Source organism: Dromiciops gliroides, chromosome X, assembly GCF_019393635.1.
Source record: "Dromiciops gliroides isolate mDroGli1 chromosome X, mDroGli1.pri, whole genome shotgun sequence".
NCBI lineage: Eukaryota > Metazoa > Chordata > Mammalia > Microbiotheria > Microbiotheriidae > Dromiciops > Dromiciops gliroides.
In genome coordinates, this window is record NC_057867.1 from 30114049 (window position 1) to 30186137 (window position 72089).

The following is a 72089-nucleotide window of genomic DNA, read 5'->3' on the forward strand; positions in this document are numbered from 1 at the left end:
AATAGAAAAAGCAGTCTTTCCTGAGGACCAAAATAAAAGTAAGAGGTTTTGCAGTTTTGAGGTGTTTATTTAACCACACACAAAATTGGCTGTGATCTCACCTAACACTTTTGGTACAGGGATTGAAGAGAAAACACTTTTGGCTTATGCTTTTTTAAAGTTCTTTATTAGTTTTTCTAATTAATCACCATGCACAGTAAAAATTATATTGGAATAAATGAATGCTCTCCTACCAAAAAAATCTATATTATTATATTTAAATTACTTTTCTAAGGAGACTATTTGGACCCACTGAGTATATACATGAAAAGAAATCCATGCATGTTTGAGATTTTCCACTCTAAGGCCCCTTCCCCACCAGATGATTTCTGGTCTCTGAACCCTCCCACCTGTAGCAAATAGTGGCTTGCAGTACACTGCAGCATCCGACATTTTCTACCCTAATGGCTCTCTTTGTTCTGATTCTCCATCTTAGATGGGCTCTGCTAGTTCTCTCATTTTCATCTCCATGGCAACTCCCAGGTCTGAGACTCTGTGTGCTCAAAATCTCTTGTTTTTGAAAATTTCCATCCCAGCCCCCATACCTCTGCCACCTTCTCTTCTTTAAACCCTCAATATTTTGACCTTGTTCCTTCTACTACAGCCTCATACAGCTGCTAATTCTGTAAATGATCTATAAGGATATTTCTTTTTTATGTTTATTAGATAATTATTACAATACACATGCATCTTACCTATGTACAAATATGCACAACTAGCCCATGTCTGTTATAAGTCCTCAGCATGCAACACGTTCATTTTATTGCCCAAACATACTCTGCATTCATTTCCCTTCTTTCTAATTTCAGTAGTAGTCTGGACTAAAGAAAGGAGAACACATAGGGAATTACCTTGGATTTGGTGTCTCTGTTTTTAGTTTGGGGGCAGATTTTGGCCTGCCAAAAAATAGATACTACTTTACCAAGGTTTATTTACTTGTGTAGTTGTGAATTCCTGATTTCTTTCAAAGCAGCACTACTACCTAATTTAATTAAATCGCAAAATATTTAAACAATGGAAAAGTTACCCATATACTGATTTCCAAAGAGGAGACTTCTCCTTTTATATATATGCCACCATGTTGTGATGCCACAAAATACTGAATATTCCTCATGAACATAATACTATCAAATCCTATCTTTAACAATCAAATAATTTCAAGGATTCTACTCTTTACAGATGGTGGTAGCAATTTGGGCAGTCATAAAATTGACAGTATTTTCATCTTACCCTCAAGGCTCTTTGGCTAAGGATGTCAGATTTTATCTTTTTCCATCAAGAATGCATACTAAACATTAGATTTTAATTTAGGTTTGATCTCATAAGGACAATCTACTTTCATCTTGTGTATTAAATGACTTACAACAGGTCAAAATTTGGCCAACTAAGAATCTATCTGAGAATAATTTCTTGCATTTTAAGGCCCATTGAGAGCCAATCACTTTTCTTCTCAGAGAAGGGTTAGCAATCAAATGTGGTGATTTGTAGGACATGTCAACACCTGTCCTTTGGAGTCTTGGGGCTCTCTCTGATCTGATATGCCTTCTTCATTGTCTTGACCATGGCCATACCAGGCTAGAAGCTAAAACCCTCCTGCTTCTGACAGTTTCCACTTTCACATCCTGAACATTTCCTACCCTCCCACTTCTGGTCCCTGTGAACGATGACATTAGAGATGTGACAACTGAGTCAAGCTGAGGATTCTGCATTCAAAGTTTCCATCAAACCCACACAGTCTAGTTTTTAGTCTCCTCTATGATCACCTATTCTGGCTTCAATATCCACTCCTCATGGGGACATTCAGAGGCAGGATTTAACTACTAGTTTGGACATTTTCTACCTGTGTTCTCAATTGTTTCCAACATTCCCATATGAAAAATACCTGGAAACTTTGACCTTTAGAATTCCAGAGACCATACAAGAAGTGAGTTTTTATTGCTAAAATTATATCATGAACACTTGTGTCAATTTATTATTTTAAATTTTATTATTTGAATGATTATTTCAGTGTACATTTCTCCAATTGATATGATGACTGTGCAATAGGAATCTTCTGCTAAAAAGGTCTCTATCCTGAACCTCTGGGAATTTTTGTCCAAAATTACTTGATATTCATTTTTATTAATAGTAATAAAACAGCAGTCTTTACTACTGAAAGCAATACATACAATTGCATTTGTTTGGAGGTACAGGGGTTGCAGTTTTGACAGATTTATTTAGCTAGCCAAACAATTGACAATAGTCGCACCAAATTCTGATTCCTGTTCTCAGAGAGCTTCCACCGATCATATGGGGTGTTTATGGCCCATTTAAAAGGCTGAACTTTTTGTCCTAGAGTTTTGCTTTGTTCTCATATCCCCATTTCAAAGTGGGACATTATGAGTTGGGACTTAGGCCTAGGTAGGAAATTTGGCATGCCACCTCTCAATTACCCTTCAGCAGGAACTGACAGGCCAAGCATTCAGTGTGCTAAGGACATTCTAATACATTGCATTTTCCGTTCCAGTGAAAAGCCATCTTATGATCCAAAAAGTTAATTTTTAAAACTATTTGTTTTTCAGAGCTGATCAGAATTTTATAGCTAGATGATCCTAAGAATATTCATAGATTTACAAAGCAGATTTTAAAAGGCATTTTCTTTTTAAAATGAACAAGTTATCTTTTTTTACAAAATCTATGTAAATACTTGCTTAAGGGGACAGCTAGTTGTTGCAGTGGATAAAGCACTGGCCCTGGATTCAGGAGGACCTGAGTTCAAATGTGGCCTCAGACACTTGACACCTACTAGCTGTGGGTCCCTGGGCAAGTCACTTAACCCTTGCTGCCTTCCCAATAATAATAATAATAATAATAATAGCAATGGCAGTCTTTTATCAAAGAAGGATCTTCATACATTTGTATTTGTTTCATGGTGCTTTTCTATCCCCTTGTCTGAGGAATTTTTAGATAGACAAAAAATGATCATTACGTTCACTAAATACTTTTGGTTTTGTGGTGGGATATGTGGATTTTTGTTGTTAGCTTCACAAGGAAATAAATAATTGATGTCAATCAGAATTTCAAAATGCAGCTAGTTTCTTTATTTACCTGGAACTGGAAGGTATTTTGACCTGGAATATATTCAAAGAAATTGATGAAATTTTGGACCTTTGACATTCAAAGGCCCATTCTGCACCAGGTCATGCAGGTTCTCAGAGCCCTCACTGTTATGGCTAATGGAAAATGGGAGGACACTTCAGTCCTGACTTTTGTTGTTCCCTCCTGGATCAGATATCTCTTCTTCTAAAGTCCCAACTCAATCTCTCATTTTCTTGTCCATGGCTCTGCCCAGACTTCACCATGTCTCTTATAAAATCCTATTTCTTCAAACAGTTTTTCTCATCATTCTCCAAAAATCTCTCACTTTTTTTTTAACTTTCTTTTCTTTCTTTCTTTTTTTTTGGCGTGGCAATGAGGGTTAAGTGAACCCATTTGGGGTCATCGAACTTAATGGGGGGGACACTAAAAATTTGACAAGAGTAATAGGTAATGTATACCTATTTTATATACCTATATGCCTGGGGTTGTGTGGAAAAACAAATTTTCAAATCTGGCCTCAGGCACTTGACATTTACTAAGCAGTGTGACCCTAGACAGGTCACTTAACCCTCATTGCCCCCCCCCAAAAAAAAGAAAAAAATTTCAGGCAAAAAGAGGTTGCAAGTAGAAAAAAAGTTTAAGATGCCCTGGGGGTCGCAAGGTGGCATAGTACATAAAGAACTTGCCCTGGATTCAGGAGGACCTGAGTTCAAATCCAGCCTCAGACACTTGACACTTACTAGCTGTGTGACCCTAGGCAAGTCACTTAACCCTCATTGCCCTGCAAAAAAGAAACCCTGCTTTATTCTAACCTCAAGTCTACCAACATCTTGCCACCTTTGATGGTACCTGGAGGCCCAGACATTCAAATTTCTAAGGACCTTCACAGATATGAGATTTTCATATCTAAAAGAGCACACTCCTAAGATCTGGTTGGCTTTATTTCATTGTTTCTGTTATTGTTTATTTTAACAGTGCACTGGAGTGTTACTCATATACTGATTTCCAAACAGAAATCTTCTCCCCTTGTAAGTCTTTATCACCATCTTGTAATGCCCCCAAATACTGAATATTAATTATCATGAATACAACTCTCAATAGCTATCTTTATTAATGAAGCAATTGCAGAGGACTGCATTGCTTTCATGTACAGGTATTTTGGGTGGCCATGAAATTGATTGTGTTTTCAACTTACCCACAAACCCTGCAGTTAAGGATGTTAGATTTAAATTTTTTTCTATCACCAATACAGACTGAAAATTCAATTGGAATTTAGATTTGATCTCAAGAGAACAATCTACCTTCTTTTTGTTTTTTTTAAATGGCCCATATCAGGTCAGTATTGGGGGCCAACTAAGAATGTATATGAGAATACAACCTTGCTATTTAGGATTCTAAGGCCCATTCAGAGCTAATCATTTCTGTTCTCATGGATTGCCTAGCAATCAAACATGGTCATTTTCAGGACATTCCAAGATCTTCCCTTTGGAGTCTCAGGGCACCCTCTGCTCTCATATCCCTTCTTCTAAAGGTTCTCCTACGTGCTTTGTTACCTTGACCATGGCTCATCATGTTTTCTGTTAAAAATCCTCCTCTTTCTGATATTTTAAATTCTCAGCCCCTGAACATCTTCCACTTTTTTGTGAGGCAGTTGGGGTTAAGTGACTTGCCCAGGGTCACACAGCTAGTAGTGTTAAGTGTCTGAGGCCAGATTTGAACTCAGGTCCTCCTGAATCTAGGGCTGATGCTCTATCCACTGTGCCACCTAGCTGCCCCAACATTTTCTACTTTTTCTTTTTTTAGTACAACTCAACACTGGCATTATAGATTCTACAGCCAAATCAAGCTCAGGATTCTGGATTGAAAGTTTCCATGAAGCCCACACGGTCTTGGTTCCAGTACCCTCCATGATCACCTATTCTGACTTTACTTTCCATTCTTGCTTGGTACATTCAGAGACAGGATTTAGCTCCTAGCTTGGACATTCTGAATCTCTGCTCTCAACTACTTCCAATATCCCCACATGAAAGATATCTAGAAACTCAAACTTTTAGTGTCCTAGGGACTAACCAAGACACGAAGTTTTTACTTCTAAAACCACATCATGAAAACTTGTCACGTTATTATTTTATTATTTTGATATTTTATTGTATGTTTTATTATTTTGATTCTTACAATGTGCATGGCTGAAAGTGATATTGTGATTTCAACATGTCTTCTCCCTAATAAACTCCATACTGAACACCTTGTGTTTTTGTATCAAATTACTAGATATTAATTTTTTATTAATTGTAGTAGAAACAGCAGTCTATATTAAAGAAAGAAACAGGTCATCTGCAGTTGTTTAGGAGTGCAGGTGCTGTGGGGTTTTTTTTGGGGGGTGGGGGCAGGACAATGAGGGTTAAGTGAATTGCCCAGGGTCACACAGCTAGTAAGTGTCAAGTGTCTGAGGCCAGACTTGAACTCAGGTCCTCTTGAATCCAGGGCCGGTGCGTTATCCACTGCACCACCCAACTGCCCTGCCACCCTCCCTCAAAAAAAAGAGAAAGTGCAAAATAGCCTGCTTCAATCTGTGTTCAATCAACATCAGTTCCTTCTCTGGAAGTGGATAGTATGCTTCATCATTAGTCCTTTGGGATTGTGGTGTTATGGTTTTTGAGGGGGCCTTTTGCCTAGACAAATAATTGACAGTAAGTTCATCAAACCCCTTTAATCTTGTTGGTGAATATAGGAAGTTTTTGTTTGGGTTTTTTGTTTGTTTCTCTGTTGCCTTTTTATTTCTTTTTCTGGGACAATGAAGGTTAAGTGACTTGCCCAGGGTCACACAGCTAGTTAAGTGTCAAGTGCCTAAGGCCGGATTTGAAATCAGGTCCTCCTGAATCCAGGGCCAGTGCTTTTTCCACTGTGCCACCTCTGTTACTTTTTCTTAAAAATCATTGATATTCATTATAATTATGCTGGAATTAGTGAATGGACTCCTATAAAAACATCTACCTTCCTCTTATTTTTTTTTTAAATTAACTAAAAATGGCCAATCATCAAGCCTACTCAGTATATGCATGAAAATAAATCTTCCTGAGTTGTAAGATTTCCACTCTAAGGCCAATTCCCCACCAGATGTTTTCTCTTCTCTGAACCCTCTCACCTGTAGCATTTTCCAGAATATTGCCAGATCTGACATTTTCTGCTCTGGGGGCTTTCTTGTTCCAATATGCCTTCTTCTTTGGGTACTACCAACTCTCTCATTTTCATCTCCATGGCAATTCCCAGGCCTGACACTGTTGGTTCAAAGCCTTCTGTTTTTGAAATTTTCTATTCCCAGACCCCATATATCTCCTACTCTTTCTTCTGTAGACCCTATCAATTCTAACTTTGCATCTTCTACAGCCTCATCCAGCTGATGATCCTGAATTCCAAATTTTCTTCAAACTCATACAGTTTATGTTCCATGAGTCCCCCACCCCCATCTAATACTCTCTCTAAAGTTTTTACTTAAAATCTGGATCTTCACAAGCAGGAGTTGTCCTCTAGTTAATTAATTCTGTATTCTAAACTCCAGGACCCCTGTACCATATATGCTTGAAAGGTCCTTTGAAGTCCCAATGTTCAGTGTTCCAAGGGGCTGCCAAAAACGGGTATTATGGATTCTAAGGCCATATCCTGCTGTGATCTTTTAGAATTTTACTTTTTTATTTTTATTGGATAATTCATAATCTTACCTATATACAAATTTCCAAACCTTACCCATATGTCTTCTAAGCCCTCACCATGTGACAGCTTCATTTCTGATGCTCAAACATATCTTCATTTTCCTTAACAATAATATCAATAGGATCCATGATCAAAAGAGGACCTAGAGGTAGTAAGATCTTCTGTGGTGTCCAAGTATTTTCAGCTTGGGGACTTTTTCTGGCTTGCTAAAAAAGAGATGCTACTTTCACTAGACTCTCTTAGCTCTGTAGTTGTAAATGAGTGTTTTGTTGCAAAGTATCCCCGTGGCAGAATATCAGTTAAATTGTCATAAAGGACTGAAATTCTGGGCAAAATCTCCCTCTCTCTTGTTTTTGAAATTACCTAGAATTAGCCAATATGTTGGCTCACTTAGAATATACAGGAACAGAAATCTTTGCCCTTTATGATATTTTCCCTTCTAAGGTCCATGCCAGAGAAGCTTCTGATTCATGTTCTCAGAGATATCATGCCAACTCTCAATTGCCCTTCATTGGGAAGTGACATTCAGTGTGCTAAGGACATGCTAAGAGAAGACATTTATGGTTCCAAAGAAATGCCATCTTATGATCTATGGAGTTGATTTTTAAAATTAATGTATTTTTTTTTAATTGTACCTATTACCTTACAGATACCATGATCTGGAAACATTAGTTCTGTCTCTAATGAGGCTTTGGGAATTAACACCTAGGTTTTCTTTTTATCAAAAATAATCATACAAATGGCAGCAGTTATCAAAAAAGAAGATCTTCATGGAATTGCATTAATTTTGTGGTGTTGGTGTATTACTTTGTCTGGGGATTGTTTTTAGCTAGCCAAAAAATTATCAGTACTTTCATAAAATGATTTTGGCTAAGTGTTGGAAGATGTGAGCTACGGAAGATTTTGAGCTACTGAAGGTTTAATATAAAGTAAATTGAAATAATCATCCAGAAATCCTAAATTTGCCAACACTCCATTCCCATCAATCTCAACCTTGGATGTTCTCTGCTGGATCAGATATCCCTTCTTCTAAAGTCCCTGCTCGGTTGCCCATTCTCTTCTCCAAGGCTCCTCCCAGACCTGACATTTTATCCCATTTCTTCAGATAATTGTTCTTCATCAGCCTCTGAACATCTCTCACTCTCTTTTAGTCCTTGCCCAAACTGACATTTCTATTTCGACAGCCTCATACAACTGAGGATTCTGATTTGTATAGTTCTATCAATTTGTATTATAGGTTCCAGGTCAAAGACCTGTTCAAGGATTCTAGTTTCACAATCCATTCCTGATTGTGCCATACAGATGTGGGACTTAGTGCCATTCTGGGAAATTCTGTATTCTAAGTTTGAGCCTACAACCAATTTGTCTGTTTTATTGGTACTTGGAAGCCTAGACGTTGTTTAAGGACCTTCACAGATATGAGATTTTCATATCTAAAGGAACACAATTCTAAGATGTCTGTTTTTTTCCTTAAGTTTATTTTAACAATATACTTGAGTCTTACCCATATATTGATTTCCAAACAGAAGTCTTCTCTCCTTATGTCAACTATGTAACACCATATTTTAATGGCCCCAAATACAGAATATTCATGATCAGTAATGCTATTATCAGTAGCTATCTTTGTTAATGAAGGAATTGCAGTGGATTGCATTGGTTTCCATTTATAGCTGTTTAGGATTTGTGGAGTTCTGTGTGTGGTCACAAAATAGTGTTTTCCATACCCTTATGGTTGTGTGGTTAAGGACATATGATTTTTTTGTATCAAAATTAAATTGGAATATATGTTTGATCTCATAAGAACAATCTACCTTCTTTTAAATGACCTTTGACAGGTCAATATTTGGGCCACCTATGAATATGTATGACAATATGTCCTTACCATTTATGAAATATTCCATTTTAAGGCATATTTGAGAGCTAAATAAATTACATTCTCAGGTACCACCTAGAAATCCAACATGATGACTTTCAGGACATTCCAAGATCTGCCCTTTGGAGTCTCAGGGCACTCGCAGTTCTGATATCCCATCTTCAAAGTGCTCTCTTCTTTCTCTTCTTCATGGCTACACCAACAATGTGCTAAATTCTCCAATTTGTGACCATTTCTATTCTCAGCCCCTAAACATCTCCACCCTCCCTCTTCTAGTCCCTCCTCAAACTGACATTATAGTTTTGACAACTGAATAAAGCTTAGAATTCTAGATTCAAAGTTTTCACAAAGCCCGTATGGTTTTGATGCCAGATGTCCTCAAGATCTCGTATTCTGGCTTCCCTTTCCCTCTCCATACTGGTTCATTCAGAGGCAGGATTTAACTCCTAGATTGGACTTTCTGGATCTCTGCTCTCAACTACTTCCATCATTCTCACATGAAATGTGTCTGGAAGCCTAAACCATGAGTGTTCTTGATACCATAAAAGACATGACATTTTGGTTCTAAAGCTATGATCATGCTAATTTGTGTCAAATTATTATCTTTATTTCTTATTAATTAGATTTTTGATCACAATGCATATGGGCCTTCCCTATATGTAGATTTGGAAATAGAAGTCCTCTCTCTAATAAGCTCTCTTTACCAAACAGCTAGTTTTTTGTCCAAAATTTCTCAATATTCATTTTTATTAATAGTAAGAGAAACAGCAGTCTTTACTAAAAAAATAAATACATGGAATTGCATTTGTTTTGGTGGGTGGGTATTGTGGTTTTGAAGAGTTTATTTAAGTAGCCAAAAATTGCCAGTAATCTCACCAAACTATTTTGGTAGTATGGTCGAAGAGATGAGGTTTTTGTTTGTTTGTTTGTTTTGGGGTTTTTTTGTTTCTCCGTTTTTCTTATCCATAATTGATTTAAAAAAATACTCAATATTTAATTAATAGTGATAGAAACAGCAGTCTTTACTAAAGAAAAAATACATTGAACTACATTTGTTTCAATATGCTTGTGTTATGGTTTTGAGGTTTGGGGTTTTTCTGTGTGTGTGGTTTGGTTTTTTTTTTTGGTTTTTTTTCTAATCAAAAAATTGACTATAATCTCAACAAATCTTTTTTGTATTGTGGCTGGCAATAGGAGGTTTTTGTTTTTTAGCTTCTTCATTTGTTTTCCTTATACGTTGGTGGTAACCAATAACAATTACAATGGAATATGTGAATGATTTCCTTTTTTTTTGTTTTGTGAAGAATTTCCTAAGAAAAATCTTCTTTTCTTATTTTTTAGATTAGTCAAAAATCATCACTGTTTGGGCCCTCTCAGTATAGACATGATAAATCCTTGCCATTTGTGGGATTTTCTACTCTAAGGCTCCTTCCCCAGCAGATGGAGTCTAACAATATACCTTTCTGTGGTATATAAGCACTTTTCTTTTTTATTTTTCTTAGATAATTATTATAATGCACATCGACCTTACCTATATACAGATTTCCAAAATTTACTCTTGTTTCTTCTATAACTTTTGATGTTACCCCTTGATGGTTTTGTCCAATCATACTCTAATTCATTTTCTTTTTCAAATATTTTATTTATTTTCCAATTACACAGAAGAACAAGTTTTAACATTTGTCTTTTAAAGTTTTGATTTCTAAATTTTCTCCATCCCTTCCTCCCCACCCCTTCATTGAGAAGACAAGCTATTTTATGCAGGTTATATTTATGACATCATGCGAAACATATTTCCATATTAGTCATTTAGTGAAACAGAACACAGATCAAAACAACAATAACAACAACAGCAACAATAACAATAACAATAAACAAACCAAGAAAAATAAGAAAGCCTAAAAAGAGTATGCCTTGATCTGCATTCATACTTCATCATTTCTTTCTCTGGAGGTGGACAGCATTTTCAGTCACAAGACTGTTGTATTTCTGAGATGAGCTAAGTCATTCCCAGTAAATCACTGTATGATAATGCTGTTACTGTGTATACTGTTCTCTTGGTTCTGCTGACTTCAAATGGCATCAGTTCATTTAAGTCTTTCCAGGTTTCTCTGAAAGGATCCTGCTAGTCATTTTAATAGCACAATAGTATTACATCACAATCATATACTACAAATTTCCCCTTAATTTCCAGTTCTTTGACACCACAAAATGAGCTTACATAAATATTTTTGTACACATTTGTCCCTTTCCCTTTTTAATTTTTTTTAAATACAGACCAAGTAGTGTTATTAATGGGTCGAAGGATATGCAGTTTTATAGACCTTGGAGCATAATTCCAAAATACTCCTTAAATTGTTTGGGACAGTTCACTCTACCAACAGTGCATTAGTATCCCAATTTCCCACTTCCTCTCCAACATTTATCATTTTCTTTTTCTGTTATATTAGCCAATCTGATAGGCATGAGGTGATACCCCATATTTCTTTTTTATTTCCTTTCCCTAGTCAATAATTATTTAGAGCATTTTTTCATATTAATACAGTTTTTATTTCTTCATCAGAAAATGGACTATTTATACCATTTGACCATTTATCAATTTGGTAATGACTTGTACTCTTATAAATTTGATTCGGTTCTCTATATATTTGAGAGATGAGGCCTTTATCAGAAAAAAAAAACTTGCTGTAAAAATGTTTTCACAATGATTATTACTGTGTATTTCCCTCCATACTATTTTCCCTTTATCTTCTCTCTCCTTTTACCCTGTTCCTCCTCTAAAGTGTTTGTTTCTACCCCTCCCCCAAAATCTGCCCTACCTTTTATCAGCCTGTCTGTATCTTCTTTTATCCCCTTTCCCCACCCCGCCCCCACATCTTCCCTTTCCTGTGTCCATTATGTGAATTTATTTTTGTTTTTGTTGTTCACTCATTTTTTTCCAGCCCATTTCTTGACTTTATGTTAAAGTTTGGTTTTGCTCTTGTGGTAGAGGGGACACTGTCCCAAGCTTTAGGTTTTTCTGCTGCTATTTTCGGAGCTAGTTCTGGAGTTCTTTAAGTTTCTGCTCTTTCAAGATGGTATGATATAAGGAAATTTCTGGTCACTGCCCTCCTGACCTGTTCTCTGGTCTGTGAGTAACTTAGAACACTCTTTTCCTCCCCAGAACTTGACCAGGATCCCTGCTCCCGGGTGGCTAATGGCTCTAGTATGCTAATGCTTCTCCTTGCCCTGTGACTGCAACCCAGAACCACTTATGGGCAAGGTAACATAGTCCTGCCCTCAGTGCCAACAAGGGGTGCCCTGTAATCTACTTCTGAGAAGCTGACAAATGCATTTACTGTCAGCAGAGAATTTGTTGGGCAGAGAACTTTAGCATAAATTATTTAGTCACCCCAAGACCTATGCTGGTTTGCCTGGCTGCGCTGGACTGGGTTGTATTCTTACCTCAGTAAGGCAGATTTTTCCAGGTGATCTAAGTTGTGGCTGGCTAGAAAATTGCCCTCCCTCTCCAGTCTTTTTGTTGATTTGGATACTCCAGAATTCATTTTGAGGCTTTATTTTAAAGTTGTTTAGAGGGGTATTTCTGAGAGAGAAATACTCAGCCATATTAGCTCTGCTACCTCTGTTTTCATTTTCACTAATAGTCATATCAATATCAGTCTTGATCAAATGGGGACTTCAAAGGAATTACATTTGTTTTGTATGCTAACTCTCAGCCACCTCCAACATTTATCCTTGAATGGGACCTAACAGGCTAGACATTCGGCAGACTAAGGGAATTCCAACACGTGACATTTTGGTTTCCAAAGAAACAGCATCCAATGATGAACTACTATCAAATATAAAGTTGATTTTTCTTAAAGCTTTTTTTTAATGAGTTGTTATTACACTGCACCTAATGACTTGCTATTTTCATCATCCGGAAACATTAATTCTGTCTCTTATGAGGCTTTGGGAATTAACACCTTGGGTTTTTGTCCAAAAATACTGCATATTCTTTATCATGAATAAGCATATCAATAGCTGTCTTTCTCAAAGAAGTATCTTCATGGGGTTGCATTTATTTCTTGGTACTGGTATACTATCTAGTCTGGGGACTTTTTAGCTAGCCAAAAATGATCAGTACTTTCACCAAAATTTTTTGGCTGTGTGGTAGAAGATGGCAATTTTTTTTTGAGCTTCACAGGGGCCTAATATAAAAGTAAACTGAAATAAATGATTACTCTCATTCAGAAATTCGAAATTATCCTCATTTCTGTTTACCTAGAACTGGAAAATACTTTGGCCAGTAGAATATATTCAAAGTAATCATTGAAATTGGTGACATTTTGCATTTGAAGGCAGATAAGGTAGGTGCTCAGAGCCCTTACACCTATGGGATATGGAAAATTTAAGGACATTTCAGTCCTGAACATTTCTGTTGTCTTTTGGATCAGATATCGCTTCTTCTAAAGTCCCTCCTCCATCTCTCATTCTCTTCTCTGAGGCTTCTTGCAGAGTTGACACTGTCTGTTCTAAAATCCCATTTCTTCAAATAATTTCCCTCATATGCCTCTGAACACCTCCTACTCTCTCCTAGTCAGCCCCCAAACTGACATTTCCTGTTTCTACAGCCTCATCTAATTCAGGATTCTGGTTTCTATATATTATCATCAAGTTCTGATATTCTAGGTTCTATATTGACTATTTGTTTAAGAATTCTGGCTTCAAATTCCATTCAAATTGTTCTATTCAGAAGTGGGACTTACTGTCATGCTTGGAAATTCTGTATTATAAGTTCTAGCCTACCACCAGCTTGTCCCTTTCAAAGATACCTGGAAACCCATACATTAAGTGTTCTAAGAACCTTCACAGATACAGCATTCTGTTATCTAAAGGAACATACTCCTAAGATTTATAAGGATTTTTTTTACTAACATTTATTTTATATTTTTAACTACACACTTGAGTCTTATCTATATACTGATTTCCAAACATAAGACTTCTCCACTTATATGTCCTTATTACATAACAACATGTTTTAATGAACAAAAATACTCAATATTCATTATCACTAATACTACTACCAATATCTTCATCAATGAAATAAATGCATAGAATTGCATTGGTTTTCATGTACAGATTTTTGGGCTTTTTGGCATTTTTTTTCCCCCAGTGGCCAAAAAATAGATAGTATTTTCACTATACCCTTAAGGCTATATGGTTAAGGATGTGAGTTTTTTTCATCACCAATGCATACTAAAAAAAAAAAATTACCATTTTAATTTATTATTTACTTTAAACATTCATTTCTTTTTAGATTTTTAGTTCCAAATTATCTCCCTCCCTCCCACACCCACCCGCACCCACTGAGACAAGCAAGATGACATCAATTATACATGTGAAATAACACTAAACATATTTCCATATTAGCTATATTTACATAGAAAGCAAGAACAAATAAAGAAAATGACAAAATTATACTTCAATTTACACTCAGAGTTCATCACTTCTCTCTCTGTGGACATGGGTAGCATTTTTTCATCATGAGTCCTTTGAAATTGCCTTGGATTGTTATATTGATCACAGTATACAAGTCTTTCACAGTTGATCACCATTACATCATTACTGTTACCATATTACAATGATCTCCCTGTTGTCACTTAACATCAGTTCATATGGTTCTTGCCATGAGGTTTTTTTTTTTTCTTAACCCACCCCCTTCATCATTTCTTACAGCAAAATAGTACTCCAACACAATCATATGCCACAACTCTGTTCAGCCATTCCCCAATTGATGTGCATCCCCTTGATTTCTAATACTTTGCCATTACAAAAAAAAAGAGCTGCTATAAAGATTTTTGTACATATAGGTCTTTTTCCATTTATTTTTATTTCTTTGGGATATAGACTTAATAGTGGTATTGTTGTGTCAAAGGGTATGCACAGTTTTATAGCCCTTTGGACCTAGCTCCAAATTGGTTTCCAAAATGGTTTGATCAGTTCACTACTCCACCAATGGTACCTATTTTTTCCCCTCATCACCTTCAGCATTTGTAATTTCAGAGTTGTTGTAATTTGCATTTTCTAGTCACTAATGATTTAGAAGATTTTTTCATGACTATAGATAGCTTTGATTTCTTCTTCTGAAAATTGCCCATTCATACCCTTTGACCTTTTATCAATTGGAGAATGGCTTTGATTTTTATAAATTTGACAGTTGTATATTCAGTATAAATGGGAGAATGAGGCCATTATAAAGGAAACTTGATATAAAAGTTTTTATATTTCTTCACCATCTATGGTAATCTTTTAGTAAAATTTAGCTTCTGATTATCTTTTAAAATTCAGTCTATTTTTGTTTTTGCATTATCTGAGATCATAATTGCTAGGCCTGCTTTTTCATGTCAGCTGAAACATAATAGATTCTGCTTCAGCCCTTTATTTGAACACCGTGTCTATACGTGTCTTTCTGTTTCAAGTGTCTCTTGTAAACAACATATTTTTGGATTCTGGTTTCTAATCCATTCTGCTATCTGTTTCCATTTTATGGGTAACTGATCTCATTAATATTCAGAGTTATGTTTACTAATTGTGTATTTTCCTCCCTTAATTTTCCCTCCCTTTATCGTCCACCCTTTCTAATATCCCCTTCCCTTCCTATTTCCTTATTGAGTAAATTACATTTCTATATGCAACTGTGTATACATATTCTTTCCTCTTTGAAGAAATCCTGATGAGAGTGAGTTTCAAACATTGCTTCCATTCCCTCATTTCCCAATCCATTGTAAAAGTTCTTCCTTGTGCAACTCTTCTATTTGAGAAAAAGTAACCCATTAAACCTCCCCCTCCCCCCTCCTCCCAATGTATCCCTCTTTCTCACCCCTTCATTTTTTTGGAGATCATTACAACATAACTGACTCATACCCATGCCCTCTGTCTATGTACACTTTTTAAAACTAAACTAATAATGATAAAATTTCTTGGGAGTTACATGTATCATCTTCACATATAGGAATGTCGACTGTTTAACTTTGAGTCCCTTATGATTACTTCTTTATGTATACCCTTTTGTACCTCCTTGGGTCTTCTCTTTGAATGTCAAATTTTCTCTGCAGATCCGGTCTCTTTATCAGGAATGACTGGAAGTCTTCGATGTCATTGAACGCCCACTTTTTCCCTTGAATGATCACACTCAGTACTGCTGGATAGGTTATTCTTGGCTGGAATCCTAGCTCCTTTGCCCTCCGAAATATTAAATTCCAAGCCCTGCGCTCCTTTAACGTAGAAGACACTAAATCTTGGGTGATTCTGACTGTGACTCCACGATATTTGAATTGTTTCTTTCTTGCTGCTAGAAGTATTCTCTCTTTGAGCTGGGTGTTCTGGAATTTGGCTATAATATCCCTCGGAGTCTTGATTTTGGGATCTCTGTCAGGAGGGGATCGGTGGATTCTTTCGATATCTATTTTACCATCTGGATCTAAGACACCAGGGCAGTTTTCTCTGATAATTTCTTGCAACATGACTTCCAGGCTCTTTCTTTGATCATGGCTTTCAGGCAGTCCAATAATTCTTAAATTTTCTCTCCTCGATCGATTTTCCAGGTCAGTTGTTTTTCTGATGAGATATTTCACATTTTGTTCTATTTTTTCACTCTTCTGTCTTTGTTTCACTGTTTCTTGATGTCTCATGGAGTCATTAGCTTCCACTTGCACCATTCTAATTTTCAAGGACCTATTTTCTTCAGTGAGATGCTGTACCTCTTTTTCCATTTGGCCAATTCTGCTTTTTAAGAAATTCTTCTCATCAGTGAATTTTCGTACATCCTTTTCCATTATGCCAATTTTGATTTTTAAGGAGTTCTTCTCTTCAGTGGATTTTTGTGCCTCTTTTGCCATTTGGCCTAATTTGTTTTTTAAGGTGCTATTTTCTTCAGTATTTTTTTGTGCCTCTCTTACCAAGCTGCTAACTTTCTTTTCATAATTTTCTTGCATCACTCTCATTTCTTTTCCTAATTTTTCCTCTACCACTCTTACTTCCTTCTTCAACTCATCCATAAAATCTTGGTCGGGGTGAGACCAGTTGGCATTTTTCTTTGAGCCTTTTTTTGAAGCGGATTTCATATTGTAGTCTTCGTCTCCCTTTTTGTCGTGGTCGTCCTTTCCAGAGTGAGAATTTCTTATTGTGAAGCTCTTTTTCTGTTTGCTCATTCCCCCAGCCTACACCTTGGCTATGAATTTTGTGCCACACTGGGGCAGTATGATCACTGGTCTCCTGGTCTATACTCTGATCTTTATCTAGGAAGTAACCCTAATTCCCTGCAGCCACAAGACCTAGCACTCGTTTGCTTTGAAACTGTAACTAGGGCCCTTGCTCTCTTGTAACCAACCACCAGGACTCCTCTCCACCCAGGAATTGTGGCCCAGAAATGAATATAAACAATATTTGCCAATCAGCTTCACCTATACCCAGTGCCAGCAAAGGGTCCTCTGTAATCTTTCTGACCAGTTGTCCAACCCCCTTATAGTCTTTGGGCTAAGAGCTCCTGAAGCTGCTGCTGTGGACACTGTCGTTTTCACCACCTGTGGGGTGGTGGATTTAAAGAGGCCTCCACCCCAGTGTCACAGACTTCTCCTGCTGACTGCTTATGTTTTCTTAGTCCTGAAAAATGTCTTGCCCCGACTTTGTGTTGACTCTGCTGCTCCAAAATTTGGTTTGAGGCGTTATTTTAAAGTTGATTGGAGGGGAATGTTGGGAGAGTTCAGTTGGGTGTCCCTAATCCGCCATCTTGGTTCCGTCCATACTAAAAGGTAAATTGAAATATATGATTGAACTCACAAGAAAAATCTACCTTCTTTTTGTTTTTTAAATTATCTATAAGAGGTCTATATTTGGGCCAACTAAGAATATGTATGAGAATATATCCTTGCCATTTATGAAATATTCCCTTTTAAGGCATATTCAAGAGTTAATGAATTACAATCTCAAAGAACTCTTAACAATCAAACAAGGTAGTTTTCAGGACATTCCAAGATATGACCTTTGTAGTTCTCAGGACACATTTTGTGTCTGAGATCCCTTCCTCTAGTGCTCTCTTATATTCTTTTTCACCACAGCTTAACCATGCAATATGCTCAAATCTTCCTGTTTCTAACAATTTACATTTTCAGTCCCTGAACAGCTCCCACTATCTCTGATCTAGTTCCTTTTAAGACTGACATTATGCATTCTACAGCCAAATCTAGCTCAGGATTCTGGGATTCCAATTTTCTGTCAAGCTCAATATCAGTTACAAATTGCATCCCTGAACAAATATTCTGGCTTCACTTTAACACTACAAATTGGTCCCTTCAGAGACAAAATGTAACATTTAGCTAGGACATTCTGTGTATAAATTCTCAGGTTCTTTCAACATTCCCATATGAATGGTACCTGGAATACGGACTCTTTTAGTGCTATAGGGAACATTTAAGACATGACATTCTAAAGCCACATAGGGTATAAAGTTGTTATACTGATTTTTTACTAATTGGATTATTATTACAAGGTACATGAGTTTTACCAATATACTGATCTTGCAATATAAATCTTCTCCCTTATAAGTTCTCTATACTTAATGCCCTTTTTGTTTTGTTCAAAAATTACTCAATGTTCAGTTTCATTCATACTAATAGCAAGAGAAGTCTTTACTAAAGAATGAACTAAAGAATTTCCAAACATTCTTTTGGAAAACAGATTTTGTGGTTTTGAGGGTTTATTTTGTTTTGTTTTGGTTTTTTGGATAGACAAAAATGGATAGTAATCTCACCAAACCCTTTTGGCAATATAGTTGAAGATGTGGATTTTTGTTTGTTTCACTTGATGCAAAAAATAAATCATGTTGATATTCCAATGAATTATCTCATATGAAAAAATACTTTCTTATTTTTGAAATAAATTAAAAATGGTCAATATTTGGACCCACTGAGGATATATATAAAAATAAATCCTTGCCATTTGAGAGATTTTTCACTCTATGACCCATTCCCCAGCATATGATTTATGTTCTCTGAACCTTCCCACATATAGCATATACTATTTTCTAGGACATTGCAAAATCTGAAGTTTCTTTGCTCTAACATCCCCTCTTCCATGAGCACTTTGAGTTCCCTCATGTTTGTCTTCATGGAATCTCCAAGGCCTGACACTCTGCTCATTTCCTGCTCTTCCTGAAAATGGCCCTTCCCAACCCCTGTACATCTATCCTTCACTCTTCTCTAGACCCTGAAATGGTAGATTTGTCCATTTCATCCAGCTCATGATCCTGAACTCCAAATTTCCTTCAAACTTTTACATTCTATGTTCCATGAGCAATCCCATGTCTCCTAGTCTCTTTAAGGTTTTACTCAAAGTCTGGGCTTCAGAGGCAGGACTTGTGCCCTAGCTTTGAAATTCTGTATTCTAAGCTCCAGGACCCCTCCAATATATATCCTTGAAAGGTCCCAGGAAGCCCTGATATTGAGTGTTCCAATGTGATGCCAAGAGCTGATATTTTAGATTCAATATGAATTTTCTATGTATTTTTATGTATGTATATTCCTATGTGGTTTTATTTTTATATCTTATGATCAATAAGAATTTTCTTTTTATTTTATAGGATAATTATTACAATGCACATGCATCTTACCTATATAAAAATTTCCAAAACTAACCTGTGTCTCTTCTAAGTCCTTAGCATGTTACATCTTCATTTTGTTGCCCAAACATACTGCACATTTAGCTTCATTAATAGTAACATCGATAACAGTTTTGACCAAAGGAGGACCTACAGGGAATTACTTTTTTTGGTGTCCAAAAGTTTTCAGTTTGGATTTTTTTTTTGGCTTGCCAAAAAATAAACAGTACTTTCACTATACTTTTTTTTAGCTGTGTAGTTGTGAATGGGCAATTTGTTTCAAAGCATTCCTATTACAGAATATAAATTAAATTGGAAGAAAGGATCAATCTCCTAGGAAAAAAATCTCCTTCCTTCTTGTTTTTGAAATTTCCTAGAACTGACCAATATTTTGGCTCACTTTGAAAATATATGAAAATAAATCCTTGCCATTGTTCTCAGAGAGCTTCCAGCTATCATATAGGGTGATTCGTAGCCCATTCAAAGGCCTGACCTTTTGTGTTCTAAAGTTTTGCTTTGCTCTCCTATCCCTACTCCAAAGTGGGACATTCAGAGGTGGGACTTATGCCCAGCTAGGAAATTCAGTACGCTAACTCTCAGTCACTGCCAAAAACTGCTCTTAAATGGGAACTGACAGCTCAGGTATTCAGTGTGCTTAAGACATTCTAGGACATGACATTCTTGGTTCCAAAGAAACACCAGCCTATGATTTATAAAGTTGATTTTTTAAAATGTCAATGGATTTTTATTACACTGTACCTAATAACTTATAGAAATCATAATCCAAAAACATTATGTTTGTCTCTTATGAGGCTTTGGAAATTAAAACCTGGCAGTTTTTTGGTTCAAAAAGACCCTATATTCATTATCAATAATAATCATATCAAGGGCAATCTTTATAAAAGAAGGATTTTCACAGAATTTCATGTATTTTCTGGGGCTGGTATATTACTTTTTTCTGGGAATTATTAAGCTAGCCAGAAATTATCTGTACTTTTACCAAACTTTTTGGCCATGTGATAGATGAGAGTGTTTTTTGAGCTTCACAAGGGTCCAATATAAAGTAAATTGAAATAAATGATTGATCTCATTCAGAAATTCTAAATTCTCCTCCTTTCTTTATTTACCTAGAACTGGAAAAAGATTTTTTCTCACTAAGAATATTTATGACATTTTCCATTTGAAGGCCCATTCCACAGCAGATCATGGAGATTCTCAGAGCCCTCACAGCAATAGTATATTGAAAATTGGAGGACACTCCGGGCCTGACTGTAGGTGTTTTCTCCTGGATCAAATATCCCTTGTTCTAAAGGCTCTCTTTGATCTCTCATTCTCTTTTCCAAGGCTCCTCTCAGATCTGACATTGTCTCATCTAAAATCCCATTCTTTGTACAGTTTTCCTCATCAGCCTCTGAACATCTCCCACCCTCGGTTCTAGTCCTTCCCCCAAACTGTCATTCTTCTTTCTACATCTCATCCAGCTCAGGGTTCTAGACTGTATATTTCTATCAAGCTAAAATATTCTAGGTTATAAATTGAGGCTTGTTCAAAAAATCTGGCTTCACAATCCATTTCCATTATTTTCTTCAGAAGTGGAATTTACTTCCATGCAGTAAAATTTTATATTCTAAGCTCTAGCCTACCACCAACTTGTCTGCTTGAATGGTACCTGAAGCCCAGACATTGAATTTTTCTAAGTTTTCTAATAAATTAAATTGTAATAAATGACTAATATCATATGAAAAATCTACCTTCTTGTTATTTTTTTTTTAAATTTTACCTTAAACTGGCCAATATTTTGACTCAGAAATATACATGAAAGTAAATCGTTATTATATCTGATTATCTTTTTTTTTTTATTCTGTGGGCTCTTCCACAAATTACGATTTATACTCCCAAAACACTCCCCACTATCATATATGGTAGTTTTTAGGACACTCCAAGTTCTGACCTTTGTGTTCTAAGGTTCTCTTTGCTCCGATATCCCTTTTTCTAAGGGCTTCCCTCTCTCTCATTCCTTAGTCCATGGCTACTCCCATGCCTGACATTTTGTGTGCTAAAATATCACTGTTTCTGACCAATTTCATACTCAGTCTCTGAATTTTTCTAACTAATATTGAGGATCTAAAGCCTCCTCTAGACCAGGATTTTGGAATCGATGTTTCCATGAAGCTCAGATATTGTTGGTTTGAAATGTTCTCCCAGATCTGATATTCTGTTTCTCTATCCAAACCACGTTCTGACATTCAGAATTGCAACTTTAGTCCTAACTGGGGAAGTCTGTATGCTATGACATCCAGAGACATCCAGTATTCTTTCCAGAAAATCTTCTTGAAACCCAGACATGCTGGGTTCTAAGGACACTTCCACATTTGGAGTTCTAGTTTCTCAGGCCACACCCTCCTTGGATATATGATACTCCTTTTATTCATTTACCTTTTCCAACTCATTTCAATGTGTTTCCATACTTATATATATTTCCATATATATTATATATTTCCATATGTATATTACTCATATATATTCCCAACTCATTTCAATATATTTCAATATATTCAATATATTGCTCTATCATTACAATGACTTCAACACATACATCTTGTTCCTTTTAATTCGAAGGACTTAACACCTACATTTTCCCATGAAATAATTTTATTTATTTTCACATATTTATTATTCATTTATTTCTAACATTTTAAAAAAATTTGCATTACAAATTCTTTCCCTCTCTCTCATCCTTCTCTCATTTGCTGAGAAGTCAAGCAACATAGTATAAATTAGACATGTGAAATCTTGCAAAACCTTTTCATATTATCCATATCACATCAAAAAAAAAGAAAGGATAAACTATACTTGCACTTGGAGTTCATCAGTGATTTCTCTGGAGGTGAATAGCATTTTTTTAATCAGAAGTCCTTTGGAAATTTGTTCTAGAAAAATATTCCACAATTATTATCATTAAGAGGAATATTGATAGCTCTTACCTGATGAACAGACTGCAGAGGATTATAATTTTTTCTTTTCCTTCTTTTTGGTCCGTATTGTTTTCAGGTAATCGAAGTCCTGGCCTTTCACCTTGCACGATTGTCTGGCTTTTTGAAGGCCTGGGTTTTCATTCAAAACATCAGTGCTGAGCTGATACAAAATATATTGACATGAATAATTAAACTCTTCCCGAAAAATACAATGGCTTCTTATTTTAAATATTCCCTGATTCTTCCCCATACTTTAGTCCATACTTTAGCACATAACCAAGAAACCTCCTTCCCAGTGATTCCAGAGCTGACGATTTCCCATCTCCTGGCACCCACAGCTCTGCCATTCTCTGCCTTCAAGGCCCCTCTGACTTATGACATTCTGATTTTTCTCTGCTTGGAGATCTCGTCAGCTTAAATCTCTCTTTCTTTTCTCTATGGCTACTCCAAAAGGCTTCTATTCGATGCACTAAAATACTCCTGTTTCTGTCAATTTCCATTCTCAGCCCATTAACATCTTCTACTCTCTGTTCTTCTAGTCTGGGTGAACACTTGACATTTTTGTCTGTAAAGCCTCATCCAGTTCAGGATTATAAGTAATCCATTTCCATCAAACTCAGATATTCTAGATTATAACTCAACTACCTGTTCAAGAATTCTGACTTCACATTCCACGCCAATTGGACTTGATTTTCCTGTATAGATAGTGAGTTTTCATGGGAATTTTTTGGCTATCCCCAAAATAAACAGTGTTCCTGATGCGCCATTATGGCTCTGTAGTTAAGGATATGAGTTTTATTCTTTTCATTGTCAATGCATATTATAAATTAAACTATTGAAATTACCAAGAAGAGGTCGATATTTTGGCCAACTACGAATATATGTGAGAACGCAATGATGCCCTTTATAGGATTTTCAATTCTAAGGCCTTTCCCTGAAGCCATGATTAATGAACTCCAAGGATTCATAGATGGTGATTTGTGGTACATTTTAAGATCTGATTTAAGGAGATATGAGGGCTCTTTAGGTTCTGATATCCCTTTAACTTCTACCTCTCCCATTCTCTTCACCATGGCTACTCTGAAAGGCTCATATTCTATGCCCTAAAATACTCCTGCTTCTCAAAATTTCCATCTCAGCCCTCAGCACTCTTGCTCTGCTAGTCTCTTCCAACACTGAATTTCTCTTTCTAAAGTGTCATCCAGATCAGGATTCTAAAATATAAATTGCCATCAAGGTCAGATATTCTAGGTTCCAAATCAACTATCTGTTCAGGAATTCTGGCTTCATCATTCACATCAAAATATTTTAATCAGAAGCGGGAGTTAGAACAAAGCTGGGATATTCTGGATTCTAAGCTCTTGTCCGCTATACAGCTTATTATATTATATTATATTATATTATATTATATTATATTATATTATATTATATTATATTATATTATATTATATTATATTATATTATATTATATTATATTATATTATATTATATTATATTATTATACAGGCTTTTGATTTTGAAATTCCTTCAAGTTCAGACATCCTAGGTTCTATATGCTCTCTTTGATCTAATGATCTGGGGGATTCACTTCCCACTCTGAATTTGGACATTTACAAATGAGATTTGCTTCCTTGCTAGGAAATTCTGTATTCTAAACTCTCGGCTACCTCCAAAATTTCCCCTTAAAAAGTCCCTGGACTTTTTTGACAGCAGTCAGTGGTCTAAGGACCTTCCAAGCTCTGATGTATTTTGTTCAAAGGTTCCATCCTATGGAAGGTTGGTTGGTTGTTTTTTGAAATTTTGTATTTGTATGGATATTATTGCAATTCCAATGTGTCTTGCTGATATGATAATTTCAAAATATATATTGAGTCCCTTTGTAATCTACTGTATGAAAACCCTTTTCATTTGCCGACAAGATTATATTGATTGTCAATAGGGGCAGCTAGGTGGCACAGTGGATAGAGCACCAGCCCTGGATTCAAGAGGACCTAAGTTCAAATCCCGCCTCAGACCCTTGAAACTTACTAGCTGTGTGACCCCCATGCGAGTCACTTAACCCCAATTGCCTCACCCCCCAAAAAATATACAGTACTTTCACCATACTCTTTTGGCCATGTGGTTGAGAATGTTAGACTTATTTTAAAAAGCATTGCCAACAGGCTAAAATATATTAAATTATAATCAATTATTGATCTCGTATAAAAATCCATTTTGTTTTTTTTTCTCACTTATGTAGAACTGGTCAATATTTTGGCCCACTAAATTACATAAGAAAATAAAGCCTTGTCACTTGTGATTATTTGCATTCTAAGACCTCTTCCAGACTGGTTGATTTATGTTCTCAAAGTCTTCCCTGCCATGGCATATATAAGTATTTAGGACAGTCCACATCTGGTCTTGTATTTTCTAAGAGTTCTTCTTGCTCTAATATCCCATCTTCTAAGCACAATCCTAACTTTCTCATTCTCATCTCCATGGCTACTCTTAGGCCTGGCATTATGTGCGATAACAGTTCACTGCTTCTGACAGTACCTTTCTCAGCCCCTGAACATCTCCAATTATTACTGTTAGGTTCTCTCACAATTCTGACTTCGAAGTTTCTATAGCCTCAATGACCTCAGGAATCTGGATCTGAAATTCCTTCAAGATGAAACATTTGGGGTTCTAAGTGCCTTCTTCAATGGGATGTTCTGGCTTAATTTTCCATTACAAGTTGGGATATTCTGAGTTCTCAGGCAACTCCAACATTCTCCCTTGAAAGGTACTTGGTCGGACTCCATAACATTCAATGTTCTAAAAAAAACTTTCCAGCTCTGACAAATTTTCTTTGTACCCTGCTCCTTCTCTAGAAGGGCTTTTCTTTTCATTTGGGGGTGGGGTGGGGATATTATTGAGCATCTTGCCAATAAATGTTTTGAAATATAAATTATATCTCTTTGAAATCCTCTGTAAGAATATTTTGGGTTGGGGAGGGGGCAAATACTCTATTGATTTTTGTTTTGTTTTGTTTTGTTTTGCTGGGCAATGAGGGTTAAGTGACTTGCCCAGGGCCACACAGCTAGTGTCAAGTGTCTGAGGCCAAATTTGAACTCAGGTCCTTCTGAATCCAGGGCCAGTACTTTATCTACTGCACCACCTAGCTGCCACCGATTATTGTTCATAGAAATAACAATAGCATTTTGTCACCAAAGAAGTAACTGCATTTGATTCAATGTGAAGGTTTTATTTTTTTTTCAGAGTTTTTTCTGACTGGACAAAAATAGACAGTATTTTCACCATAACCTTTGGGTTGTGTGGTTGAGAATGTGAGATTTTTTTGTTTTTGTTAAGCCTAACATTGTATGATATTAATTAAATTGGAAAAAACTGATTGATAGCCTATGAAGAAAATTGATCTTGTTTTCTCAAAACCTACAACTGACCAACAGTTTGGGGCCACTAAGAACAAATGCAGAAATATTTCCATTTAGGATATTTTCCATTCTAAGGCCCCTTTCAGAGCAGATGATTTTTGTTCTCAGAGCCCTCCCATTTATGACATATGAATGTTTTTTGGACAGTCGAGGTCTGACCTTTTGTGTTATGTGGTCTCTCCTTTCTTTGCTATCCCTTCTTTTAAGTGCTCTCCTACCTCTCTCATTGGCTATTCCCAAGCCTGGCATTCTGAGGGCTAAAATCCTCCTGCTTCTAATGGTTTCCATTCCCGGTACCTGAATATCTCCCACTATCTCAGTTCTACTCCCTCCCAATACTGATATTGCAGGTTCTACAGCTTTAGCTAGGCTCCAGATTCTGGATTAGAAATTTTCTTCAATCTAATATTCTGGCTTCACTTTCCACTCCAAATTGAGATATCCCAAAGTAAGACTTCTAAGGTAGAAAATTCCAATTTCTTAGCTCCTTAGCTACCTGCAACTTTGCCCCTTGAATTGCATCTGGAAGGTCAGATTTTCAAGTGTTCTAAGGGCCTTCCCTGCTCTAGTATTTTTAGTTCTAAGGCCACACACTCCTCTCATATATAAGGGTTTTTTCCAGTTTTTAATTTATTAGATTATTATTATAATTAATTATATTTCTTATATAATTATTTCAAAACATAAGTATTCTCCTTTATCAATTTTCTCTATGTAACTCCTTGTTTTTTGGTCAAAAGTACTCTACATTGATTATCGCTAATAGTAATATCAATAGTAGTCCTTACCAAAGAAGGAACTGAATTGTTTTGATGCTCAGGGGTTTTGGGGTTTTTTGAGGTTTTTTTGGATAGCCAAAAAAGACAGTACTTACACCATAATTTTTTGGCTATTTGGGGGAAAGCATGAGGGATTTGGGGATTTTTTGGAAGTTATCACCACTGGGATAGTATATTAAATTGGAACAAATGATTATTGTCACATGAAAAACCTATTCTCTTCTTGTTTTTTAAATTAACTAAAATTGACCGATATTTTGGCCCACTAAGTATATATGTATGTGTATGTACTGGTTATCTATGAGATTTTTCTACTCTAAGGTTTCTTTTGGAGTAGATTATTCATGCTCTCAAACCCCTGCCAGCTATCACAGAGGGTGGTTTTTCAGACACTTCAAGATCTGACCTTTTGTGTTCTAAAGACTTTCCTCACTCTGGTAGCCCTTTTTCTTTTAATATTTTATTAACATTTTATTATTGGGGAAACCCAATTACCTGTAAAAACAATTTTTAACATTCATTTAAAAAAAAATTTGAGTTTGAAATGTTCTCCCTCCTTCCTCCCCCACATTGAGAAGGCAAGCAATTTGATATAGGTTATACATGTTCAGTCATGCAAAACATATTTCCATGCTGTGAAAAAAACTGACAAAAAAGAATACAAGAAAAAGAAAGGAAAGAAAAAGTAGGCTGCAGTTGGATAGCATTTTTTTCATCATAAATCCTTCAGAATTATCTTGGATCATTATATTGCTGAGAATAGCTAAGTCATTCACAGTTGATCATCTTACAATATTGCTGTTAGTGTATACTTTTTTAGCTTTGCATCAGTTCATACAACTCTTTCCAAGTTTTTTCTGAGAGCATCCTGCTTGTAATTTCTTATAGCACAATAATATTCTATCATAATCAAATACAACAAATTGTTCAGCCATTCCCAAATTCAGACATCCCCTCAATTTCCAACTAAGAACATATAAAAATGAATCCTTGTCAGTTGTGGGATTTTTCATTCAAAAGCCCCTTATGTTCTCAGGGCTCTCCAAACTATCAAATATGGTGGTTTTTAGGACATACCACAATCTAACCTTTTGTGTTCTTGCGTGTTCTCCTTTTTCCGCTATGCTTTCTTCTAAGGGCTCTCCTAAATCACACATTCTCATCTCCAAGGCTACTCCCAGGCCTGACACTCTGTGCACTAAAATCCTCCTGCTTCTGACAATTTTTCTTCTCAGCCCTTGATGATCTCCCCATTTCTCTCTTCTAATCTCTCCCAACACCAACAATTCCAACTTCTATAGCCTCATCCAGCTCAGGATTCTTTATCCAAAATTTCCTGTGTGCTCAAACATCCTAGGTTCTAAGTGCCCTCCCTGATCTGATATTCTGAGGCTGCCCTTTCCCCTCCAGACTGGTATATTCAGAAGCAGAATTTAACTCCTACCTAGGAGATTCTGCATCCTAAGCTCTCAGTGACATCCCACATTCCACCTTGAATGGTACTTGGAAGCCTTAGCCATTCAAGGTTCTAAAAGATCTTCCAAAACAGGACAGTTATGGTTCTAAAGCCATACCATCCTATTATCTAGAAAGTTCATTTTTTATCCATTAGATTATCATTACAATGCACATTGGTCTTACTGATATACTGATTTAAAACCATTAAGTCATTGTCTCTTATAATTCCTTAGTAGGTAACACCTTGGGTTTTTTGTCCCAAAATTTTTGACATTCATTATCTTTATTTTTTTTGTTTGAATAGAATTTTATTTTCCAAAATATATGTAAAAACAAATTTTGACATCAAATTTTTAAAACTTTGTGTTCCAACTTCTCTTCCTCCCTTCCCACCCCCCACCCACAAGAACTCAAGCAATTCAAAATAAGTTATACATGAGTAGTCATGGAAAACATTCCCACATTAGCTAGGTTGTGAGAGAAAACAGTTAAAAAACAAAACTTCAGATTAAGGAATTGTCAAAAACAAAAAAAAAATAAGAAAAAATGTGTTTCCATCTGTTTTCAGATACTGTCAGTTCTTTCTCTGTAGATGGATTGCAATTTTCATAAGTCCTTTAGAGTTATATTGTATCATTGCCTTGCTGAAAATAAGCACATGCTTCCCAGTATATCATTTTACACTATTGCTGTTATTTTGTATACAGTACATTTCACTCTGCTTCAGTTCACGTAGGTCTTTCCAGTTTTTTCTGATAGTATCCTGTTCATCATAACCTGTATATAGTACCTTAAACTTGACAAAGAATTTTCTTCATAATAACCCAGCAAAGTAGGTACCATACATTTTGCCATTATAATCAATCATCATAACTACTTCCCTCCATCCTATTCCCTTCCCATGTTATTTACTCTATTTTCTATCTTCTTTTAACCTATTCCTCCTCAAAAGTGTTTTACTTCTGACTGTCCCCTCCCCTGCTCTGCACTCCCTTTTTTCACCCTTCACTCCTTATCCTCTTCCCCTCCTACTTTCCTGTAGGGTGTGGACATTCATTATCTTTAATAGCATCATAATATCATAACATTGTAATAGTAATTTTTACCAAAGAAGAACCTATAATCAATTTCATTTGTTTCTGTGTGCAGGTTTTTATAGTTCATTGGGGGGATTTTTGGCTAGACACCAAACCCTTTTGGAAGTATGGGTGAAGATGTAAGGTGATGTTTTATTAAGCATCACTAATATAGAACATAATTTATATTAGAATAAATAAATGATCTCATATAAAAATGCACCCTCTTTTTTAATTACATAGAACTGGCCAATATTTTGGGGAAATAAGAGTATATATTTAAATAAATCATTGCCATTTGTGGTCTTTTCCATTCTAAGCTCTGTCCAGGGCTTATTATTTATCTTCTCAGAGCCTTGCCAGCTATCACATATGGTAGTTTTTAGAACACTCCAAGTTCTGATTTCTTGTGTTCCAAAGTTCTCTTTATTCTAATATCCCCACTTCTAAGGTTCTCCTACTTCTCTCATTCTCTTTTCCAACTCTGCTTACAGGCTGAAATTCTGTGCACTAAAATCCGTCTGCTTCTAACTATTTCCATTCTTAGCCCCTGAACATCTCCCGCTCTCTGCTCTACTCCTTCCCAACACTAATGTCCCAGAATCTATGCCACCTCCCCATTCAAAGATTCTGACTTTACTTTTCCCTTCAAATTGGGACATTTAGAGGGAGGATTTACTTCCTTGCTATGAAATTTTTTTATTATGAAAGTATTTTATTATTTTCCAGTTACATGTAGAGAGAGTTTTCAACATTTGTTTTTATGATATTTATAGTTTCAAATTTTTCCCCTCCCTCCCCAAGACAAAAAGCAATCCGATATAGGTTATATATGTACAATCACATTAAACATATTTCTGCGTTAGTCATGTTATAAGAGAAGAATCAGAGCAAAAAGGAAAAACCTCAAAAAAGAAAAACACTTGCTATGAAATTCTAAGCTCTGAGCCACTTCCAACTTTCCCCCCTTAAATGGTACCTGGAAGCCCAGACATTCTTTCTTCTAAAGACCTTCCAACATATAACATTTCAGGGTCTAAAATACCTTCCTATGAGCAATAAGGTGTTTTTTTTTCCTTTAAGGTTTTTCTTTTAAATTATTATCATCTTTCCAGGTCTGATACTTTTAGTTGTAAGGTCATACCTTTGATGATTTATATGGGTTTTTCCCCAACTTTTATTTTTACTGGATCATTATTACAATGCACCCAGGTCTTACTGATAGAGTGATTTCAAAACATAAGCTGTGTTCATTATAAATAATCTTTTATTTACTTAAGACCCTGTTTCTGTGGCCAAAAGAGACTCCATGTTCATTATCATTACAATAATATCAATAGCAGTCTTTACCAAAAAAGGAAATACATGGAATTGCATTTGTTTCAATGTGCTTGTGTTTTTTAAGTGACTTTCCCAGGGCCACACAGCTATTTAATATAAACTAAATTGGAATAAATGACTGTTCTCATATGAAAAAAATCTACCCTCATTGCTTTTTTTTTTAAATTTACTGAGAACTGGCCATATTTTGTCAAGTGTCTGAGGCCAAATTTGAACTCAGGGCCTCTTTCAATTCTACTGATTTCAGTAAACTTTCCTTCTTCCTATCATTATGACTTCAAAGTACACAACCTGTTCCTTCAAATTCCAAGGATTTAACACCTACTATTTACCTCATAGTCCCCAATCATTATCAGTAAGAGGAATATCAATATCTGTCTTACCAGAAGGGACTGCAGGCTGTTACAAGGTTTTGTTTTCTTGTTTGTTTTTCCCCCTCATGGAATATCAATACTTGTCTTACCTGATGAAGAGAGCAGTTGCTACAAGGTTTTGTTTTCTTACTTTTATAACCTTATTGTTTTCAGATAAATGAGACACTGTCCACGCACCTTCAGCAACAGTCGGCTTGTTTGAAGATCTGGGTTTTCATTCAAAGCCTCCCCTCTGTGTTAATATAAAATATATTGAAACGAATGATTAAACTCTTCCCCAAAATATAATAGCTCCTTGTTTTTAAATTACCTTGTTCTTCCCCATACTTTAGCTCACTGACCACATAAACAGGCAACCTCTTTCCCAGCTACTGTTTTTTGTGCTTCAGAGCTGACGATTTCCCATCTCCTGGCACCCCCAGCTCTGCCATTCTCTTTCTTCAAGACCCCTCTGACTTCTCACGTCCTGTGTTCTAAAGGCTTCTATTTCCACTCCAAAATTCAGTGGCAAGACTTCCTTTTTAGAAGGGAAATTCTGTATTCTAAGCTCTCAGCCACCTCCAATTTCCCCACTTCAAAAGTACATGGAAGGCCAGACATTATCCAATCTAATGACCTTCCAAAATACTACATTTTTGGTTCTAAAGAAACATAGTCTAGATGGTTTTTTCCAGTTTTAGGTTTATTGAAATATTATTACAAAGCAAATGTTTTTGCTTAGAATTGCATGTATTTTGGTGTGCAGGTGTTTTGTGGTTTGGTTTGGGGAAGGTTGGCTAGACAAAAAATAGTACCTTCACCATACCCTTTTAGCTGGGTGATTGAAGATGTAATATTTTTTTAAGTAATGCTACCAGGCTAATATATATTAAATTGGAATAAAGTATTGATCTCATATGAATAATCTATTTTCTTCTTGTTTTTTTTTAATTAATTAGAAGTTGGCAAGATCTTAGAGCCCTCCCAGCATATGGAAGTTTTGAGGACACTCTAGGTCTGTCCTTTGGTATTATTCCTTGTTCATAGTGCTTAAATTTAACAAATCCATTGAGAAACAACAAATTTTGCAAGCACCCAGGAGAAAGACCTTCAAATACAAAGGGAGAAATTCAAATAACAAGACTATTCTGCATCCACCCGAAAGTACAGGAGGGAATAGAATGATAAGTTTCAAACAGTAATGCAATTGAAGATGCTACTCAAGGTAGCATCACCTTGCAGATAAGAACATAGCCATCGATGCAAAAAGACAGACATTTAATAATAAAGAGGGGATTGAAACACTCTTAGAAAAAAAACAAACCCAAAGGAACTGTTTGCTTCACAAATACCCCAGCTAACAGAAATACAAGAAAAGTAAAGGAATAGAGCAACAACAAAACAACACAGAGATCCTTAAGACTTCTGCCTAAATGTACAAAAGGAGATAGGGATAAAAGCAAAAATAAAATAAAGGTGATGGTGGAGAAACAGGTCTAAAATATCATGGACTGAACCTTACACCCACAGGTGAATAAATGGTGTTTTTTTGTTTCATTTTGTAGAGCTGGGAAATGGAGTAAGAACTCAGAGGGGAGACTATGTGATACACCCTAATCAAGTCAAAGGTTAACAATGAAGGGAAGAAAAGAGCCTACAGCAAAACAGGAGGAGGCAAAGGGGAGGATTAAAAAGGGTTAGAGTGAGGGGAAGAGGAGAAAATCTTGTTTCAGCGGTAGAAGGAGGTTTCACTGAAAAATATTGCTCTGGATGAAAATAAAAGATATTCTATAAAGGAGATGGAACCTTACAATGGGTATTATCTGCAGAGCCAGGGACAATTAAAAACCCAGAAGGGGGACAAGATGTGGAACCAGAGAAGAGAGTTTGAAACAACTTGGGGGAAAATGACCAAAGAGAGGGCAAAGGCAAAAATGAGTGATAAACTGTATAAATAGGGACACAGGAAGAATACTACCATAGGGCACTATCTTCCTATGAGGTTGACGAACTAGCATTTTCCTAAGAATGAGGCAAAAGAGAAAAAAAGCAAGCTTTACAAGGTAATAATAAAAAATGTTAAGAGAACAAAACATAAGTAACTAACATTTTTAATCCATGAGGAATACAGAGGATAAAGAAGAAGGAAATAAGTATAATGGCCATGAACCAAAGTAGAAAAGTCTAGAATAGACAGAAAGGAAAGATTAAACAAAGAGTGAGAGAAAAATCCTTTGTAGAAAAAACACCATTGAAAACAAAAATTTAAAAAGAATAAACAAAATAAATTCAAAGGGGGAAAGGGCATGGGGAAAGAAGCAAATAGCCAGTTAAAGCTAAGAATGAAAAAGGAACTAATAAACAAAACTCTGTAAAGGGGTAAACATGGTGGGGCGGGGGGCAGCTAGGTGGCACAGTGGATAAAGCCCTGGATTCAGGAGGACCTGAGTTCAAATTCTGCCTCAGACCCTTGATGCTTACTAGCTGTGTGACCCTGGGCAAGTCACTTAACCTCATCAAAAAAGAAAAAAGAAAAAAAAAAGAAATTAGATATTAAAGGTAATACTTATCAAAGATTAAAAATTAGAAGAAAAATAGGTAAACTGGAAACAGAAAAAAACAGAGAAATTATGAATAAAAGTGAAAACTGGTTCTTTGAAAAGACCAAATGTCACATTAGCTAAAGGTTTTATCAGATTTTAAAGGGAAGAAAATCAAATCGATAAACTAGCAATTGAGAAAGGTGAAATAACAAAACCAGAAGAAAAAAGAATAAAAATATATTAGGCATAGTTATATGCTAACAAAATTGAAAACTCAAAAGATATAAAATTCAAAGATATCAAATATGAATTAAATATATAAAATTTAAAATAAAAATATAAAGTATAAAACATAAAATTTCAAATATATAAACCACTCAAACTGACAGAAAGCCAGATAGAGATAACAAATAATTGAGTTTCAGAAAAATAAATACAATTAGCTATAATGGTACTAACAAAGAGGGAGGAAAAACCTCCTGGTCCTGATGGATTCACAGGAGAATTCAATTAAACTTAAAAAAAAATAGTACCCACACTTATCACATTATTCTAAAAAATTGAGAAAGTCCTTTTGAAACAAATGTAGACCTAATAAGTAGCCCAGGAAAGGACGAAACACAGATGGAAAACTACAGATAAATATTGTTAATGAATATCAATTCAAAAGTTTTCAACAAAATCCAGTGGATCAAGAAATCACATGTTATAACCAAGGTTGATTTATACGGTCAATACAAGAATGCTTCAACATGAGGAACACAATCAACATAATTAATCATTCTAAAACCCAAAGCATACAAACCCACATGACTATCTCAGAAAAAGCCTTGAAGGAAGTACAACACCCATTCACGCTAAAAACTATAAAGTACAGGCATCTTTCTTTCTTTCTTTCTTTTTTTTTTTTTTTTGGTAAGGCAATGAGGGTTAAGTGACTTGCCCAGGATCACACAGCTAGTAAGTGTCAAGTGTCTGAGGTCAGATTTGAACTCAGGTCCTCCTGAATCCAGGGACAGCGCTTTATCCACTGCCTCCACCTAGCTGCCCCTTAGTACAGGTATCTTTCTAAAACCAAACACAAGCACCCTATGCAATCATTGTAACTTTTTCCAATAAATACAGGTGTCAAGTAAGAATGCTCACTCTCCCACTATTGTTTGCTATATTTTTTCCCAGAGCTATAGTTCTGGAAATGTTAGCAAAAGCAATGATAAAAGAGAAAGAAATGAGAGGCATAGAGCTAGGTAAATGGAATAAAACTATCCCTATTTGTTGGAAAATCCTAGGGAATCAACAAAGATTCTAATTGACAGAGAAGCTTCAGCAAAACTGCAGGTTTACAAAATAATCCTCCCCAAATCAAGTGCATTTCTGTAGAATGGTAACAAAATCCGGGGGCAGCTAGGTGACACAGTGGATAAAGCACCGTCCTTGGACTCAGGAGGACCTGAGTTCAAATCCGGTCTCAGACACTTGATACTTACTAGCTGTGTGACCCTGGGCAAGTCACTTAACCTTCATTGCCCCACCAAAAAAAAAATTTAAAAAAAAAAGAATGGTAACAAAATCCAATTAGTAACAATGAAAAGAGAACTCCCATTCCAAATGTCTATAAAATGCATAAAGTATCTGGGGATCACTCTACCACAGCACACAAAAAACGCATAAATTCAATTACAAAGTGCTTCTTCAAAAAACAAACCACTTAAATTGCTGGAAGAATACTCAATCATCAAAACCATCTGGTATTGGTTAAAAAAAAAAAGGGCCTAGACACGCCATGTCTTTGTTCTATGGTCCCCATCTTGCCCGACCTCCCACAATGCTTGTTGTGAATGTCGTTTCCCACTTATTTATTTATATTTAATTCATCACAGTGCTTATATGTTACAAAGATTTAAAAGCACCAAAATGATATCCCTTTTAAATCCTGAACACTTAACAATAATGAACATTGAGTATTTGGGGGAATAAAGTTAAGTGTAATAACCACTGCATTGTAACCCAATGAAGGCACTGAGTGGAAATTCTTTTTTTTTACTATTGTCATTGTTGTTAGCCAAATAAGACCCTGTACCTTTACCTTTCCCCTTTGGCTGAGTGGTTCAGGACCTGAGTTTTTTGTTTGTTTGTTTGTTTGTTTTTGTTTGTTTGTTTTGTTGGGTTTTTTTAGTGAGGCAATTGGGGTTAAGTGACTTGCCCAGGGTCACACAGCTAGTAAGTGTTAAGTGTCTGAGGCTGGGTTTGAACCCGAGTTCAAACTCCTGACTCCAGGGCTGGTGCTCTATCCACTGCGCCACCTAGCTGCCCCTGGGATCTGAGTTTTATTTCAGAGCATCACAACTGTGTTGATAAAAATCATTTTGAAATAAATGTTACATCTCATACCAAAAATATACTTTGTGATTGTGTTTTTTTTTTAATTTACCTGTCCCACCCCAACCCTTGGACCATGCTGTGATGGTTTGTGTTCTCAGGCCCCTCTCAGCTCTCATGATCTATGTTCTAGAAGCTCCTTCTAGGTCTGGCCTTCTTCCCCCCCCCCCATGCCATTCTATGATCTAAGGTCCCACTGGCTCCAAAAGAAGAGAATACGCATTTCTATGTGCCAGGAACTGTGCTAAGTGCTTGTTTTTACAAATATTATCTCATAGGATCCTCACAGCAATCCTATAACATACCTCTGAACTGGTGTTTGCCCCATTTTACAGATGAGGAAACTGAGGCAAATAGTGATTAAGTGACTTGCCCAAAGTCACAAAGCTAGGAAGTGTCTGAGGCCAGATTGGAACTCATGTCTTACTGACCCCAGGCCCAGCAATCTATCCACTGTGCTACCAGGTACTGTGCTAAGTGCATTGCTTTTTTTTTTTTTTAACAAATATCTCATTGGATGATCACAGCAATCCTATAATATACCTCTGAATTGTTATTTTTCCCCATTTTACAGTTGAAGAAACTGAGGCAAATAGTGATTAAGTGACTTGCCCAGCATCACAAAACAAAGTGCCTGAGGCCAGATTTTAATTCATTTCTTACTGACCCCAGGCCCAGAAATCTATCCATTGTTGCCACCTAAGTGCCAACATTTTGGGTTCTCAGGCTCTATCTCAGACCATCTGTGTTCTGAATTCCCTCCCACTTCCGAAATCTCCTGTTCTAGGGCCCAGGAATTCTTGATTCTGAGATGACTACTAACTCAGCCATTCTGTATTCTAAGGTCCTACTGGTCCTGATAATTTGTTGTTCTCGGGCTTTAAATATCTCTTCATTTATGTATTCTAGGGTTCCTCCCAACTCTGCTATCCTGTACAGACACTCTTGATTTGAAATTTCCTCCCATCTCAGACATTCTACATTCTAAGTACTTTCCCAGGTCTGATATTCTGAATTTTAGATCCACTCCCACTTCAGACACTGAAAGCCCTTGACTGCACTTTCAGCTCTGAAATTCTCCATTTTAAGCTTTCTACCACCTTCAAAATTCTTCCTTGATAAGTACATTCCAGCCCAGACACTCTATGCTCTAAGGACCTGTACAGTCCTGTAATTCTATATTCTAAGGCCATAACCATTTAGGATATTCTAGGCTTTTTTTTTCTTTTCATTTTTCTTTTTTCTTTTATTACATTGCAAATGTGACTTACCAATACAATTTCAGAGTAAAAAAAAAAACCGCATCATTTTAAATACTGTACATGCAACACCTCATTTGTTTCTATAAACACTCCCCATTCATTGCAGATGAATAAGTCTTCAATAAGGCAGTGCAAGGAATCACTTTTTTTGTTAGTTTTTTTTTGGGGGGGGGGGGTGTTTTTGTTGTTGTTGGGGTTTTTTTTAAACCACAAACACGAAGTATTTTTCCCTTTTCACTTTGGCTGTCTGGGTTCAGGACCTGAATTTTAATCCTGAGAATCGCCATTATGTTGACATAAATTGTATTGAAGTATTTCTTTCATCTCATACCACAATACTTCATTATTGGGTTTTTAAAAATTTTTTATAAATGTTTAACATGTATATATAAACATATATACATATATAATATATAACATATACATATATAATCTATATCAGATTGATTGCTGTCTTCGGGAGGGGGGAAGGAAGGGATGGAGGCAGAAAAATTTGGAACTCGAAATCTTACAAAAATGAATGTTGAAAACCATTTACACGTAATTGGAAAAAATAAAATATTATTAAGATAGGAAAAAACAAACGGGGAAAAAACCCACAAAAAATTTAATTGTCTCTCCCCGTACCTTGGCTCCCTGATTAAACACACATGCGCGCGCACACACACGCACACACACACACACACACACACACACACACACACACACACACTTCTTCCAAGACATGATAATCAATTTTCTGTGTTTTCAAGGCCCTTCCCGACAATCAATATTCGAAGCGCCTTGTCTCTCAGAGCCACTCCTACTTCTAGCATTGTATGATCTAAGGCATTCTGAGCTCCCCTAAGCCTTTTGTTCTAAATGCCAGCCCCGACATTCTCTCCTCTCTGGTTTCTCCCAGGCCTGACATTCTGTGTGCCGTGGTCCCCAAGCATCAGACAATCAGACAATAATGAGTCTCAGTCCATTTCCCACTTTTCACGCCCTAATGTCCCTGTCACCTCTGATATTCCAAGTCCCTGAACCCCATTCAGCTCAAGCGTTCTTGCTTCAATTTCTCTCTAAGCTCAGACATTCCATGTCCTATTGCATGCACTCTCATATATGTATTCTCTTTAATCCGTGAATTCTCCATTCTGACATTCGGCATCCAGATTGCCACCCCAATGCAGAAATTCTCCATTCTAAACTCGATCCAGCCTCCACCTTTCTCCCTTGAAAATCATCTCACATACCAGACTTCCAATGAACAGATCAACAGATATTCTATCTTCAAAATCCCCATCCTGGCCCCTTTTCTCTCCACCCCCCCCCCAAGTTTTTTTTTTCTTTTCATTATCCACCTTTATTTTATTCCATTGCACATGTGTCTTAGCATCGCGACGATTTTAAAAACACAAAGAATATCTTTTAAACCCACTGTTGTCAACACTTCCCCCTCCCCCAACAAATGCTCCCCATTCATTAGCAATAGCATCAATTTCAATGAGCCTTACCTGCTCTGGCTGCACAATATTTCTATGACACTAATTCGCCTTCGCCTCCGCCTTCTCCGCCTCCGCCTCCGCCTCTCACCCTAAATGCCTCTCTTGTCACCCTTTCTCTTGGGCCAGGTGGTTCGGGAGCTAAGCTTTAATTTAGAACATCACCTTATTTCTATCGAAATATACAGAAAGGAATGGTGGATATGGGAGGACTGGATTTTGTCAGCGATCGTTAAATGAATCTGTCCTTCCCAATAATCTGGCCTACTGATCACAGAAGAAAGGAAAGGAAAGAGAGGGGAGGAAGGCAAGGGTAGCCTTTCGGAGGTATAGCTGTGAACTCGCTTCACAGCTGCAGCTTCTGCTCTCCCACCCACCCAGAGGATGCTTTACCTCAAAGAAGACAAAGCTCACTCTGGGCTCTGATTGGCTCCCGCCTTGGCCTCGCCTTCCCAGACACAGCTCCCCCACCTCTCCTCCCTTTCTCCCTCCCTTCACAGGCAACACTGGCTGGGCTGAGGACAAAGCTGCCTCTGGTACCTGATTGGCCCCTGATTGTCTGATGCGCCCCCCCCCATCACCACCCCCCTCATCCAAACCTTCTCAGCCAGCCAACATAGGATAGGCTGGGAACAAAACTGCTTCTGGGGTCTGATTGGTTGTAGCTTCTCTGGCTCAGCTTCCATTCCCCACCCCTTCCACCAATCTTGGGTACCCAGGCCAAAGCTGCCCCTGGCAACTGATTGCCTACCCCTCCTCCCAATCCCCCCCTTCCCTGATGCAGGCTGCTGGTTACCTAGGAGCTTGAAAATTCCCAGCCCCCTGGCCCCTTAAGTCCGCACTGCCAGTAAAGTTATTGTGCCTTGCTGACCAGACCAGACTGGTTTTCACAAGGGGGGGGGGAAGGGGAGAGGGGAAAGAGGGAAACTAAGTGTCCCTGTGGCCTTGTTGCATGTCCTTTCTGTCTTCTATCTGTTCAATGTTCACAGTGCCTAGCTCATAGAAGGACCTTAATAAATGATGATTGATTGATTGATCGACTGATCAATTGGCTTTTGAGGATCTCAACCACCCGACCAGAAGAGGTGCATGTCCAACTCATTGTGTTCCTTACAGAGAGTGGAGGAAGGAGGGAAGAGGAGCATTATGGGTTCGGTATTTGTTCAGTATAAGGCCCTTCCACAGTCCTCTTCAAAAACAAAGGGCGATTTTGACCAAACATGAGATAGAGTATATTATAAAATGCAAAGTGGATGATTTTGATTATATTAAATTAAAAAATTTTTGTACAAACAGAAGCAATGCATCCAAAATTAGAAGGGAGGCAGAAAGCTGGGAAACAATTTTTGAGGCCAGTGCTTCTGATAAAGGCCTCATCTCTAAAATATATAGGGAATTAAATCAAATTTATAAGAATCCAAGTCATTCCCCAATTGAGAAATGGTCAAAGGATATGAACAGGCAGTTTTCTGATGAAGAAACCAAAGCTATCTATTCCCATATGAAAAAATGCTCTAAATCTCTAATGATTAGAGAGATGCAAATTAAAACAACTCTGAGGTACCACCTGACACCTATCAGATTGGCTAAAATGACAAAAAAGGAAGATAATAAATGTTGGAGAGGCTGTGGGAAAATTGGAACACTAATGCATTGTTGGTGGAGCTGTGAGCTGATCCAACCATTCTGGAGAGCAATTTGGAATTATGCCCAAAGGGCGATAAAGCTGTGCATACCCTTTGACCCAGCAATCCCACTTTTAGGTCTTTTGCCCAAAGAAATCATGGAAGGGGGAAAGGGACCCACATGTACAAAAATATTTATAGCTGCTCTTTACGTGGTAGCAAGGAATTGGAAGTTGAGGGGGTGCCCATCAATTGGGGAATGGCTGGACAAGTTGTGGTATATGAATACAATGGAATACTATTGTGCTGTAAGAAATGATGAGCAGGAAGAGTTCAGAGAAACCTGGAGGGTCTTACGTGAGCTGATGATGAGTGAGATGAGCAGAACCAGAAGAACATTGTACACAGTATCATCAACATTGAGTGTTGACCTACTGTGATGGACTATATTCTTCTCACCAATGCAATGGTACAGAAGAGTTCCAGGGAACTCATGATAGAAGAGGATCTCCAAATCCAAGAAAAAAAAAAGAAAGAAAGAACTGTGGAGTATAGATGCTGATTGAACCATATTATTTCTTTTGTTTTGGGTGCTGTTGTTTTTTTTTTCTATTTTGAGGTTTTGCATCACTGCTCTGATTCTCTTGTAACAGGATTAATGCAGAAATAGGATTAATGTTATTATGTGTATATATATGTGTGTGTATATATATATATGTATATGTATAGAGATATATAGATATAACCTATATCAGATTACCTGCTGTCTAGGGGAGGGGGGGAGGGAGGGGAGGGAGGGAGAAAAATCTGAAATTGTAAAGCATGTATAAACAAAAGTTGAGAACTATCTTTACATGTAACGGAAAAAATAAAATATCTCATTAAAAAAAATAAAAACTATAAAAAAAAAAAAAACAAAGGGCGAACCACCACCAACCTCTAGGCCTCTTACTGTGGGTAAGGGCAAATGGAAACCTTTAGAGTTACCCAAACCATCCCATGTAGTTAACTCTGTACAATAGCAAGTGGCCAGGAGGGTAGAAAATTTTTCTAGTGATGATGCAAATGAAGGAAACTAGAGTACTCTGTTATACTGGCTCCCCTTGAAACAACCCTGTGTTACCTGTGAGAAAAGCAGGTGCAAACTGGCAGCCTACTAAAGGAAGCTGAAGAAAGGCCTCTCTACAGCTTCTCATCTCTACAGCTGTTTCTCCTCGATATCATAGAGTAGGCAGCCCAGGCTTAGCCTGAGTAGTATGGCACTATCTGCCTTGCCAACGTTTTCTTTTCCCTATATGTTTGTGGCCAAGACAATTCAGGAGCAGTTTTCTTTCACTTGGGAAGGTGTCCAAAGCACCATCCTTCCCCAGGGCCACCTCAACTCTCTCTCGTACTGCCACATTCTAATGGGCAGAGACCTGAAAGAGGGTTCCCTTTTCCTGAGGATATTGATAAATACTTCCACGTTGATGATGGAATTTTTACTGGGCCAGACAAGGTCATGGTGGCAGAGGCCATAGATCAGATGGTTGGACGGTCCATATGAGGAACAAAGGATGGGAAATCATCCTTAAGAAAATCCAGGTTCCAGCCTGCTCGGTCAAGTTTTGAGAAATACGGAGGGTAGAGGAAACCCAGCAGATTCTAGGCATAGTCCAGAAAAAAGGAATGTAGGGAGGGAGAAAAGGAAACACGCATTCAATAAGCACCCACCATGTACCAGGAACTGCGCTAAATACTTGACAGATATTTCATTTGGTCCTCACAACAATGCAGGAAGGTAGGTGCTATTATTATTCCCATTTGAGAGTTGAATAAACTGAGGCTTACCCAGGTCAAAGGACTTGCCCAGAGTCACACAACTAGTAAACATCTAAGGCCAGATTTGAATTCTGGGCTGATTCCAGGCCCAGCACTCTATCTACTGCACCATTTTGCATCTCCTAATGATACTTCTTTCCTCAAATATCTGAGAAGGAAGCACAGACGTAATAGAATTTTCTGGTTTTTGGAAACCTCTGTTCCCCATTTGGACATCCTGATGGTTCCCACTTACCAAGTCACGTGTAAGTCTCCCTCATTCAAGCGAGGCCCAGAAGAGACTGTAAGCCTGGAAGTTATAAAGTAGGCTGTCCTAAAGTCTCTCCCCTTGGGCATTTATGACTCCATGAGGCAAGTGTTTTTGTAGGTCTCTCTCCATAAAGACCAGACTTAGTGGAGCCTTGGGCAGGCACAAACACATGGCTAGAATGAGTGACTATTGGGTGTCTGGAGCTCCAAGTATCTCAGAGTAGCCAATCGGTGTACTACTTTTGAAAAGTACTTTCTTGCCTCTAACACATAATCATATAATCAGAGACTGAGGCCTCTAGTCTAAACCTCGGAAGCCTGCCTCTTCTGTGGGCCCTGGCTCTTAAAGAATAACATTTTGTCTGGCTGATCTATGGCTCCCTCCACTGTAGGGAGCCATAGATCAAGCAATAAGGGATACCTTAGGGAACGTGGGTCCTGTCAAGTCTTCCCAGTGGGCTGAGCTCCAGGCTGTTATGGGTGGCAAGTATAAGAGCCTTGAGGGATGGAGCAGAGAAGATCCTCATCTAATTCCTCGTGGGTAACCATGAGTTTAACCAAATGGTCTGGGACCTTGAGAACACAGGACTAGACACTGAAAGGTTCTTCCCTTTGGAGACAGTATTAATGGAGGAATTTTAGCAATACTTCCCACTGCATATAATTGTTTGTGGAGGCACATTGGCACCCAAGAGACACCAGGTCAGAGATATTAGAAGAACAGCAGAAGTTGAGGAGTGAAGTGTGTCTAGTGCCAACCTGGACACTGGAATGGTAATACCATGAGTTGTTGTTGTTTGTCCTTCCTTCTCAAAGAGGACTGTGACATCGGGGAGGTGATGTCATGACTTGCAGTCAATTGGATTGAAGTGAAAGAGGGCTGTGCAAAGTCACCAGCTTCACTCTCTCCTCCAGAGCCATACAAGTCCAGAGGCAAGATATGTATCAGGATGACTGGAGATGACCATGGATACTTAAGGCAATTGGGGTTACATGACTTACCCAGGGTCACAAGCTAGTAAGTGTCTGAGGTGAGATTTGAATTCAGGTCCTCCCAACTTCAGGGTCAATGCTCTATCCACTATGCCACCTCACTGCTCCTGATGCCATGTTGTGCTGGGCAGATGAATCGTGTGAGTTTCCCCTTAAAGGAGACTTTAGACCAACTTTTCCAGCCCAAACATGTTCCTTATGCTAGTCAGACCATCTGGTATCTTGCTTTCTAATTGCATGGAGAATGTGAAACTGTCACTACAGTTATCCCTTCCACTTCCAGGGTTTAGTGGTGTAGTACCCCCAAGATCTGGAAAATCCACGGAAAAAATTTTGGCCCTCTCTTTGTACCAGAGAAGATGCCTGAATCTTTTCTCTTTCTTTTATGTGGTGTTTACAATACCTTATTATAAAACTTGGGTTGATATTATACAACAGAATACATATATTTTATGCATTTCTGAGTTTCTAAACTTTTTCTGTGTTATCTGCAGCATCCACAAAACTCCCCCAAAATTTCCATGTAATTTCTTATGCCAATACACAATGGATGCTTTCTACCAATGGAAAAAGTCACGATGTGAAAGAGATAACTGTATATAACTATGATAAGCTTGTATTTATGTGGAAAAGGGACTATTCCTTACTTGACTTGCTGGAAATTCTGAGTCATTGGGTATCAGTGAGGAAGAGTTTTTATTTAGCCCCATGGAAGGAGGAAGCATCCCTTCCACGAAGACCTCTAAGGGGGCAAATATCCTGCATCATTCCAGTGATGTAGATATCAGGGAGGGTAAAGATTTGGGAAATCAGGCATCGAGTGGATCTCTGTACAGGGAGACATACAGTATCCACTTAGATTCCAGGAGAGGTTGCATGCAAAAGACTTATGATCTCTCAGCTACTTTACTACCAACAGCCCTGATGTGTGATAAAGAATTATTGACTGCGACAGAAATGCCCATGCTGTGGTCCAGATGTTCCTGGAGCTGCTCCTTGTGTAATTTAAGATTCTAAATGTGGATTCTAATCTGTTCCCCCAGTTTTGGGGGAAATTGACTAAAATCACTGATAAAATGAGTTTAGGTTTTTAAGGGTTTATTGGAAAATAGAAAGAAAAAGATTGAGAACAGAATTCCAACAGCCTGGCATTCCTATCTTTCCTCAAATTTCCTGTGAAGTCCTCTGCCGCCGCTACCACCATCAAGTCAGGAACCCAAAAGCGCGAGAGCTCTCTGCACAGGCTCCCTTTCCTCCTTCCTGTCTCCTCCCAGAAAATAGGAGGCTCCTCAAGTTGATTGGCTGGTAGCCTTGATAGACAGCACCCATGAGTAAACGTCATTTCCTGCCGCCAAGGAAAAGCCACAATGCCTCTGAGGCATTTTCCTCATGGCGGAGCTTTCCCACAGCAAGTCTCCAGTAGGTGGCATCATTCCAATCATTACATCCTGATCATCGTCACCCACTATGAGGGGCAGCTAGGTAGCACAGTGGGTAAAAGCACCAGCCTTGGATTCAGGAGGACCTGAGTTCGAATCCAGCCTCAGACACTTGACACGCTTACTAGCTGTGTGACCTGGGCAAGTCACTTAACCCTCATTGCCCTGCAAAAAAAAAAAAAGAAAGAAGAAAGGAAGGAAGAAAGAGAAAGAAAGAGAAATCCACTATGAACTGCAAAGATTTGAAATAATGCACCATGTGGACCACACAAGGAAATTTGAGACTTGGTCCGTTCAAATGGGGGGAGTAAAGGCTTAGGATTTCTGAATTTTGTCTTATTCCACATTTTTGTTGTGCTTTTAGTTTTTCACTTTTCCACTCTTCCCTGTATTAAGGACTGTACAGTAAAGTCTCTTATCAGCATTCAACCAGAATTTCCTTGACTCACACCCACAACATAGGAGATTTTCCCTAAAAGAAGACAGAGATGCCCTCAGGACTTGATTGGCCACAGGTTCCCTGATGAAGCTTCATTCCTTACCTCTATCACCCCCCAACCCTAGTCAGTGTGGGGAAGACCTAGGAGAAAGCTAACCATGGGATTTGATTGGCCCAGGCTTCCTTGAAGCAGCTCCCTGATTACCCAAGGGCATAAAAAGGCCTAGACACATGGTAGATTTGGTAGATTTCTGAAGCCCACCCTCTGTCAGTCAATAAGCATTTACTAAGTGCCTACTATGAGGCAGACATTGTATTAATCACTGGGGATGCAAGAGGAGAAAAAAGGCAGCCCTCGGAGACCACAATCTAATGGGGGACAAAACAATCAAACAAAACAATCTATATACAGGATAAATAGGAAATAATGAACAGAGGGAAGGCACTAGAACTAAAAGGAGTTGAGAAAGACTTCCTGTAGAAGACAGGATTTTAGAAGGAAGCCAGGAAGGTCAGTAAATGGAGACAGAAGGGAGGGCATTCTAGGCATGGAGGCCAGCCAGAAAAACTGCTCAAAGCCAAGAGACAGAGTATATTATTCAAGGCACAGCAAGGAGGTCGGTATCACTGGATCATTGTGAGGGGCAGCTAGGTGGCAGAGTGGATAGATCACCAGCCCTGGAGTCAGGAGGACCTGAGTTCAAATCCAACGTCAGACACTTGATGCTTACTAGCTGTGTGATCTTGGGCAAGTCACTTTACCCCATTTGCCTCACCAAAAAAAAGGAAAGAGTACATTGTGGGTAAGGTGTAACAAGACTGGAAAGGTAGGCTGGAAAGGGCTAGTTAATGAAAGGCTTTAATACCAAGCCGAGGATTTTTTATTGGATCCTGGAGAAAATAGAGAGTCAATGGAGTTAATTCTTGAGTAGAAGAATAACATCATTGGAAGTACACTTTAGAAAAATCACTTTGGTGCTGAATGGAGAATGGACTGAGACTTGAGGCAGGAAGACCCACCAACAGCTATTGCAAGAGTCCAGGTGGGAGGTGATGAGGGTCTGTCCTAGAGTTGTGGCAGTATCAGAGAAGAGGCAGTTGGATTTGAAAGATGTTGCAAAGCTGAAATCAGCAAGCCTTGCAAACATTTTAGATATGGAGGATGAGAGAGAATGCGGAATCCAGAATGACTTCCATGTTGCGAGCCTGAAGCCTGGAAGGATGGTGTTGCCAGATATAATAACAGGGAAGGTACAAGGGGGAAGAGGTTTAGGGAGAAAGATAATGAGGACTTCTGGGGGTGGATCCAAAATGGTGGAGAACTGTGGATTCTGAATGCAGATTGAACCATACTGTCTCTACTTTTTGTTTGTTTTTCTCACTTTTGAGGTTTTTCCCTTGTGTTCTGATTCTTCTTTCACAAAATGACTAATGCAGAACTATATTTCATGTGATTGTACATATATAACCTATATCAGATTGCTTTCTGTCATGAGGAGGGGAAGGAAAGAAGGGAAGGAAGAAAATTTGGAACTAGAAATCTTAAGAAAACAAATGTTGAAAACTATCTTAATATGTAACTGCAAAACAATAAAATACTTTGATGATAAAAAAGAAAAAAATAGTCATTGAAAAAATCCATTGATCACTTCCTGAAAGAGACCCTGAAAGGAAAACTCCAAGGAATATTGTAGCCAAATTCCAAAATTTTCAGGTAAAGGAGAAAATATTGCAAGCAGCCAGAAAGAAACAACAATTTAAATATCAAGAATCCACAATCAGGATTACACAGGACCTGGCAGCTTCAACATTAAAAGATCAGGGGACTTAGAATATGATATTCTGGAGGGCAAGGGAGCTTGGAATGCAACCAAGAGTGTACAACCCAGGAAAACTGAACATAATCTTTCAGGAGCAAAGATGAATATTCAATAAAATTGGGGACTTTAAAACTTTCCTAATGAAAAGTCCAGAACTAAACAGAAAATTCAGTCTTCAAATAGAAGACTCAAGAGAAGCATAAAAAGATAAAATAGGAAAAACATGTTGTTCAATAAGGTTCAAATGTTTGCATCTCTACAGAGGAAGAAGTTAGTTATAACTCTTGATAACTGTATCTCTATTAGGGCAGATAGGAGTATACATAGACAGAAGGTGTGGGTATATGTTGATTTTGATGTGATGATATAAAAAACTTAAGGGCTGACAAAAAGGATTATACTGGGAGAAGAGTAAAGGGGAAGCAGGGGTAAAAGGTAAATCACATCACATGAAGAGGCATAAAATACCTATTACGATAGAGGCAAAGAAGGGAGGGCTGAGTATTGTTTCAACCTTGCTCTCATTGGATCTGGTTCAAAACCACTTACACACACACTGAGCTGGGTATAGAATTTTATCTTACCCTATAGGGAAGTAAGAGGGAAAGGGGAAAAGAAAAAGAAGGTGGCACTGATAGAAAGGAGGACAGATTGAGGGAGGTAGTGGCCAGAAGCAAAACACTGGTGAGAAGCTACAGGGGAAAGTAGAGAGAAAAGTATAAGCAAAGGGGAAAATTAGGATGCAGGGAAATACACAGTAATCAATTTGAAATAGAAAAACAATCCATCAATCACCACCTGAAAGATCCTAAAATGAAAATGTATAGGAACATTATAGCCAAGTTTTGAGGCTCCCAGGTTAAGAAGAAAATATTATAAGCAACAAGAAAATAAAAGAACTTCAATAATATGGAGCTACAATCAGAATAACACAAGACCTAGCAGCTTCTACTTTAAAAGACCATAGGGTTTGGAACATTATATTTCAAAGAGCAAAATACCTGGGGTTGTAACCAAAAATGACTTATTCAGAAATTCTAAGTATAATCCTGAATGAAAAAATGGGCATTTAATGAACTGAAAGAAGGAAGATTTGACAGATCAGATCAAGGAGAAACACATGGTAAACATTAAAACCCATTTATAAAGGACTCAAAAGGTTGAACTAATTACTTCTAATATGTAAAGTGTTATCTGTACTCTTAAGATTGTTATCATTACTTGGGTACTTTGAAAGACCATACATTGATAAAAGGCCCAAGGTTGAGTTGAGTATGATGGGATGATTCTTTTTTTTTTTTTTTTTTGTGGGGCAATGGGGGCCAAGCAACTTGCCCAGGGTCACACAGCCAGTTAGTGTGAAATGTCTGAGGCCAGATTCGAACCCAGGTACTCCTGAATCCAGGGCCAGTGCTCCACCCATTATGCCACCCAGCTGCCCCTATGGGATGATTCTAAAAAATAAAAATGGGTAGGGAGAGGTAAAATGAAATAAGTATATAAATAAGGCATGAATGGAAGAATTGTGGAATCTCACATGATAACTGAGTTAAAGTGTGAATAACACATCTAGAAGGGCATAAAAGTCTTCTAAATTAATAAAAAAAATAGGAAAATGAGAGGGTAGGATAAGGAAAGGATTTTTGGAGGGTATGGGGAGAAGATAATGAAGTGACTCTTTAGAGGGGTGGGTAGATTAAGGAATAGGAGAGCAAGGGCAGATGGAAAAAGAGGTGCAAAATCTCACTGAAGAAAATGATTAAAATTAGAATGGGGAAGTGGAAACTAATTACTCCATGAGAAATCAAGAAACAATAAAAAATTGTTTTTAATCAAAAAATAGAAGGCAATGTGAAATATCTCATTGGAAAAACAACTGACTTGGAAAATAGATCCAGGAGAGATAATTTGAAAATCATTGGACTACCTGAAAGCCATCATCAAAAAAAAAAAAAAAAGCAAGTTTAGACATCATATTCCAAGAAATTGTGATGGAAAATTGCCCTGATATTCTAGAACCAGAAAGTAAAATAGAAATTAAAATAATTCATCTATTACCTCCTGAAAGAAATCCTTAAAGGAAAAGCCCAGGAATATTATAGTCAAATTCCAGAGCTCCCAGGTCAAGGAGAAAACATTGCAAGCAGCCAGAAAGAAATAATTCAAGTATTATGGAGCCACAATCACAATAATACAAGATTTAGGAGCTTCTACATTAAAGGATTGGATGGCTTGGAATATGATATTCCAGAGGTCAAAGGAACTGGAATTACAACCAAGAATCACCTACCCATTAAAACTGAACATAATCTTTCAGAGGAAAGATGGAAATTCAATGAGAGGACTTTCAGGCATTCTTGATGAAAAGACCTGAGCTGAATAGAAAATTTGACTTTCAAATACAAGACTCTAGAGAGGCATAAAAAGGTAAATAGGAAAAAGAAATCATAGGGGATATTAAAAGCTTAAATTGTTTACATACCTACATGGGAAGATGATGCTTGTAACTCATAAGAACTTTATCATTATTAGGGCAGCTGAATGAAGCATATTTAGACAGAGGGCACAGGTGCGAGTTGAATATGAAAGGATGATATCTTTAAAAAATAAAATTAAGGTGTGATAGAGAGGAATGCACTGGAAAAAGGAAAAGGGAGAGTTGGAATGGGGTAAAGTATCTCACATAAAAGAAGCAAGAAAAAGCTTATACTTTGAAGGGGAAGATAGAGGAGGTGTTGGGGAGTGAATGAACCTTACTCTCATCAGAATTGGCTCAAAGAGGGAATAACATATACACTCAATTGGGTATATTAATCTATTTTACCCTTTAGGAAATTAGGAGGGGAAGGGGATAAGAGGGGGAGGAGACAGAAGGGAGGGCAGATTGGGGGAGGAGACAGTCAGAAGCAAAACTTACATTCAATAATGGACAACTGGTAATGAGAATAAAAAATAATTGGAAATTAAATAATCTGATTCTAAAAACAACTCAGTCAAAGAACAAATCATAGAAACAATCAATAATTTCATTGAAGAAAATGACAGCAATGAGACAATATATCAAAATTTATGGGATGCAGCCAAAGCAGTACCTGGGGAAAAAATTATATCCCTAACTGCTTACATCAATACAATATAAAAAAGCAGATCAATGAATTGTGCATGTAACTTTAAAAAAAGAGAAAATAAAGAAATAAAAAATTCCCAATTAAACACCAAATTGGAAATCCTAAAAATCAAACACTGAATGTAAGAAAAGCATTGAACTAAGAAAAAAAACTAGAAGCTGCTTTTATGAAAAAAAAAACAAGAAAATAGATAAAGCATTAATTAATTTGATCCTAAAAAGGAAAGAAAACCAAATTATTAGTATCAAAAATGAAAGGTAGGAACTCACCACCAATGATGAGGAAATTAAGACAATTTTAGGAACTATTTTGCACACTTACATGCCAATAAATTTGACAATCTAAATGAAATGGAAGAATACCCATAAAAATAGAAATTACCCAGATTAACAGAAGAAAAAATATTTACACAACCCAATTTTAGAAAAAGGAATTGAATAAGCCATCAATGAACTTCCTAAGAAAAAATTCCCAGGACCAGATGAATTATACCAAACATATAATAAACAATTAATTCCAATACTATATAAACTATATGGGCAAAATAGGTAGAGAAGGAATCCTACCAAATTCCTTTTATGAGACAAATATGGTACTGATACCTAAACCAGGAGGAACCAAAAGAAAAAAATATATAGACCAATTTCTCAATTGAATATTGATGCAAAAATTTTTAATAAAATGTTAGCAAAGAGATTACAGCAATTTGTCAACAGGATAATAATACACTAGGACCCGGTGGGAATTATACCAGGAATGCAGGGCTAGTTCAATAATAGGAAAATTATCTGCAGAATTGACCACATTAAGAAAAAAAACTAAGCAAAATCATTTGATTATCTCAATAGATGCAGAGAAAGCTTTTGATAAAATAACAGCATCCATTCCTATTAAAAACAGTAGAGGGGCAGCCAGGTTGCACAGTGGCTAGAGCACTGGCCCTGGAGTCAGGAGGACCTGAGTCCAAATCCAGCCTCAGACACTTGAGACTAACTAGCTGTGGGACCCTGGGCAAGTCACTTAACACCAATTGCCTCACCAAAAAGAAAACCCAAAACAAAACAACAACAACAACAAAAAAAACCACTAGAGATCATGGAAATAAATGAAACTTTCCTTAAATGATAAGAAGTATCTATCTAAAAGCATCAGTAAACATTATATGTAATGGAGATAAGTTAGAAGCACTCCCCATAAGATCAGGGAAACAAGTATGTCCATTATCACCTCTATTATTCAATATTGTACTAGAAATGTAAGCTTTAGCAATAAGAGAAGAAAAAGAACTTGAAGGAATTAGAATAGTCAAGAAAGAAACAAAAGTATCTTTCTTTGCAGATGATATGATATTATACTTAGAGAATCCTAGAGAATGAACTAAAAAATTACTTGAAACAATATCTTTAACAAAGTAGCAGGATCTAAAATAAACCTCATAAATCATCAGCATTTCTCTATATGACCAACAAATCCCAGCAGCAACAGATAGAGAAATTTCATTTTAAATAACTGTAGACAATATAAAATATTTGGGAATCTACCTGCCAAGGCATATGAACACAGTTACAAAACACTTTACACACAAATAAAGTCAGATCTCGGGCCAGCTAGGTGGCACAGTGGAGAGAGCACTGGCCCTGGATTCAGGAGGACCTGAGTTCAAATCCGGCCTCAGACACTTAACACTTACTAGCTGTGTGACCCTGGGCAAGTCACTTAACCCCAATTGCCTCACTAAAAAAAAAATAAAGTCAGATCTAATCAAATCAAAAAATAACAATTGCTCATGGGTAGGCTGAGCTAATATAATAAAAATGCTGATTCCACCTAAATTAATTTACTTACTTGGTACCATACCAATCAAACTACCAAAAATTATTTCATAGAACTAGAAAAAATAATAAATTTCATCTAGAAGAACAAACGTCAAGGATATCAAGGGAATTAATGAAAAAATGCAAAGGATGGTAGCCTAGCCATACAAGATCTAAAACTATATTATACAGTGGCAATCATCAAAACCATTTGGTACTGGCTAAGAAATAGAGTGGTGGATCAGTGGAATAGGTTAGGCAGTAAAACACACATAAATGAATATATCAATCTCCTGTTTGATAAACCCAAAGATTCCAGCTTCTGGGATAAGAACTAACTATTTGACAAAAACTGCTGGGAAAAGTGGAAAATAATATGGGGAAAAGTAGGAATAAACCAATATCTTACAGCATATACCAAAGTAAAGTCAAAATGGGTACATAATTTAGACATAAGGGATGATACCATAGGCAAATTAGGAAAGGAAGGAATAGTTTACCTATCAGATCTATGTAGAGGGGAATAATGCATCATCAAAGAAGAGATAGAGAACATTATGAAATGCAAAATTGGAACACTAATACATTGTCAATGACATTGTGACCTGATCCAAGAATTGTGGAAAGCAATTTTGAACTATGTCCGAAAGGCTATAAAACTGTGCATACTCTTTGACCCAGCAATACCACTTATTAGGTCTATAACCCAAAGAGATCATAAAAAGGGAAAAGGACCCACATGTACAAAAATATTTATAGCTGCTCTTTTTGTGGTGGCAAAGAATTGGATACTGAGGGGATGCCCATCAATTAGGGAACAAGTTGTGGTATATGAATGTAATGAAATACTATTGTGCTTGTAGGAAATGATGAGCAGACAGATTTCAAGAAAACCTGGAAAGACATAGCATGAACTGATGCTGAGCAATATGAACAGAACCAAGGGAATATCGTACACAGCATCAACAGCATTGTGTGATGTTCAACTGTGATAGACTTAGGTCTTCTCAGCAATACAATTATGCAAGACAATTCCAAAAGATTCATGAAGGAAAACACTCTCCATATCCAAAAAAAAAAAAAACTATTGAATCTGAAAGCAGATTACTATTTTCACTTTTTTGTTGTTTTTGTTTCTTTCTTATGGTTTTCCACTTTTGTTTTGATTCTTCTCTCACAACATGACCAATATGAAACTATGTCTAACATGATCGTAATGTATAACCTATATCAGATTGCTTTGTTGGCTTCAGGAGCAGGGAGGGGGAAAAGAAAAGAAAAAAAAGAAAAAAGAAAAATTTGGAACTCAAAATCTTACAAAAATGAATGATGGAAAACATGTATTTACATGTAATTGGAGAAAAATAAAATACTATTTAAAACATTCTTTATACAAATAAAGTCAGATTTAAAACATTAGAGAACTATTGATTGTTCATGGGTAGGCAAAGCCAATATAATAAAAATGACGATTTTATCTGACTTATCTATTTATTCATTGCCATCCCAATTAAATTAAATTACTGAGTTAAAAAAAAAGAACACAATTCTTTTAAGATGAAAAAAATTCTAAAATTTCAAAGAAACTAATGAAAAAATGTAAAGGAAGAAGGTTTAGCAGTATCAAATCTTAAACTATATTATAAGGCAGAAATTATTAAAACAATCTGATATTGGCTACAAAATAGAAAAGTGGATCAGTAGAACAGAGTAGACATACAAATCCACAGTGGTAAATTATTATAGTAATTTTGTGTTTGACAAATGTAAAGACTTGGGCTTTAAGGATAAGAATTCGTTATTTGGCAAGAATTGTGGGGAAAGCTGAAAAGCAGTCTGGCAGAAATTGGGCATAGAACCATTTACCAAGCCGAGTTCAAATTGGATACATGACATAGGTATGAAGGGAGATCTCATAAGAAAATTAGAACGTGAAACATACTACATATCAGACTTATGGATATGAGAAAAATTCATGAATAAATGAGACAGCATAGTGAGGTGTAAAATGGATAATTTTGATTATATTAAGAGGGTTTTTTTTTACAAAGAAAATCAATGTAGCCAAGATTAGAAAGAAAGCAGAAAATTGGGAGAAAAATTATATAGACTGTCTCTCAGATAAAGGTCTAATTTCTCAAATATATATAGAACTTTGTCAAACTTATAATATGAATCATTCCCCAATTGATAATAGGTCAAAGGATCTCAACATACAGGTTTCCAATGAAGAAATCAAAACCATATATAGTCAAATTTTTAAAAATGCTCAAAATCATTACTGACTAAAGAAATGCAAATTTAAACAACTTTGAGATATCATCTTACACCTATCAGATTGGTGAAAATGATAGATTCCCTTCAATTGGGAATGGCTAAACAAATTGTGATACATGATTGTGATTAAATACTACTGTGCTGTAAGTAATAATGAGCTGGTTGATTTTAGGGGGGAAAAACATGAAAAGGCTGGCATGAAAGAATGAAAAGTGAAATGAGCAGTACCAAGAAAACGTTGTACATGGTAACAGATATTTTGTCTTAAGGACTTTGAATGACTAATTCATCTTGAGTTTTGGTAATACTCAAACCAACTACAAAGGACCTATGGAGTGTGTGTGTGTGTGTGTGTGTGTGTGTGTGTGTATGTTTGGGTAAAACCATACTATACATCTATTTATCAGTTCTTTCTCTGGAGGTAGGGATATATGTGTATGTGTGTGTATTTCTACTTAATTATAGCCTTCTCTAGGGCAGGTTTGGGAAGGAGGGGAGAAAATTAAAACTGTACAGTAGAGAACAAAAGAAAACTTAGGAGGAAGCACAGAAAAGTGGGTAGCTCTCAAAATAATGTATAGTAAACAGTCTGAAACAGAAATTCATGGTTTTACATTGAATCCTCTCTGTTGTGCTGCATACATGGAAATGTTCTTGGTGGAGAGGCTTTTTGTATTTAAGTTCAAAATGAATTTTTTTAATGAGTTCCTTTTTGGACATCTTGACTTTAAGATATCTACAGGACATCCGGTTTGAGATATCTAAAAATCAATTGGAGATGCAAGATTGGAGGTTAGCAGAGAAGTCGAATCAGGATGCATAGATTGGAGAATTATCAGCATAGAGATGGTAATTAAATCCATGGGAGCTAATGAAATCTCCAAGTGAAATAGAATAAAGGAAGAAGTGAAGAGGGTTCAGGACAGAACCCTAAGAGACACCTACAGTGGGCATGATCTGGAGGAGGATTCTAGCAATAAAGAAAAGAGAAACTAATGCAGAAATATGTTTAATGTGATTGTACATATATAACCTGTATCAGATTACTTGCTGTCTTGGGGAGGGGGGGAGGGAAGGGAGGGAGGGGAAAATGTGAAACTAGAAATCTTATAAAAACAAATGTTGAAAACTATCTCTACATGTAACTGGAAAAGAATAAAATGATTTCATAATTTAAAAAAAAAGAAAAATAGAAAAAAACATTAAAAAAGAAAAAGAAAAGAGGAGAGAATGGCTAGTGCAGGGGATATGGCCTGGGAGAAAACTAAGGGGTTGAGGGATTAGAGGTCAGAGTGTAGAGGAAGGGGGCAGCTAGGTGGCACAGTGGATAAAGCAATAGCCCTGGATTCAGGAAAACCTGAGTTCAAATCCGGCCTCAGACACTTGACACTTACTAGCTATGTGACCCTGGGCAAGTCACTTAACCCTCATTGCCCTGCAAAAACCAAGCAAACAAAAAATCCAGAGTGTAGAGGAAGAATAGAGTTTGGTAAGAGAAGGCAGGACAGGTGGAAAGCAATAGATTGTGGTTGAATAAAGGGATTTCAGAATTCTGGAGCATGAAAATGGTGCATTTGTGGATAATGGCAAGATTAAGAGTATGGTCATCTGTTTGTAACTGTGGTGGAATGAAGGAGGCCATGCGAAATGAATGGGTTGGGGGATTGAGTAGTAAGTGTGTTTGAGGGAGAGTAGGTTAAAGTCCCTAAGTATGAGGGCAGGAGTTCAGAAGGAAAGAAAAATCATAAGCTAGTTACCGAATTCATTGAGGAAGGAAGGGAGATGACCTGGAGATTTACAGCTAATCAAGATTTTGATTGAGTGGTGGATATAAATCTCAGTAATCCCATGAACCCCAAAGGAGGTACGGTTACTAAGTGGTAGAGGTAGGGGGAGAACCTGAAAGTGGCAATGAAGAACAAGAAGTATTCCAACTCCCCAGCTGAAGGGAATAAGTCAAGGTACAGGCAATCTTGGAAAAGGGAAGTTTGTTCCCTGTGGAAATGGAATTTCAGAGAGCATAGCTGGAAGGGAAGAGTGGTGATTGATTGAAACTTTGGGGTGGGAGGGTTGAGGGAAATGGGAATAAGGAATCAGGAGATGGGGGATTGGAAATGCAGTTTGGATAATGACCTACAGGGGTTCAAAATGACTGGGATATGTAGGGTATAACCAGATTTGAAAATGTCTATCATTTAGTGAAAGGTACCACTCTTCTTCCCAGACAATTCTAGAGAACAAGCTAGAGACAAGTATAACCTAAGATGCAAGGCACATGATCTGATCAGAGAGACCTTATTTAACTACTACTCCTTCCTCCAAAGGCTGGAGACAAGACAAGAAAACAAGGCAGCAGGAGATGGAAGTCCCTCACTCCACTGATTTTCCTCTTCTTCTCTCAACGGACAGGTACAGCAGGCAATAAAAGGTCCGGGGTCCAAAAGTTGCTTTTCTTTGCACTGAGGTTCTCCACATCCTGTTTGGGAGATTGGGCTGTCAGCAGAAGGTAGGAAGTTGCCTTGTGTTGGACCAGTCACCAACTGGCCCCTTGTTGACTTCCCTCAAGGGACAGAATCACCAGGAGATGGAAGGAGCACAAGCAGTCTTGTGTAGGCAGAAGGAAGGTTTGACTCCTCTAGTTGCCTTACATTGCCCTGAAATTGCTAAGTGAAGTACCACTACACTTTGCTGACCAGATAAATTTCCATATGGAAATGAGGGAGACATGTCTAGAGAATTCAATTGTCACTGTATCTTTTTTGCATATTTTTTCCATCTTAATAGCATTTTTCCAGTTACATGTAAAGATGGTTTTCAACATTTGTTTTTATAAGATTTTTAGTTCCAAATTTTTCTCCCTTCCCTCCCCCCTCCCCAAGACAGAAAGCAATCTGATATAGGTTACAATGTACCATCACATTAAACATATTTCTGCATTAGTCATGTTGAAAAAAGAATCAGAACAAATGGGGGAAACCTCAAAAATTAAAAAAAAGCAAAAAATAGAAATGGTATGGTTCAATCTACATTCAGATTCTTTTTTTCTGGAAGTGGAGAACATTTTGATCATGAGTCCTTTGGAGTTGTCATAGATCATTGTATTGCTGATAAGAGCCAAGTCTATCACAGTTGATCATCACACAATGTTGCTGTTACTGTGTACAATGTTCTCCTGGTTCTGCTCAGTTCACTCACCATCAGTCCACTTAAGTGGTCTTTACAGGTTTTTCTGAAATCTGCCTGCTCATCATTTCTTACAGCACAATATTATTCCATTAAATTCATATGCCACAACTTGTTCAGCCATTTCCCAGTTGGTGGGCATCCCCTTGATTTCAAATTCATTGCTACCACAAAGAAAGCTGCTATAAATATTTTTGTACATGTGGGTCCTTTCCCCTTTTCTTTGATCTCTTTGGGATATAGACCTAGTAGTGGCATTACTGCATCAAAGGGTATTCACAGCTCCATAGCCCTCTGGGCATAATTCCAAATTGCTTTCCAGAATCAGTTCATAACTCTACCACCATTGCATTAGTGTTCCAATTTTTCCACAGCTTCTCTAACAATTATTATTTTCCTTTTTTGTCATATTAGCCAATCTGATAGAGGTGGTACCTCAGAGTTATTTCAATTTGCATTTCTCTAATCAGTAGTGATATAGAGCATTTTTTTTTCATATGGCAATAGATAGCTTTGATTTCTTCATCTGAAAACTGCTTGTTCATATCATTTGACCTTTCTCAATTGGAGAATGACTTGCATTCTTATAAATTTGATTTGGTTCCCTATATATTTTAGAAATGAGGCCTTTATCAGAAACACTGGCTGTAAAAATTGATTCCCAGTTTTCTGCTTTCCTCATTTTGGCTGCATTGCTTCTCGGTGTATAAAACCTTTTAAAGTTAATGTAATTAAAATTATTATAAATGTTGGAGAAGATGTGAAAAAATTGGAACACTAATGCATTGTTGATGGAGTTGTGAACTGATCCAATCATTCTGGAGAACAATTTTGAACCATGCTCAAAAGGCTATAAAACTGTACATACTCTTTGACCCAGCAATAACACTACTAAAAAAAAATAACACTACTAGGTCTATATCACAAAGAGAACATAAAAAAGAAAAAGGACCTACATGTACAAAAATATTTATAGCTGTTCTTTTTGTGGTGGAAAAGAATTTGAAATAGAGAGGATGCCCATCAATTGGAGAAGGGCTGAACAAGTTTGTGGTATATGAATGTAATGGAATACTATTGTGCTGTAAGATAGAATGAGCAGGTGGATTTCAGAAAAACCTGGAGAGACTTACGTGAACTGATACTGAGTGAAATGAGCAGAACAAAAAGGACATTGTACATAGTACCAACAATAGTGTATGATGATCAGCTGTGATAGAATTAGTTCTTCTCAGCAATACAATGATCCGAGACTATGCCAAAAGACTCATGATGGAAAATGCTCTCCACCTCCAGAAAAAGAACTATGAAGTCTGAATGCAGATTGAAGCAGACGATTTTCACTTCTCTTGTTGTTGTTTCTTCTTTCTTGTGTTTTTTAACTTTTGTTCTGATTCTCCTCTCACAACATGACTAATATGGAAAAATGTTTAATATTATTATAATGTATTACCTATATCAGATTGATTGCTGGATTCAGGAGTGGGGAGGGAGAGAGAAAAATTTGGAACTTAAAATCTTAAAAAATGTATGTTGAGAAGAGGCAGAGCCAAGATGGCATAGAGAAGCCAGGAAGTTGTCTGAGCCCCTCAAAACAATGTTAAATCAAACCTCTAAATGGATTCTGAAACTACAGGACCTACAAAAAGACAGAGAGACACAATCTTCAGTCTCACTTGTGCAAAAGGGGAGCTCAGCACAGCTCAGCTCAGCTCAGCACAGTGCAGAGGGGCACTGAACAAGTCAGAAGGAGGCTCTTGGCCATAGCACAGATCAGCAACTGAGGCTCCTTGGTCCTGGCTCAGAAGGCTGGTGGCACAGCAGGGCAGTTGTGAGATCCACCAGCCCAGGCTGAGAAGGCAAACTAACAGCTAGAGAACCACCCACAGGACAGGCATTAGTAAGCAAAACTATTCCAGCACAGGGAGCAGGTCTAGGACAGTGAGGAATCCACAAGCTGCAGCATCCTCAAAGCAGAAAGCCAGTGACCAAGTCCCTATCCCTCAGCACAAGAAACTTGCAACAGTGTTCCCTGTGCCCCAGGAGCAGACCTAAAATGTAAATTTAAAAGAAATAAGCCACAATATAAGTAAGAAACAGAAAAGGGTCCTTACCATTGAGAGCTTCTGTGTCTATCTATAGAGAAGACCAAAACACAAATTCAGATGAGGTCAATACTGTCAAAATGCCTACATGTTAACCCTCAGGGGTCTCAAGAAGAAAAAGTCTTCTTGGAAGAGTTCAAAAAAGAATTTTAAAAATCAAATGAGAGAGGTAGAAGAAAAAATGGGAAAAGAAATGGGAGAAATGAGAGTTACACTAGAAAATTATTTTTTAAAAAGGGTCAACAGCTTGGAAAAGGAAGACAAGATAATTGACTGAAGAAAACAATTCCTTAAAAATACAATTGGCCAAATGGGAAAAGAAATTGTTCAAATGGAAAAGGAGGTGCAAAACTTACTGAAAAAAAGAATGCCTTAAAAATGATAATTGGGAAGATGGAAGCTAATGACTCCATGAAATACCAGGAACCAGTCAAATAGAATCAAATGAATGAAAACATAGAAGGAAATGTGAAATACATAATTGGAAATACAGCAGACCTGGAAAATAGGTCCAGGAGAGATAATTTGAGAATTATGGGACCACCTGAAAGCCATGATCAGAAAAGGATTCTAGACACCATATTCCAGGAAATTATCAAGGAGAACTGCTCTGAAATTGTAGAATCAGAGGATAAAATCATCATTGAAAGAATCCACTGATAGGGTGCAGCTAGGTGGCACAGTGGATAAAGCACCGGGCCTGGATTCAAGAGGACCTGAGTTCAAATCCGGGCCTAAGACACTTGACACTTACTAGCTGTGTGACCCTGGGCAAGTCACTTAAACCTCATTGCCCCACAAAAAAAGAAAGAATCCACGGATCAATTCCTGAAAGAGACCCCAAAAGGAAAATTCCAAAGAATATTATAGCCAAATTCCAGAATTATCAGGTGAAGGAGAAAATATTGCAAGCAGCCAGAAAGAAACAAATTAAATATCAAGGAGCCGCAGTCAGGATTGCACAGGACTTGACATCTTAAACATTAAAGGAAGGCTTGAAATATGATATTTTAGAAGGCAAAGGAGTTTGGATTGCAACCAAGAATCAACTACCCAACAAAAGTGAGCATTCTCTTTCAGGAGAAAGTATGTAAATTCAATGAAATTGGGGACTTTCAAGGTTTCCTGATGAAAAGACCAGAACTGAACAGAAAATTTGATCTTCAAATACAAGACTCAAAAGAAGGATAAAAAAATAAACAGAAAAAAAGTTATTCAATAATGTTAAATTGTTTATATCCCTACATGGGAAGATAATACTTATAACTCTTGAGAACTGTATCTCTATTTGGGCAGATAGGAGTATACATAGAGGATAGAGGCATAAATTGTCTCTGATGTGATGATATAAAGAAAATTAAGGGGTACAAAAGGAGTTTATGGGGAGAAGAGGAAATGGAAGGGAGAATGTGGTTAATTGCATCATATGAAGAGGTGCAACAAATCTATTACAATAGAGGGAAAGAAGTGAGGGGTGAGCATTGTTTCGATCGTGATCTCATCAGATTTGGTTCAAAGAGGGAATAACATATACACTCATTTGGATAAAGAAATTTGGCTTACCCTTTAGGGAAGTAAAAGGGTAAGGGGAAAGGGGGGCACTGACAGAAGGGAGGGCAGAAGCAGGGGAGGAAAGGAGAAAGAAAAGGGAGGGGGCTGATAAGAGGGAGGGCAGATTGGGGGAGGTAGGGGTCAAAAGCAAAACACTGGTGAGGAGGAATAGGGTGAAAGAAGAAAAAAGTACAAAGGGGGAAAATAGAATGGAGGGAAAGAGACAGTAATCATAACTGTGAATTTGAAGATGAACTCTCCCATAAAATTGAAGTGAATAGCAAAGTGGATTAAAAACCAGAACCCTATAATATGTTGTTTACAAGAAACATATTTGAATCAGAGAGATACACACAGAGTAAAGGTAAAAAGTTGAAGCAGAATATATTATGCTTTAGCTGGAATAAAAAAAAAACACAGGTAGCAACCCTTATCTCAGACAAAGCAAATGCAAAAATAGATCTAATTAAAAGAGATAACAAAGGAAACTACATCTTGCTAAAAGGTACCATAGACAATGAAGTAATATCAATACTAAATATATATGCACCAGATGGTATAGCATCCAAATTCTTAAAGCAAAAGTTAAATGAGTTACAACTTTCCATTCTCAGAACTGGATAAATCCAACCACAAAATAAATAAGAAAGATGTTAAAGAGGTGAATAGAATTTTAGAAAAGTTAGATTTGATAGACCTCTGGAGAAAATTGAATAGAAATAGAAAGAAATATACCTTTTTCCTCAGTGGTACATGACACACATACACAAAAATTAACCATGTATTAGGGCACAAAAACCTCACAGTCAAATGTAGAAAGGCAGGGATAGTAAATGCATCCTTCTCGGAACATGATGCAATAAAAATTAGATATAACAAAGAGCCAATTACTGGAAAGTAATTGGAAAGTAAATAATCTCATTCTAAAGAATGAGTGGGTCAAACAACAAATCATAGAAACAATCAATAACTTCATCAAAGAAAATGAGAATAATGACACAACATACCACAATCTATGGGATGCAACCAAAGCAGTGCTTGGGGGAAATTTTATATCTTTAAATGCTTACATCAATAAAAAAGAACAAATTACAAATACCCAACTAAATACTAAATTAGAAATCCTGAAAATCAAAGGAGAAATTAATAAAAATTGAAAGCAAGAAAACTATAGAATTAATCAATAAAACTAAGAGCCGGTTTTATGGAAAAAACCAATAAAATAGATAAACCTTTGGTTAATTTGATTTAAAAAAAGAAAAGAGAAAAACAAATTACCAGTCTCAAAAATGAAAGGGGTGAATTCACCACAAATGAAGTAGAAATCAAAGCAATAATTAGAAGCTATTTTGCCCAACTGTATGCCAATAAATTTGACAATCTAAATGAAATGGAAGAATATGTACAAAAATATAAACTGTCCATATAAACATAAGAGGAAATAAAAGACCTGAATAGCCCCACGTTAGACAAAGAAATTGAACAAGCCATCAATGAACCCCCTAAGAAAAAAATGTCCAGGGCCAGATGGGTTTACAAGTGAATTCTACCAGGGCAGCTAGGTGGTGCAGTGGATAAAGGACCGGCCCTGGATTCAGGAGGACCTGAGTTCAAATCCAGCCTCAGACACTTGACATTTACTAGCCATGTGACCCTGGGAAAGTCACTTAACCCTCATTGCCTCACTAAAAAACCAAAACAAAACCAAAACAAACAACAACAACAACAACAACAACAAAAAACAAGTGAATTCTACCAAACATTTAAAAGACAATTAATTCCATACTATGTAAATTATTTGGAAAAATAGGTGAAGAAGGAGTTCTACCAAATTCCTTTTATGACACAAATATGGTTTTGATACCTAAACCAGGCATAGCCAAAACAGAGAAAGAAAATTATAGACCAATTTCCCTAATGAATATCGATGCAAAAATCTTAAATAAAATATTAGCAAGGAGATTACAACAAGTAATCCACCAGGAATGCAGGGCTGATTCAACATTAGGAAAACTATCAACATAATTGACCACATCAATAAAAAAATTAATCAAGGGGACGGCTAAGTGGCGCAAGTGGATAAAGCACCGGCCCTGGATTCAGGAGTACCTGAGTTCAAATCCGGCCTCAGACACTTGACACTTACCAGCTGTGTGACCCTGGACAAGTCACTTAACCCCCATTGCCCTGCAAAAAAAAAAAATTAATCAAAATCATATGATTATCTCAATAGATGCAGAAAATACTTTTTGTTTTTTGTTTTGTTTTGGTTTTTTTTAGTGAGTCAATTGCAGTTAAGTGACTTGCCCAGGGTCACAAAGCTGGTAAGTGTTAAGTGTCTGAGGTCGGTTTTGAACTCAGGTCCTCCTGACTCCAGGGCCAGTGCTTTAACCACTGTGCCACCTAGCTGCCCCAGTGGGGCAGAGCATTTGACTGCAGAAAACACTTTTGACAAAATACAGGATTCATTCCTATTAGAGAGCATAGGAATAGCTTTCCTTAAATAAATAAGCAGTATCTACCTAAACCATGAGAAAACATTATATGTAATGGAGATAAGTTAGAGGCATTCCCTATAAGATCAGGGGTGAAACAGGGATGTCCATTATCACCTCTGTTATTTAATATTGTACTAGAAATATTAGCTTTAACAATTAGAGAAGGAAAAGGAATTAAAGGAATTAGAATACACAAGGAGAAAACAAAACTATCACTCTTTGCAGATGATATGATGGTATACTTGGAGAATCCTAAAAAATCAACTAAAAAACTATTTGAAACAATTAACAACTTTAGCAAAATTGCAGGTTATAAAATAAACCCACAAAAATCATAAGCATTTCTATACATGGCCAAACAAAGTTCATTAGGAAGAGATAGAGAAATTCCATTTAAAGTAACAGTAGACAATATATAATATTTGGGAGTCTACCTGCCAAGATAAATCCAGGAATTCTATGAAAACAATTCAAAATACTATCCACACAAATAAAATCAGATCTAAACAAATGAAAAACTATCAATTACTCGTGGATAGGCTGAGCTAATATAATAAAAATGACAATTCCACCTAAGTTAATTTACTTATTCAGTGCAATACCAATTAGACTACCTAAAACTATTTTATAAAGCTAGAAAAAATAATAACAAAATTCATATGGCAGAACAAAAAGTCAAGGATATCAAAGGAACTGATAAAAAATTCACAGGAAGGTGGGCTAGCCATACCAAATCTGAAGCTATACTATAAAGCAGCAGTCATAAAAACTATTTGGTACTGGCTAAGAAATAGAGTGGTAAATCAATGGAATAGGAGACACAGTAGTAAATTACTTTAGTAATCTACTGTTTGATAAACCCTAAGACTCCAGCTTCTGGGATAAAAATTCACTATTTGACAAAAACTGCTGGGAAAACTAGAAGATAGTATGGCAGAAACTAGGGATAGACCAACGTCTTACACCATATACCAAAATAAGATCAAAATGGGTCCAGGATTTAGACATAAAGGGTGATACCATAGGTAAATTAGGAAAGGAAGGAATAGTTTGACTTTCAGATCTATGGAGAGGAGAACAATTTATGACCAAACAAGAGATAGAGAATATTATGAAATGCAAAATGGAATATTTTGATTACATTAAATTAAAAAGGTTTTGTACAAACAGAAACAATGCAGCCAAAATTAGACAGGAGGCAGAAAGCTGGGAAAAAAATTTTACAGCCAGTGTTTCTGATAAAGGCCTCATTTCTAAAATATATAGGGAACTAAATAAAATTGATAAAAATGCAAGTCATTCACCAATTGAGAAATGGTCAAAGGATACGAACAGGAAGTTTTCAGATGAAGAAAAAGCTATCTATTGTCATATGAAAAAAGGCTCTAAATACTACTGATTACAGAAATGCAAATTGAAATAACTCTAAGGTACCACCTCACACCTATCAGATTGGCTAATATGACAAAAATGAAAAATAATAAATCTTGGAGAAGCTGTGGAAAAATTAGAACACCAATGCATCAGTGGTGGAGTTATAAACTGATCCAACCATTCTGGAGAGCGATTTGGAACTATGCACAAAGGGCTATAGGATTGTTCATATCCTTTGATGCAGTAATACTAGGTCTGTATCACAAAGAGTTCGTAAAAAAGGGAAAAGGACCCACATTTACAAAAATATTTATAGCAGCTTTCTTTGTGGTAGCAAAGAATTGGAAATCAAAGGAATGCCCATCAATTGGGAAATGGCTGAAGAAGTTGTGGTATATGAATTTTTTTTTTTTTTTTGCGGGGCAGTGGGGGTTAAGTGACTTGCCCAGGGTCACACAGCTAGTAAGTGTCAAGCATCTGAGGCTGGATTTGAACTCAGGTACTTCTGAATCCAGGGCAGGTGCTTTATCCACTGCACCACCTAGCTGCCCCGTGGTATATGAATTTAATGGAATACTACTGTGCTGTAAGACAGGATGAGCAGGCAGATTTCAGAAAACCGTGGAAAGACTTAAATGGACTGATGCTGAGTTAACTGAGCAGAACCAGGAGAATACTGTATATAGTAACAGCAACATTGTGTGATGATCAATTATCATAGACTGAGCTTTTATCAGCAATACAATGATGTATGACAATTCCAAAGGTCTCTTGTTGGAAAATGTTCTCCACTTCCAAAAAAACAAACTGTGAAATCCGAATTCATATTGAACCATATTGTTTCTACTTTGTTGTTGTTGTTTTCTTTCCTTTGTAGAGATTTTCCCTTTTGTTCTGATTCTTCTTTTATGACATAACTAATGCAGAAATATGTTTAATGTGATTGTACACATATAACCTATATCAGATTGCTTTCCGGCTTGGAGAGGGGGGAGGGAAGGAAGGGAGGCAGAATAATTTGGAACTCAAAATGTTATAAAAAAATAAATATTGAAAACTATCTTTACATGCAACTGGAAATAATAGAATAATTTTATGACTAAAAAATGAATGTTGAAATCTATCTTTACATGTAATTGGAAAAATAAAATACTATTTAAAAAGTACTTGGAAAGAAAAAAAGTCATTCCATCCCCCCACTCCAAACATTTTCACTGGCCATTCTCCATGCCTAAATTTCTCTCCCTGTTCATTTCTGCCTCCCTCTTGGCTTCCCTGGCTTCCCTCCAAGTTCTACCTTAAATCCTACCTTCTATAGGAAGCCTTTTCTAAGTCCCCTTAATTTTAGAAGCAAAAAAACACAGTAGTCTAGTTTTTGACAAATTCAAAGACCCCAGTTACTAAAGAAAGGACCCACAATTTGACAAAAAAATTGTTGGGGAACTGGACAACATTCTGGGAGAGATTAGACTTAAACCAGCATCTCACACCATTTACCAAGATAAGCTCCAAATAGCTATGTGGCCTAGATTTTTTAAAAATTCATATTATAAATTAATTAAAGGAGCAAGGAAGAAATTATCTTTCCCCTGTGAATATGGGAAGAGTCCATGACTAAATAATAAAGAATACATAAGGTAAAGTGGATAATTTGAGTTAATTTTTTTTACAGAAACAATTTATTATAACGTGAGAAAAGAGGTAAGTTGGGGGAGGGGAAAATCTTTACAGAAAGTTTCTCTTAGAAAGGTCTCATACCAACTTTCCAGCTGAGGAAGAACATCTAAAGAACAAAGGGAGGCAGCTAGGTGGCGCAATGGATAGAGCACCAGCCCTGGAGTCAGGAGTACTGGAGTTCAAATCTGGCCTCAGACACTTAACACTTACTAGCTGTGTGACCCTGGGCAAGTCACTTAACCCCAATTGTCTCACTAAAAAAACCCCAAAAAACAAAAGAACCTGGGCAAGACTTCTCTGCAACCACACCTGCAATACAGAGCTGCATCAAGATGATGTCCCAAGAGACTTCCAGAGACTTAAATGGACATTTTCCTTTCCTTTTTTTTTTTTTTGGTTTCCCTTTTTCCTGTTGTATACACTATTTGTAATATCTACCTCCTAAATGGAACTGTCCCCTTTAGTTTTGTCAATGCATCACTCAATCTTTTTCTCTTCTTTTATTCCCCTTCACATTGTTAATCATCCTAAGTCCCATAGCTAGGAACCCTTTGTAAAGTATTTGTAATATTAGTTATTGCTTCATTAAGGAAACTTTTAGTTTCTTTATGAAGCATATGGGGGATTGTGAGAAAATAATTATTAGTGGTGGATTTCTAGGAGAAACCCAGATTTGTTAGTTAAAGCTGCTCTCTCCCCTTCCCCGGCCTTTGATGATCCTTCAGCTTAACAAAGGGAATACAGATTGACCTTTCTGATTAGCTAGGGGAAGAAATACATCTTGACCACTCACCAAGTCATGTCAGTCGATGGAGCTGAATGGTGCTAACCAATTAGTTTAGATCAATGGGTGGTGACCCGCCTCTACCTAAAAGAGGATAAAAATCACTTGAGACAGGAAGGTGGCTCTCTTACTCTCTTACCCTGGGCACTCTCTCCCCAGCCCCCTTCCTTGGACTCTTCATGCTGGTTATGTAACTGTTCAGGCCTGTAAGGCCTGTAACTAGTGAGGAAGTCATGCAGACACATGGTCAATACTTTATTAATATTTGATCTTAATTAATAATAAATGCTGAAATAAAAAGGAAGGAAGTAAGGAAGATCTCATACCCAAGATATATAAGGAACCGATTCAAATTTATAAAATTAAGAACCATTTACCAGTAGATATATGGTCAAAGGACATTAAACAGGAAGTTTTCAAAGGAAGAAATCCAAGCTATTAACAGCTATATAAAATGCCCTAAATCATTAATAATTAGAGAAATAGAGAAATCAAAGGTTTCACTGGACACCCATTGACTGGTAAAGAAGACAAAAGAGGAAAGTGATCAATGTTAGAGGGACTGGGGGACAGGCAAACTAGCACTGTGAATGAACAGTCCATCCACTGTTTTCCAGTCATTTTGGAACTATGCCCAGAAGGTACCAGACTTTGGGCATAGCCTTAGTCCCAGCTATTCTACTACTTGGCCTATGTCCCCAGAGAAATCAACAAAGGAAGAAGAGAATCTCTATGTGTAAAAATATTTATAGCGGCTCTTTTTGTGGTAGACAAAAATTGAAAACAGTTTCATCCTCTTGAGAAATGGCTAAACGATTGTGGTATATTAATGTAATGGAATATTATTATGCGATAAAAATTATGAAATAGACAGTTTCAATGGGGAAGACCTCTATGAAATAAGCAGAATGAGAACAATCTATAGCATCATTATAAATATAAAAAAATCTGAGACTTTAGAACTCAGTTTAACACAATGACCAACCAACCACATATCTAAAGGTTGACTAGGAAACATGACACTCATCTACTGCTAGAGAGGTAATAACCTTAAAAAGAAGAAGGATAGGGGCAGCTAAGTGGCACAGTGGATAAAGCACTGGCCCTGGATTCAGGAGGACCTGAGTTGAAATCCGGCCTCAGACACTTGACACTTACTAGGTGTGTGACCCTGGACAAATCACTTAACTCTCATTGCCCCTCAAAAAAAAACCCCAACAACAACAAGGAGGCAGCTAGGTGGCGCAATGGATAGAGCACCAGCCCTGGAGTCAGGAGTACTGGAGTTCAAATCTGGCCTCAGACACTTAACACTTACTAGCTGTGTGACCCTGGGCAAGTCACTTAACCCCAATTGTCTCACTAAAAAAAACCCAAAAAACAAAAAACAAAAAAAAGCAGAAGGATATGTCCATTTTTGGACATGCCCAATGTGGGAATTTGTTTTGCTGGACTATAATTTTATTTTTTAACTAGCTTACTTGGGGTAAGGGTTGTGTGGGAGAGACAAATTAATCAAAGTAAAAACACTAAGTAGTTGAACAATGATTATGAGTAGCAGTGTCATGGAAGACATCAAAAGTTGAGAAATTTTGCACTTAAAAACAAGTATTCTCAAAATGTTAGTATTATGGTGGTCATTTTTATAAATATTGCATAGCATCAAGAGTGTAAGATTTGGAGTCAGAAGGATATGTATTCAAATCATGCCTAAAATATACCTATTTGTATGACCCTGAGCAGGTCACTTAACCTCTCTGTGCCTCAGTTGATGTAAAAGTCAAGTGAATTACCAAGTGTAAAGTATTTTGCAAACCATAAAATTGTTATATAAATATCTATGCATGTTACATTTTTATTTTATGTTTAAGATTTGTTTGGATGTAAATAAAGTTATATAGTATTAATTTTTTAAATTCAGCAGCAGCCTGTGCGGCACAGTCAGGAGACCAGCAGAGCAGGAAAAAGCTCCACTTCTGTTCTCTCCTTGCCTTTTAAGCTCGCACCCCAGAAGTCAAGTGCATAGCAGGCAGTCTGACATGCGCAGCAGGCGCACTGGCGTGCGTAGCTCATGCCATTGGTCTCCTCCCCGAAAGGGTGGTCCTTAAGAAACTGGAGTCTTTCAGTTATCCTAACCGACTGTTAAAAAACTTTCATATTTTTTTTTACCACATTTCTCCCCTTTGCTTCCTCAAGAAACGGAATGTTTCCTAATTTTTTTTTTTTTAGTGAGGCAATTGGGGGTCACACAGCTAGTAAGTGTTAGGTGTCTGAGGCCAGATTTGAACTCAGGTACTCCTGACTCCAGGGCCGGTGCTCTATCCTCTGTGCCACCTAGCTGCCCCCCTTCTGAGCTTCCAAAATTCCTTTCAGTTCTGAATGTAAAATTCTATGGGTGGGGCAGCTAGGTGGCACAGTGGAAAAAGCACCAGTCCTGGATTCAGGGGGACCTGAGTTCAAATCTGATCTCAGACACTTGACACTTGCTAGCTGTGTGACCCTGGGCAAGTTACTTAACCCTCACTGCTCGAAGAAAATTCTCTTAGTGACCTTGAACAAGTCACTTTATGTCCTTAGGCATTTTTCCTCCTTTGTAATATGAGGGGGTTGAGCTAGATAGACTCATGTCACTTCGAGCTCTAGATTTTTGAATCTGTGATACAAGTTTGCCTGCATCTAGACCACGGTTCTGAACACACACCATGTGCTCAATCAATATATTCTTATCCCTGGGACTCCAGGGTGGAGCTTTCTTGCCTTCCTGCCCCCCTCCATTGTAGTGCTCAGCCTTTGAGAGCCATCTCTTCAAATGGTTTCTGAATTCCAGAAGTATCACTAGGTCCTAGTGATGTAGGAGGTAAAGAAGGGGTTAACAGACAAACCTAAGACCTGAGCTCCAAGAAGGATTCAGTCCCCAGTTCTTTTTTTTGGGGGGGGGGGCAATGAGGGTTAAGTGACTTGCCCAAGGTCACGCAGCTAGCAAGTGTCCAAGTGTCTGAGGCCGGATTTGAACTCAGGTCCTCCTGAATCCAGGGCTGGTGCTTTACCCACTGTGCCACCTAGCTGCCCCCAGTTCTGAAAGGGATTAATGGATAACTTAAGACTTGGGCCCTCATCAAAGTTAGGGCCTAGGTTCTTGTTAACTGGTACCTAGAGGGCTGGCTCTTATTAATTACCCCCATTAATCACCACCTACAACAAAAACATAAAGAGACAGGTAATAGAAATCCTAATTGATAAATGTTAATAACCCAGAAACTAGACCTGAGAATGAAAAACACAGGGACACTCTGACCTTGGCAAGTTGAGGTAACATGCACAGAAAAGGCCAAATTTGTCCCTAGATTCACCTTATGACGTGTAAACCCCCAAAACACACCTCTATATAAAAAGGTACCTGCCTTGGGGGTTGGCTTAGGACCCCAGGAACTCCAAATTAGGATAGGCCCTCCCCTGTACCTTCTAAGGTAGAGATTATTATAATGAGACTGATAATCAATTTATCCTTATAAATATAACTGTCTTTTCTTTCCCTATTCAAGAGACACCTCCATGGTGCTCTCCCTGTGGTCACTCACAGTATTGCAATAAAACTTGGGAAATGGAGTCACTGAGTCTTATAATTCTTTGGGACGACTCACGATCAATTTGCCATCCCACATCACTATGGACTCTTTTTCCTTCTTCTGGCCTACTCTCTAGCTATCCCTGCACTCCTAACCTTCTGCTTGCTAAGTTTTGCCTATAGAGGAAGATTGGAAAGGAAAACCTGGGGACCGGATTCAAATCCCACACCTTGGGGAGAGAGAAAGTCTTGGACTTCTACTTAGAAACCCTGGATTCCTAGAATCAGCTATACCCACTAGGAAATGAGAATTCTGACTAACTGAAAAATGGCCACCCAGTCTCAGATTGGAAAACCCCAGAAAAGGGAATTTGTTACTTGTTCTCAGTCACCCTACTCTGGCCTCACTTCCTTCCCTTTCTAATCTTGACACAATAAATTAACTTAATTCAATAATCCTATGCCTTTTCCTCCTTGAATCTCTCACCCTCTTGCCCTATCACTGCCCACCCATTTTCAATCACCTAATCCTGCCAAATACCACATACTAGGGAAGTCATATGGAAAGCTGATGGGAGCCATACAAATATGCCACCTAAACTCACTTGGGCTCTCATAGCTGCAAGGCAATCCTTTCCTTTTACCCTTTCTGACTCACTATTATACGCCCCCCCCCCACCGTGTGTTCCAAAATTTCACAAGTCTTTTCAAGCTTCCCACAGCTCCTTTCAACTCATACATTGTATCCCAAATTGGTCATCTTGTCTCTTATCTGTTGGCTCCTTATCTGCTGCCTAAAAACACATCCAGACCTAATTCTTTTTTTTTAATTATTTAACTTATATACAGAGTACATCATGTGAAATGCCAGGCTAGATGAATTAAAAGCTAGAATTAATATTGCTGGGAGAAATATCAACAATCTCCAATGTACAAGATGATACCATTCTGATGACAGAAAGTGAAGTTTTCAGAAACCACTTGATGAGGGTGAAAGAGGAGAGTGTAAAAGTTGGCTTGAAGCTGAACATCAATGAAACCTAAGATCTTGGCAACCGGTCCCATCATGTCCTGGCAAATAGAGAAGAAAATGGAAGCAGTGCCAGATGTTATGTTCTTGGGCTCAAAGATCACTGCAGACAGCAACTGCAGCCATAAATGAAAAGATGTTTGCCCCTGGGAAGAAAGCTATGACAAATCTAGACAGTGTTCTATAAAGCAGAGACACCACCTTGCTGACAAAAGTCCATATAGTCAAAGCTGTGTTTTTTCTCGTACCAATGTATGGTTGGACCATAAGGAAAGCTGGTTGTCACAAAATAGATACTTTGAAATTATGGTGCT

General features: G+C 37.3%; 1 long non-coding RNA gene across 1 annotated transcript; it reads right to left on the bottom strand.

The window, feature by feature from the left end:
* Positions 1-16355: 16355 nt before the first annotated feature.
* On the bottom strand, positions 16356-38866 carry LOC122733826. The gene is made up of 4 exons (XR_006353978.1): positions 38416-38866; positions 30934-30988; positions 22322-22472; positions 16356-17486 (listed from the first exon to the last, which is right to left on the bottom strand). It is a non-coding gene; the product is annotated as an uncharacterized LOC122733826 (long non-coding RNA).
* Between the last annotated feature and the right edge of the window lie 33223 nt (positions 38867-72089).